Source organism: Mesocricetus auratus, unplaced genomic scaffold, assembly GCF_017639785.1.
Source record: "Mesocricetus auratus isolate SY011 unplaced genomic scaffold, BCM_Maur_2.0 Super-Scaffold_100013, whole genome shotgun sequence".
Lineage (NCBI taxonomy): Eukaryota > Metazoa > Chordata > Mammalia > Rodentia > Cricetidae > Mesocricetus > Mesocricetus auratus.
Window position 1 is genome coordinate 50,810,926 of NW_024429196.1, and position 72,089 is coordinate 50,883,014.

General features: G+C 44.0%; 1 protein-coding gene and 1 pseudogene across 1 annotated transcript; both read right to left on the minus strand.

Moving 5' to 3' along the window:
* Positions 1-2,504: 2,504 nt before the first annotated feature.
* LOC101844349 lies at positions 2,505-38,432 on the minus strand (annotated as a pseudogene).
* A 13,692-nt stretch (positions 38,433-52,124) lies between these two features.
* Sox4 (SRY-box transcription factor 4) lies at positions 52,125-56,971 on the minus strand. Its single transcript, XM_005066431.4, has one exon. The coding sequence runs from the start codon at positions 56,081-56,083 to the stop codon at positions 54,764-54,766; it is 1,320 nt and encodes a 439-aa protein (XP_005066488.1). The 5' UTR covers positions 56,084-56,971; the 3' UTR covers positions 52,125-54,763.
* Positions 56,972-72,089: the final 15,118 nt, after the last annotated feature.

Sequence of the window (72,089 nt, forward strand, 5' to 3'; positions counted from 1 at the left end):
ATATCTGCAGTGCAGTCCTCCAAAGTGAGGTCCTCCTCTGCTTTTGAACCCTCAGAATGTTAGCATCCATCTCCTGTGTGCTGTCTGCCTCCTTTGTGATTATTTCCTCAGCTATGGCAAAAGGCAAGCTCATGGCACATGAGGCCCTCCTTCCTCTCCGTCTTCCTTCCCCATTGTCCTGAATGCCTGTGCTCATGACATGCTCACCTGACAGCAGCCCTGCTTTGTCAGACAGGCATGCTATTCTTGCTGAAGATAGCTCTCTCTCTCTCTCTCTCTCTCTCTCTCTCTCTCTCTCTCTCTCTCTCATCCATTCCTCCTAAAGCCACCATTGTGGGAAGGTTTGGAGACAATTTAAAAGCCTGTTTTTCTCCCCTAACCTGGTTAGGGTTAAGTGTCTCTTAAGAAGTTTTTAAAATAATGACTAAAATACCAATATCTGGTATTTCTATATTTATTCAGTATTTTACCACTCCGTGGAAGTTATGTGCTTATTCTCAGAGGCTTTTGTTGTTGTTATAAATTCTTTGGGATTTTATGTACGTAAGATCAGAACATCCAGAAACAACTCTGCCTGCTCCTTTGTCCTCTGAAAGTGTTGACTATTTATTTATTTCTTCATAGTAACTCTGGCTGGGACATCCCACACTGTGTGTGATGAAAGTGCTGACAGTGGATACTGGTATCATTTCTGTATCCTAGAGGGAAGGTACTTAGAGCTTGCCTTAGGGCTTGTCATTCGTGACCTTTATGGTTCTCCCAAACCTTATCCACAAAGGATCATGAATAATATTAGGTATTTTTCACTCTTCAACAGTAACAAAAATGAATGAAGAATGAATGAATGAATGATAGATAGATAGAGAGATAGACAGACAGACAGACAAACAAATAAATAAATAAATAAATAAATAAATAAATAAATAAATAAAATCTTCTGTTGCTGGGCCTGGTAGCTCACTGCTGTGGCTCACTGATTCTCTGTTACAAAGTCTGGAAAGATAGAAAGGATCTTCCTTAAGGATGATGGGAATGGAAGACAAAAGTTATTCAAACTTCTTAAAGAGGAACTAGATGTAGCTCAGTAGAGAATGGTTTGATCTCCAGAAACAAACACACATGAATTATAACAGTGGTTAAGACATAGCTCAATTGATAGAGTACTTACCTACCCACTTCCATTCAATCTCCGGCATGCCATAAACCAGGTATGTTGTCAAACATCTGTCATCCTAGCATTTTGGAGGTGGAGGCAGGAGGACCTGGAGTTCAATGTCATCACTGGTACATAGTTTTATGCTTCAAAGGTAACCTGAACTCTCAAGAGACCATGAGACCTTCTATCCAATAAAAAAAAAAAGCGGACGAGGAGGAGGAGGAATAAATAACATCAGAAACTAGATTTCTCAATCAGCACTACTACATTCATGCTGTTAAAACACAGGTGGCAGAGGCAGGCAGATGTCTGTGAGTTCGAGGCCAGCCTGATCCACAGAGTGAGTTCCAGGACATGTTCCAAAGCTACACAGAGAAACCCTGTCTCAAAAAACAAAACAAAACAAACAAACAAAGCACAGGTGACAAAAGACTATGAACTGTCCAAAAAGAAGGACTCAAATGAACAACAGTACTGGAAAATGCGGTGTTTCATCCAGGCAATTATGGAGGTTAGGGACTCTCTGTTCTACATGTATCTTTTCCATCTTATGAACAATGGCACTCACCTCTTAGAGAGAACCAAATCCTGAAAGTTGTCCTCTGACCTCCATGTTTATCCCAACCCACCTACAGAAACATTAAAAAAAAAAAAAGCTGTAGAAATTGCTAGACTGTACCAGAAATACTAACAGGAGAATCATATTATGCCTGTTCAGGGTCCACTGAATTTTGGGGGGGGTGTTTTGTCTTTCTGGGTTATTGTGGAATATTACTTTAACTATGTAAATATGTGTTGCACTCATTTTTACCTTGCCTGCCTAAGACACCTGATTGGTTTAGTAAAAAACTGAACAGCCAATAGCTAAGTAATAGAGGGATAGGCGGGGCTAGCAGACAAAAAGAATAAATAGGAAGATTCTAGGCTCAGGACAGAAAAGAGAGGAGAGAACATAAAAGAGGGACTCTCCTGGGACTAGCCAGCCAGGCAGCCACTAGTCAGCTAGACATGGAGTATGGACATAGAGAAAGAAAGGTAAAAATGTAGATGAAGAGAACAGGTTAAATTAAATCATAAGAGCTGGTGGGACATGCCTAAGATCAGGCTGAGCATTCATAATGAATAAGAAGTCTGTGTCATGATTTGGAAGCCAGTTGGTGACCCAAAAGAAAGCCTGCTGCATCTAATTTTTGTTTTTATAAGCAGTCTTTCACTCTGTAACTCAGGCTGGCTTGGAACTCACATTGTGCCCAGGCTGGCCCCAAATTCATGAGGATCCATCCATCTTTTTGATTGTTTGCTTGTTTTTGTTTTTAGCATGAAACTGCTGAATACGGTTGTTAGCTATTTAGAAAACCAGTTTGTGAGAATACATACCATTTGTCAGAGAGAACTGAGATCGCAGGTAGCCCTGGAGCTGAGGAACAGCTTTGCTCTCTGGCAAAATCTGCGGAGCCCATGGTTTTCTGATCAGCCTTGCGCTGCTCTGTCATCTCATATTTATCTGCTGCCTGGGCTTGCACAGCTGCTGCTTCTTGAAGTATGCATCATCAGGCAGGTGTCTGGGGATTTTAACCTTGCTGATATCAACTTTTGTAGAGGTGGTGATGACAAATTTCTGGTGTGTTCTTTGCAGAGGAACTCGGTTGAGGACAAGAGGTCCTGTCACAAGTAGCAAAGCTGCTGCCCAGCTGCTTCAGATAAACCACCCTCTTGCCCCTGTGGTGCCCTGTGAGGATGATCAGGACGGTCCCAGGAATGATGGGATGCAGCCTTCTCAGGTGCTGACTATAGGGCTTTTTGCCATGGCTCAGCAGCTTCCTAGGCAAATCTTTGATAGGATAATACCTGGGCATTTCTGAAGCTTACCCATCCAGGTACCACCATTCTCGTCACCACCAGCTGGTTTTGTGGCAGTAGCAAGGGCCTTCTACTTTTTCTTCTTCTATTCAACCTTGGTTTTTGCAGCTGAGTATTTTCTTTTGTATAGGGCCTTTCTGGAGTATACCGTAGATCAGGAGTACCTGCCAATTCCTCTAACCAGGACAGGGTTCCGGCTGCAATGGGGCTTCCCCTTCTTGGGCTTTTTAACCTTAGGGTCACCCTTCTTAGCTGCACCAGCAGCAACCAGCATCATTGGCTGCAGGTTTCTTCTCGTTTGTGGCAGGCTTCTCGGCTTTCTCACCTGCATCTTGCAAGATGGGAAAGAGAACTAAGGTCTGTTTACTTGTGTGTGTGTGTGTATGTGTGTGTGTGTGTGTGTGTGTGTGTGTGTGTGTTGTTGTTGTTCTTATTGTTTGTTTGTTGAGACAGGGTTTCTCTGTGTAGCCCTACTTGTCCTGAAACTCAATCTGTAAACTAGGCTGACCTCAAACTCACAGAGGTTCACCTGCCTCTGCCTCCACAGTGCTGGGATTAAAGGTGTGTGATACCGCCACTGCCAGACATGTGATGACCCACCTTGCCTCAGCACTGAGTTCTGGGTTACAGACATACACCGCCACCTCCCCGCTAGATTCAAGTTTTTTTTATTCTTGAGACAGTGTCTCATATAGTTCAGACCAGACTCAACTCAATGTGTAGCCAAGGATGACCGCAAACTTCAGATCCTTGGGCCTCCTCTAACTCTTAACACAGCAGGTGTGTGGGGCTGTTCAGTTTTGTTTTATCCCTTTTTATTTTGAGACAAGGTGAGCCTTGAATTTAGAGGAACTAATGGCACTAGATCTGGCTACCCTCCTTGATTTCTAACTCAGCTAGATAACTCCTATACACACCCCAAAGTAGCTTGGGGCACAAAATGCCAGTCTCATGGACTTCCACAATATAATTTGTTGTTTCAAGTACATTGTGAGACTGTATCATAAGAATTTTCACGTAAGGATAAGTTTATCTTTTGATTTGTTTGTCATGATCCTAGAATATACTACCAGCTCAGACAATCAATCAGAAAGTGAAATAAGTAGTTGATAAACTTACTTTCTGAGGCTCTCTGGATTGGGGGATATATCCTCCTTTACAGTTATGGACAGATCGGCATAATTGATGTCCTCTGTGAGTGACATCAGCACTTTTCCATATTAAGAATACTAGATCCAGCAATTTCTACCTTCATTTTGTGTAACACACACACACACACACACACACACACACGCACTCACGCATGCATGCACACACTTACTTGTATAGCCTCTGAATGCCACTCCTGATGCCTTAAGATTCCTGACTTACTGAGCATTTGAATCAAGAGTCATCGCTATTCCGTTACCTTCTAAGGCTTAGAAGACCTCAGAACAGCCCTGTGTGTTTTAAACAAAAACTGAAGCATTTCCTTCTTGAGAGTGTTCTCTTTTCTCCTCAGCACCTCTACATACCCTGGTTTCACCTCCTGCTTCCCACCATCTCATAGTCCCTGCGTCTGTGCTGCCAGAACCCACACTTCATGGAGAGTTAGGCTTCTCTCTAGTCTAAGGCTATCCTCCAGAACTTCTGAATTCATTAGATGGTGGGGCCTTTTTCAGTAAAAAAGGCATACACTTTTGATGATAAACCCTGCTCTTGGGTGCTTACCTGGTCATGAAAGAGTTGCAGGAGAGGAGAAAAAAAAAAAAAACAGATCCTGTTACATAGTAGATGACGTAACTGTAGAGCTCTGATTCCCGGCTTTTCCGTTCCATAATATTCATCCCATCCATCTACTAGATACAATCTTTAGCCCAAAGTCAATGAATGCAAGGGGAGGAAAGGTAGATTTCAATTTTTGCAATATGTGTTTTCCAATTTTTTCCCCATGTCTTTTTCTTTTCTATTAAAATACTTGAGGTGATACAGCTTAAGCAAGGCTAGAACTGACAAATGTGTTGTTAGTTTGTTTTGCTTTGTTTTTTGAGACAGGGCTCTGTGTAGCCCTGGCTGTCCTGAATTTACTTTGTAGACCAGGCTGGTCTTGAAATTACAGAGATCCACCTGCCTCTGCCTCCCAAGTGCTGCAATTAAATAAAGGTGTGGGCCATCACTGTCTGTGAATGTGTTGTTTTATACAGAGAGGTATTACTGGATGATGGGGGAAGTCCTGTGTATATGTTGTCCTATTGGTTGATAAAGCTCTGTTGGCTAATAGGGAAGGAAGATAGATGGGACTAGGAGTCAAAGAGGATTCTGGGAAATGTAGTCAAGAGTAGGGGGTTGACATGTGATTCACAGGAAGAGATGCATGAGGCTGTGTCCTTGGTAAGATACGACCTTATAAAAATATATATTAGTAATTATGGGTTAATAATTAAGTCAGAGCTAGCCATTAAGAAACCATAGCAAACAGCCAACAGCTTCAAAATTAACATAGTGTCTCAGTGTTATTTGGGGGCTGAAACAACAGCGGGACCCAGGCAGCTGGCGGGAAAGAATGTTCAGTACAACTGGGTATTTTCCTCCAGGCTAAACAAAACCAAACCAAACCCAGGAAAACCTTAGCGTTCATCTCTGTCAGAGAAGTCTTTTGGAGGTGTTTTATTGCAGCTTTGACTTTATCAAGAAAACATTATTGAAAGCATGAGAAGGGCCCAAGTGGTGACTTTCCACCTTTAACAAGTACTCAGAAGATCTCTCTGAGTTGGAAGCCAGCCTGATCCAAATAGTGAACAAGTTCCAGGTTAGACAGAGTTAAATACATACACTGGCTGTTGTGGGGTATTTGTACACTGTGCGGAGACATATAGCTGTGATTGGTTTAATAAAAAGCTGAACGGCCAATAGCTAGGCAGGAGATATAAGCTTGACTTCCGTGCAGAGAGAGAAAGGAGAAGGAAACAATCGGGGTGAGGAGGAGATGCCAACAAAACATGGGGGCAGCCGGACAGGATGAAAGGAAGGTAAAAAGTCACATGGTGAAATGTAGAGTAATAACAGCAGGTTAGTTCAAGTCATAAGAGCTAGTGAGACAAGCCTAAGCTAAGGCAGGGCTTTCATAATTAATAATAAGTCTCCCAGTTGTTATTTGTGAGCCAATAGCCCAAAAGAAATTCGGATCACAGGGGACGCTCAAGGGTAGAATGCTTGTGTAGCGTGCATGTGACCCCAGTACCGGTAAATAAACACACCAGATGTGATGCACACCTGTATTCTTATCACTCAGGAGATAGAAGAGAAAAAAATAGGAGTACAGGGCCAGCTTTGGCTACACAACAAGTCAGAGGCCAGCCTGGGCTATGTGAGACCCTATAGCCAAAAAAAAAAAAACCCAAAAAAACCCAGAACATCAAAAAGCACAGGAGATAAATAAGGTGGCCTTCCCCGTTTATATGCACTGCTTCCTCAGTTTGATTTTTAAATTCCTTTAAAAGACCCAGTCTTGTTTTTCCTCCAGTGAGGCTCCTGCCTAGATCCAGGGGAGGCGCCTGTGCCTACACAGTCTTCTGTCATCTGTTCACTCTTGAGTTTGGAGTAGACAAATCTAGGCTCTGTCAGGGCTCCCACCTGCTCAGCTGCACACTCAGGTTCGTGCTCCATTTCCCTCTGGGTTTCTGTTAAGAGAGTTAGCATAAGAGAGACCTTCCTTTCACCCTTCCCCCACTGCGTCTCTCTCATTACTTATTTAGTTTGCTTTTATTTGCTGGCAATCTTAGCTGTCATAAAAAGAGTTAGAGACGAGTCTCTTTGTCCGCAGCAGGCAGGAGCTTCACAGCAGACCTTCCTGGCCTGGATCACAGACAGCCCCCATAAAGAGTCACCAGGACCCTCCTCGGGATGGGCCCCCTTCTTGGAGACCCACATGAGAGCCATCATTCTACATAAAGTAGACCAAACAAGCAGCTACCTCTCATCTCCTTACCTAGTAGGCCAAACAAGCAGCTACCTCTCATCTCCTTACCCAGCCAACAATTTTTCCCTGTCATAAATCACTTCTTTCTTGCAGTTGGAGTTACAGAGGTTAAATTCACAGCTAAATACAGTCCTCTGCTTGTTAGGGCACCTTCCGGAAGATTCTTTCATTTATTAGCCAAAATATTACTTTGAATGCAATAAAAGTGGGGATGTGTTCTGACAAAACTGTTAAGATAGAGGATGTGAACCATGGAAAAATACAAATTATTAAACCAAAAGTATTCCTAGATTTTTCTCCCCCGGGGTTTGAGTGAAGCAATTTGTTGTTTTATGTTTAATTTTTGAGACAAGGTGTTATATACCCTGGTTGGTTGGCCTCCATTTGCTCTGTAGTGGAAGACCTTGAACTGATCGTCTCCTTGACATCACCTCCCAATGCTGGGATTAGAGGCCTGTCAGTAATGGGGTGTTCAGTTATCTTCAGGCCCAGTTTCTTCCCATTGCAAATGCTCGGTCCTCTTCCCTGTTGTTCCACATCTGCCTGGCCATCCTGTTCAGGACATGGGTTCCTTTTCCCAGTTCTCCAGCCCGGGAGAGGTCCACCCAAACACCCTGGACATTTCCATGATGCCTCCTACACACATCTGACCTTGACACATCTTAAACTCATCTTACGTTTAAACTCATTCTTTTTCTCAGTTTCAGAAACTTTTTCATCTGTTTCAGAAAGGAAGCAATACCACCAGCTGGGGTGGGGGTGGAGGCTCACCTGTGCGCTTAAGCATCCCAGTCGTAACCAGCATAAAGACCTGGTGCTTTTGTCCTTAGCATCTCCACTCCTCTCTGTGGTAGACTGTGCTTGCCACACCCTCCAATTCAGATGCCGAAGCCCCAATTTCCTGTTCTAATAGGCTCTGTTTGGAGGTTAGGGCTTCCAAGGAAGTAATCAAGGGTTAAGATCTAATAAGGGGTGGAGCTTTGATTCTTAGGGTTAGTGTCCTTTAAGAACAGTTGGGAGTGGGATGGGAAGGGGGTGCAGCTGGAGAGATGGATCGATCGATCGTTCAGTGGTTAGAGCATTTGCTGCTGTTTCAGAGGACCCAGGTTCTAGTCCTAGCACCCACAGGGTGGCTCACAACCATCTCTAAATCCAGTTCTAAGGGATCCAATGCCCTCTTCTGGGTTCTGCAGGCACCAGGCACACAAGCGGTACACAGACGAATACTCAGGAAAAACACACATACATATGAGATAAAAGTAATTTTTAAAGAGCTGGGAAGAACTGACATGGAGAAGGGAGTGGGGTGGAGAAGAACACATTCAAAACAGGTAAACAAAGCAGGGCGTGGTGGCACATGCCTTTAATCCTAAAACTGAGGTGGCAGAAGTTTGTGGATCTCTCTGTGAATTCAAGGCCAGCCTGGTCTGCATAGTTACTGGGCAGCTAGAACGTGTAGAGAGACTGTCTCAAAAAGAAGAAAGGAAAAGAACCGACACCCCCTCCCGTGTGTGTGTGTGTGTGTGTGTGTGTGTGTGTGTGTGTGTGTGCCCATGCACATAAAAACATGTGACATAGTGTGCACTCACCATGGTGTATGTGAAGAGCTCAGAGGATAACTTTTGGGAGTCTGCTCTCCTCCTTCTTTGAGTTATGGGATTGAAAGCAGCCATGAGGCCTGAGGAGTGAGTGTACCTGCTGAGTTGTCTCACTGGTGCCTGTTGAGTTTTTTATCTTATTTAAAATTACCTCTGTCACTCCAGTGCATGGAGATTTTTCTTTAAGATTCGCTTAGAGTTAATGTAAGGGTCCACCTTCAACCAGCTTATTACTCTCATAAAGGTCAGAGCGCTGAGAAAGGGCAAGGAAAGCCTTGGCGTCTGTTCATTATGTAATTACTTTCCCTTTCCTTAGCCCTGAGCTCCCGTGCCACTCAACTCCTTATAACCTTTTCTTCTACACTTTGTCTACTCAGGGCAAACCCGGCCATAAGAACATCCCCCATGATGCCATGCTTTAGAGGTAACTGCTCATCTTCTACTTTTACCAAGATTTCTTGAACTTTCTATCCATGACTTCTTTTCAACCAAGAAATTTTTATGGGACCCCAGGTATATATGTATATGAACCAGATACACAATTTGAACATTTACTGATAGTAAACTATAAAGAAACTCATTAATTTGAGGGACAGAAGGGGATGAGTCAGCAATTAGGAGCACTTCCTGTTCTTGCAGAGGACCTCAGTTTTGTTCCTAGCTCTCACATCAGGAGACTCACAAAGGCCTGTTACTTCAGTTCTGCAGAGGTGTGTGATGCCTCCAACCTCTTCAGGCACCTATACCCACATGCACATATCCCCAGACAGACACACAGACACACAGTTAAAAATAAGTGAAATCTCTAAAAGTAGCAATCGTTTTTTTTTTTTTTTTTTCGGGACAGGGTTTCTCTGTGGCTTTGGAGGCTGTCCTGGAACTAGCTCTAGGCTGGCCTCAAACTCACAGAGATCTGCCTACCTCTGCCTGGGATTAAAGGCGTACACCACCACCGCCCGGCAGCAATCAATTTTTGGGTATGATTATTTTATCAGTTATTAAAGATGAAAGCAAATATACATTCAATAAAGATGGAAGTGGTTTGTCGATTTAATGAAACACCGTGCGAAGACATACTAAGTTGATACATGCTGAAAAATGATGTCAGGAAAATAGAAGTCTTTTATTTCCTGGGCTGGGGACATAGCTAAATTTGTAGACTATCTAACATGCATGAAGCCCTGGGTTTGATGCTTAGCACCACTGAAACCAAGTGTGGTGGCCCACAATCTGTAATCCCAGCCGAGTCATCTTCAGCTACATGGTAAACTTAAGGCCAGCTTGGGATACAGGAAACAGAAAACAACACAGCAATTGGCAATCTACAATAGTCCAAGTCAAGGGGTTTTGGGCAGCATTCTTTGGTGTTGCCTAGTGTGACTGCAGGCACAGTAGGAAGTGCACACGTGTGTTCAGAACCAGGCCTATAGAAATAGAGTCCAGAGTACAACTCGAGTGGCTGCCAGCTAGATGCATCTCAGATCGTTATGTGTTTGGTTTTGAATTAACTTTTGGTTATTGTGGAATCAGAAACCTTTTATTGATGCCAAATATTTGGAGATTGCTACATTCAGTTACAAGAATCCATGTGAGGTCACAACCCAAGAAGTTTTGCTCTAGTGCTAGGGAGATGGCCCAGCTGGCTAAGGTACCCCTCTGCCCTCAAGCCTGACATGTGGTGATAGATTATTTATGATTTATTAAAGCTTGCCTGAGGATTCAGAAAGCAAAGTCAGTCATAAACTATAGAGGTCAGTAGGTGGTGTCAACCACCTTTAATCCCAGGATTCGGGAGATAAAGGCAGATGGATCTATCTGAGTTCAAGGCCACCCACAGATACATTAGAGTGAATCGGCCTAAAAGAGAATTAGAGCTCACACCTTTAATCCCAGGACTCAGGAGAGGTATATAAGACAGGAAGACAGGAGCAAGGTCTCAGTAACTGGCATTCATTGTCCATCTGAGGAGAGGGAGACACAGTCTCAGGACTCTCCAGCCACGATGAGGAGAGGCAGCAAGATCAGTCCTTTCAGCCTGGGGTGGTGCTAAGAGCTAGTGGCCTGCTACTTTGCTTTTATGGTCTTCAGCTTGAAGTTTGAACCCCGATATCAGTTACTGGGTCTTTTATTTATCAAGAAATACTGAAAAGCAGAACTGATCTCCATAATCCATATAAAAAGCCAAAAGCAGCTGATGTGGTGGCAAACAACTTTAGTACCAGCACTCTGGAGGCAGGGACAGGTAGACCTCTATGAGTTTGATATCTGCTAGGTTTATGCAGCAAGTTCCAGGACAACTAAGGCTATATGCTTTCTAAAAAAAAAAAAGTCAGAAGTAGTGGCCTGTAATTTCAACACTCCTATGAAGAGATGGGAGGTAGAGGCAGAGCTTGGCACATGCTCTGGGGCCCTATCAATAACTTGGAGTGCACTGCTCACGGTAAGCAACAAAAGAGATGCTATCTCAACGGGGTTCAAAGGCCGGAACTGATGCCCCAAAGCTGTCCTCTGATTTCCCACCCATACCTTTCCTGGTACGTCCACGCCTCACACACAGAAAATAAACAAATGTAACTTTTTATTCTACCTTTATATGTGCATAGGTGTTTTTTCTGCATGTGCACCACGTGTGTGTAATATCTTTGGAAGCCAGAGCTGGACCCCATAGAGCCGGGGTTATAGTTTTCAGCAGCTGTGTGTGTAATTGGGAATAGAACCCAAGGGTTCTGGAAGAGCACCCACTGCTGATCTATCTTCCCAGACCCATACATTTTTCTTTCATTAGATGAGGTCCCACTATGTTGCTCTGGCCTAGAATTCACCAGATAGCCCAGGCTGGGCTGGAACTCACAGAGATTTGCCTGTCTCTGTCTCCTGAGTGCTGGGATTAGAAGTGTGTGGCACAATTCCAAGCCTTTAATTTTTTTTTCAAGCAGCTTTGCACTGTTCCAGTATTGTTTTCATCTCTCTGAAGTTTGACAAGGTTTCTGTAAAAGTTCTAAGCATTGTAGATACATTTGAATTGTGTTTTAGCTGGACTGAACATGGTTTTAGGACCTGTGGACACAGGTCCTCCGGTCTCTTGCAGAGCATGCCTTGGTCTTTTTACCCTTGGCCTTTCCTCAAAGGTATCAAAGAATCAGTGACTTGAAAGCTGTTTTTGTGTCTATTAGTGTGATGTGGCCAAGGGCCTTTTTCACAATATCAAGCCATGTCCTCTTTATGAGTCGCTACAGGAGAACAATTTCACAGGTTTTTGGATCAAAAAGTGTTTCATTTATAGTTTGTCTTTAATCTTATGGATAAATGTAGTAATTGAGCAGGTTCCCACTTGGCTTTGTTCTCTGAAACATGAAGTCGAATCTGCTGCACTGTGCTCACACCCCTTCGCGGAGAGGCAGTTAAATAGTGGGCGAGCAGGAGCCTTGGCCTTGCTGTTTCTTTCCAAGGGTGCTTTCAAGAATTGTTTAGTCTGTTGATCTACGGAAAAGACCTTGCAGGAATCAATGCAGAACTGATTTTCAGTCCACCTTCCCCACAGAGGAAAACAAGCCTGTATAAACTCAGGTAAAGATGCTTTCAGATGGGTCAACCCAGTGAGATGGACAGGAACCGAGTCTAGAATGCTGCTGCTCTGAGGATTGAACTCAGGACTTCACATATACTAAGTGTATGTTTCACCTCTTTAGATTTTTAAAAATCTGAACCCGATCCTTCCCACATGCTCTGCAAGCTATCCTACCAAGGAGCTACTCTCCTGAATGTTAGATATACTTTACTTTCCAGGATTTGGAGACAGGGTCTTACTGTGCAGCCCAGACTGGCTTCAAATTAAATGATGCACCTGCCCTGGTTTCCTGAATGACAGATGCAAGCTTACTACGCCAGGCGTCTAGAAATGTTTTAACCTAAGGTTTATTTATACATCAAGCACTGAACCCCTTGGGTAGAAGCTAAAAATGTCACTTACCCCAATGGCTATCATACCTTACTGTCACTGTCCATATCCAGAGAAAGCAAATATCCATGCAAGTGACTCTCCACCGTCTACAGGTTCTGGTGTCATACTTCCAAAAAAAGCAGAACTCCAGATCCTAGAAGCTAAAGATTTGAACTCTGAACCCAGGAATCCCAGGTTCCAGTTCTGCCACCACCAGGATTGAACCTGTATTCCTTACATCTGTGACACTGAGGGAGGACACTTCCTGGCTTCTGCAGTCAGGGAGGTAGAGGTGGAGACGCGTTTCAGAAGTATGTGTTGTTGACTGTTAGAAAAAAGCACATGCTTATCCCTGCTGCACAGTAATTTTTTTATAGCCAAGGTTGATGCTCTCTCAGTGGACAGGCCACAGGGAGGATGAAGGTAGGTGTACACACAGTTTTACAAGTGGGGAGAGGAAGGAAAAGGGAAAATCAAGAAGGAGGAGGAAGAGGGGGAGAAGGAAAAGAGGAGACTGCTTTCTGTTTAGGTCATAGTTTATTTCTTCCTGTGCTGCTACATTTTTAAAAAGTACAACTTACTAAGACTTTTTTGCTGCCTTTGATATTTTGAGGTACACATGATGATGTAGGTGCTAATTCAAACCTCAGCTGTCAGGAAGCTTGGCTGGATAGCATCCTTACCTCACAGGTTGGACTCCTAGTACCCGAGGCAGGCCCTGCACCTACTCACTCCCTCGGAAGGCTCTGTCTTTCACTTCTGTCTTGTCCACTCTGAAATGCACACGGCCTGAGTCACATGGAGGACAGAGTAAAACAGTATTGATAGATCAATATAAACTCACTTGAAACACAAGTTCATTTACAAAGGTTAATACTTTAAACAGATATAAATCAATTCCAGGAACCGAGTACGATCTCCCTGAGAACCTGTGGTATTCACTCTAGTGTAGCCTGGCCAGATAGATGCTCGATGTCTATGAAAGTCTTGGCTGAAATACAGTTAGAAAAAGCACCCTTCTTGTCTGGGGAGTACTTGCCTAACATACAGGAAACCGAGAAGGACCCATAGCACCTTGGGAACCTGATGTGGTGGTGTACACCTGCAATGCCTGGATTTGGGAACCTGGTGCAGTGGTGTACACCTGCAATGTGAGGATTTGGGAGGTAGACATGGGTAGATCTGAGTTCAAGACTATCCTCAGCTACTACATCCTCAGCATGTTTAAGGCTGACCCTGGGATGCACGAGACTTTATTCAAAAGCAAAACATGAGATCAGCAACAAGACTTGTTCTTATAAATTTTTAAAAAAAGACTTTATTCTTGGGAGTCGATTTTACTTAAGTACTATAAATGGATGAGCAGAACAGAAGATGTGTTGCAACAGTAGAAGAGAACTTGTCAGGGCCAGTGAATTAGCTCATTAGGTAAAGGCGCTCACTGTGCCAACCTGGAACCCGTGTAAAGGTGGAAGGAGAGAACGACTTGACAAAACTGTCCCGTGACCACTAGAACTGTTGGCACCCTGACTGCCCTTGTCCCACATATCATGTGTACTTACATACATACACTTAATACACACACACACACACACACGCACACACACGCACACACACACTCACACGCACGCACACACATACATACAGACAAGGATAACAATAGTAATAAATAACCAAACAAAATCTCTTGGAAAAGGAAGCATTTGGTGTCATCTCATTTATGGGTCACATCATTTGATTGTCTTAACATTCCTGACATCATTTCATACTTAGATTACATCTGAAAGGCCAGTGTGACCTGTGACATCGATTTCTTGGAGAAGCTAAGTGTGTCAGTCATCTTCGGGTCCTCACAACGAACACCTGAGATAATCAGCTGCTAACGGGGAGCTCTTGCCTCGCTCTTTAGGGATTTCAGTCCGTGATCACTTTGGTCCCATCGCTGTTCCGACTGTGACAGGCAGTACATTAAGGGAAAGATGCACAAACGAGGTCAGAGGATAAAAAAAGATGGCGGCTGGAGGGGTAGGGATCCCACCACCCCTTCAAAGGCATGACCCAATGACCTAGAAACTCCCATTAGGCCCTCCTAAAAGGTTCTAACAATTCCCTAGAGCACCACAGCAGAGATGGAGATTCTAACACATGGGCCTTTAGGGGACATTTATGATCCAAGTTCTCTTAAGTGTGGCAGTTCAGGCCTATAATTCTTGCACTCAGGAAGGAAGGTAGGAAAACGATGAGGTCAAGTTCCGTCTTGCCTAATGAGTGTGCCAGGCTAGCCTGAGCTACATGAGGGCTTGTTTTAGAAATAAAAAAAAAACCTGAAAAACAAAACAAACCCTCTAGAATTCAAGCCCAAACAAACCTGCTTGAGTTCCTGTTTGCTTTAATTTCTACGCTAAAGCATACTACCCTCTCCTTGTGAAATGGCTACCCGAATGCAGAGTTCTTTACTATAATTAATGATAATTTTGAAAATTCAGATGTAAGCTGAAAGGCTCATTCATGTTCCACTCCTGGTGATGCTAGCCTGTGTGGTACCCCACCAAAGGAGGGGAGCTGCTTATTAGCATGTACAGCCCCTCTGTTGATTCCTTTCCAAACTTACTCCAGTATGGCCAACTTGTGGCTCACAGGTTGTAGGGTTAAATAATCCCTGTATCTCTAGAACTCAGGACAGAGGTGATGATGATGATGATGATGATGATTGTGTTTTTGTTACCAGGCTGCAATTTTCCTGCCTCTTCCTTTTAAGCGCTAGGATAGACTTGTACCACAGCGCCAGGCTTATAATAGAGACTAGTTAGTAATGACTAGTTCTGGAATAACAATACTATCATAATTTAGATAAATATACTGAATAAGACAAGGCTAACAATAAAAAATACTAATGCATGCACACATACATATTCATATCTGACACAATATGGAACATAAGATATATTAAAAATGGCCTACCAAGATGGCTCAAGTAGTAAAGATGCTTCCTGCCAAGCCCAGTCTGTGGATCTAAGTTCAGTTTCTGGAACCCATATGATGGAGCAAGAAACTAATTTCTGGCCGGGCGTTGGTGGCGCACGCCTTTAATCCCAGCACTCAGGAGGCAGAGGCAGGCAAAGCTATGTGAGTTCAAGGCCAGCCTAGTCTACAGAGCGAGTTCCAGGACAGGCTCCAAAACAATACAGAGAAACCCTGTCTCAAAAAACCAAACAAACAAACAAAAAAAAAAAGAAAGAAAGAAAGAAAGAAACTAATTTCTGAAGGTTATTCTTGACTCCACACACATGTTGTGGCATGAATATACCCTCATCATATATGTCTCACACACAGAGTAAATACATAACCAATAAACATAACTTTAAAAATTGTAAATGCTAAGAAACCAGTGAATTTTGATTCTTTTCCCTCTGCTCTACCTGCATTCTTTTTTGTTTGTTTGTTTTTTCGAGACAAGATTTCTCTGCATTGTTTTGGTGCTGTCCTGGAACTCACTCTGTAGACCAGGCTGGCTTCGAACTCACAGAGATCCACCTGCTTCTGCCTCCCCAGTGCTGGGATCAAAGGCGTGCGCCACCAACACCCAGCTCTACCTCCATTCTTTCACATTTTTGAGACGCTATTACAGTTAATAGTGCCATGACAAAGCATCATGACCAAAGCAACTTGGGGAGGAAAGGGTTTATTTGCCTTACACTTTCATATCACTTCTCATCATCGAAGGAAGTCAGGACAGCATCACACAGGGCAGGAACCTGGAGGCAGGAGCTGATGCAGAGGCCATGGAGGGATGCTGCCTACTGGCTTACTCCTCATGGCTTGTCAACCTGCTTTCTTATAGAAGCCAGGACCACCAGCACAGGAATGGCACCACCCATAATAGGCTGGGCCCTCTCCCATCAATCACTAATTAAGATAATGTCTTACAGTCCAATCTTACAGAGGCATTTTCTCAATTGAAGGTCTGTCCTTTCAGGTATCTCTAGCTTGTATCAAGTTGACATAAAACTAGGCAGCACAGGAACTCATATACCATAGATAGGTCTTGCACTCACGCTCTAGCCGTGACCTTGAACTCCTGATTCTCCTGCCTCCACTTTACAAGTGCTGGGATTACAGACATGTGCCACCATGCCTAGCTCAAGTTTTGTTTTTCACAACATGTGCTGTTGAAAGCTCCTACTTAAAATATATAATATGTATAGTATACAATATAACATATAATAAGAGGATAAGCAGAAAAATGTTCTAAGTAACACTGTTATTTCAACTGTGAATGTCTTTACCACCTTTAAGTAAGAAATATGACACTGAATTGAAAACCCTAGAGATTATGGATTTAATTACAGGGATCACATTTCTCCCTCCTCATCTCCTCTTCAATCTTCCTCCTCCTCCCTCCCTCTTGTCGGGTCCAAAGGACAAATGGCTAACTGTGGTGCCTATTAGCATACCAAAGTATGTGCTGGCCTCCAGGCTCAGCATAGCAAGAGCTGGTTACAGATTCCATGCTGGCATCCTGGCTGCTCTCAACTCTTCTCGCCTCACCCCACCCTAAACTTCTCCAGCTCTTGGGCTTCCCTTCCCCCAGCTTCTCATTCCTGCCTCTTAAGTCATGAGCTCTCTTAGTCTCTGGCTCTCTCTTGGTGGGTGCATTGGGTCCGGGGCACACAGAGCCCAGAGGCTTTGCGAGCCCTCTGGAACTGGAGTTACAGGCAGTTGTGAACTACCTAACACCGGTCCTGGAAATCAGGTCCTCTGCAAGAGCAGTAGGTGACTTTAACTGCCTCCCCAAATGTCCAGCCCTAGAGCCAGGGCACTTTACAGTGAGTTTTTACTAAATCAGACAGGGGGAAAGTGAGCCCTGCCTCTCACAAACTATTCCATACCTGGAAAATGTGAGTTCTCACCACCCTTTGCAAAGTCATACGGGCTTAATAAAAAAAAACTGACAAAGGATCATTTCAGAAAAAAAACTGTCATTTAATCTCTTTCATCAACAGAGTTCTGAAAACCCTAATGAAATACTGTAAAAGTTAATTTATCATGGTATTTTAGAAGGTCATAAATTATGAAGAAATACAGCATACCCCAAGGAGACACAGAATCATCTAGCATTAGGGGGAAAAATGTACCAAGGGATTTAATGAATTACAATGATAAAAGGTACCTCTCCCAATCATCTGTTGTTTAATGATTTGGGGGGAAACAAATTATTAAAATTTGAGATCCATCCATGCTAAAATAAACAATTTAACAACTTAGGAATGGATTTCCACTTAACAAGACATAAGACACTTTAAGGAAAAAAAACTGTAGCTACTATCACACATAATGGTGAAATTGCTATTTTTTTCTCTTGATTATCAGGAAAAAAGATGAAATGTGGATCTTGCAGTTTCTTATCAGCATTGTAGTGGATGTCAGACCTGGGACAATGACGAAAGAGCAGGCATAAGTCAGAGGGCATGGACTTTCATCCTGGGCCTAGCATCGCTAAGTCAGGAAGAAGGGCAGTTTTGAAGGAAGCATCTTTGGTTGGGAAATTCTATTGCTCAGTTACTTGTGAGAAGGTGAGGGCTTGGACTGAAGAATACTGGAAAAACAAATAACGAGGTGTTGGTGGCTCACGCCTTTAATCCCAGCAGAGGCAGACGGATCTGTGTGAGTTCGAGGCCAGCCTGGTCTGCAGAGTGAGTTCCAGGACCACCTCCAAAGCAATACAGAGAAACCCTGTCTTGAAAAAAACAAATACAACAACAACAGCAAAAACAAATACAAGTACTGTCTTTCTATCATTATGATAAAACACTAACCAAAAACAGCATGGGGAGGAAAGGATTTATTCCTGCTTACAGCCCATCATGAAGGGAAATGGTAGCAGAATCTGAGGCAGAAACCTGATGTCAGAAATTAAAGCAGAGACCGTGGAGGAATGCTGCTTTCTGACATGCTTTCCTTGGCTTGCTCAACCTGCTTTCTTAAACAACCTAACTGCCCGGAGATGGCACCACCCACAGTAGGCTAGACCCTCCCACATGAATCATTAATCAAGAAAATGCCCCCACAGACTTGCCTACAGGCCAACTTTTCAAGGTAATTCCTCAAATGAGCCTAGTTTATTTCAAGCTGACAAACTAGTCTGCACAGATAGCTCAAGAGCTCTTTCAGGGCATGGTAGCACACACCTTTTAAGTCCAGGGCCCAGGAGGCCTCTGTGAGTTCCAGACCAACCTGGTCTACATAGCAAGTTCCATGCCAGCCAAGTGTTACTGTTAGCATTTGGGCATCATACTGTCCCACCCCCTGTCACCTGACAAGATGGGCTTGTCAATTCTCAACCAAATACTTAGTCAGCCCAGGGTCACTACATAATCTGTGTAGATGAGCTGTGTGGCTGCATTAGGCTCTGCATGCATGGCAAAAGCCCCCTTTAAGAGACAAGCTCTGCCCATTCCCTCTCTTTGCTGCCTCTCCTCTAAGGAGACAGACAGGCCTTTGCACCGCCCCCCTCCTTTCTTCTTTCTCTTCCCCCCCCCACCCCACACCCGCCCCCGCCTGTCTTTTTGCCTCTCTGTGTGTCTCTGTCTCTCTGTATGTGTCTCTCTCTCTGTCTCTCTGTCTCTCTGTCTCTCTCTCTCTCTCTCTCTCTCTGCCTCTCTCTTCTCTTCTGTGGCTCCTGTCCCCATTCCCTTCCCCCAATAAAAAACCCCTCCGTATGAGAGCTGTCTGCAAGGCCTGTCTGTCTCTCACCCTCAGTGGGGTTTCTTGGACCCAACCTGCCAAAGTTACAGCAAATTCCTTCCAGGGCTACACAATGGGACCCCGTCAAAAGCAAACCCTGCTTTCTTGTCAGCATCATTAGTATTTAGATAGATTCTATGTTGCTGAGCTGAGGTTGGCCTGAGAAAGTTCTTTTGTAAGAGAAACTGCTTGTGGGCCTGAGAAGCAGAGAGGTGAAGGATGCTTCTCTGCTTCGGGACAGGACTCATTTCCAAAGACACAAGGCATCTCAGACCAGGTGCTGGCATTCTCTTTGAAGATACTTGAATTTCATGATGATTGAGGTCTACTGTTACCAAACCTACGAAGACTTCCAAGCATGCATTCTGGTTCACTGAGTTGCAAATCAGGAACAAACACACCACTAGGGTCTGGAGACATTGGAGGCTGGAGAGATAGCTCATGTATATTATTTGCATATTACTCTTCCAGAGGCTAAATTCCATTCCCAGCACCCAAGTCAGGTGGGTTCACAACCATCTGTGACTCTAACTCCAGGGTAGCTGAAACCTCTGGCCTCCATGGGTACTCACACTCACAGAAACATACATATATTATCAAAAGTTTTCAAAGCATTAAACATAATGATGGAGGATCTGCGATAGAAAAGGGTAGAGCTGGGTGTAGAGACACTCATGTCCAATGCCAGCAGGAGAATCAGGAACTCAAGGTCAACGGAGTCTACATGTTAAGGTCAAGGCCAACCTGGGCTACATAAGACCATGTCAAAAAACACAAAAGGAAAAGACGGAACTTAGTTGGCAGGGTACTTGCTTAGCATGCAAAACTATATGCATAAATGCAGGGCCACATGAAATCTGACTGGAGGCTCAACCTGGGATCCCAGTACTTAGGGGGTAAAGGCAAAAGGATCAGAAGTTTTAGGTTATTCTCAAGTACATAACAACTTGAAGCCAGCTGTGGTGGCTCACACTTTTAACCCCAATGCCTTTAGGTAGAGGCAGGTGGATCTCTGAGTTCGAAGCCAGCTGGTCTACAGAGTGAGTTCCAGGACAGCCAGGGTTACACAGAGAAATCCTGGGGCGGCAGGGAGGAACAAACAAACAAAAAAACCAAGCTAATAGGCCAACCTTGGCTACATAAGACCCTGTCTAAAAGAGAGAGGGGGAGTAGAAATCTCAATACCAATGATAACTCCACTGAGAAGCTATAAACATTTGTTTCATTATACTCTCAAGGGTCAGAGCTACAGAATTCAAGCAATTATATGCCACTATTAAGGGTTTAGGAAACTATAAGATTACAGTAATAAATGTGTCTAGGAAACAGTCTTTGGGACTGGAGAGATAGCTGTTAAATTCAGAGCCCTGGCTGCTCTTCCAAAGGGCCTGTGTTGGATGTGTTGGGTTCCCAGCACTGACGTGGTGGCTCTTCCCCATCTGTAACTCAAGTTCCATGGTATCCAACACCTTCTTCCATAAGCCCGAGGCAAACAAGTGATGCGCAGACACACAAGCAGAGAAAATACCCGTAAACATAAAGAAGGTGGTGAGTAGGAATGACTGCAAAGCAGATGTGGAAACCTTTGTTGATCAGGATCTGGGTGTACAGCTCAGTGGTAGAGAATTGAGCTTAGTATGTGCAAGGTCCCCAGTTCAGCCCCCAGCACACCACACACACACACACACACACACACACACACACACACACACACACACACACACTCACTCACACACACAGACACACTCACACACTCACACACACTCTCACACACTCACACACACACACACACACACACACTCACACAAGCTGTGCCATGATCCCATTGGTGAGGTGGATTGCCCAGAGTCTTTCCTTGGTTGCTAGGCAACACTGACACAGGAAAGGAAAGTTCTGACAAAAGTTTTAGAAGATTTACCAGAAACACTAGAATTCATTTGTAGAGAGAGTTCTTATTTTTCTCTTCTGCTTATAAAAAAACTGCATCCAAGTGGGAAACTGTCCAGAAAGGAAGGAAAATAAAAGGAAAACAGTTTCACTGGGAACTCTTAATTTCTCACTGAATAAATATTTCATACCAGAATACCTGAGCAGTTAAACTAATGCCAAGACATAAATTAGCTGAGTTATAAAGTAAAACCTCGGGCTGGGAACGTGGCTTGCCATGAAAACATGAGACCCTAAGGTTCAAATCCCGGCATCTATACAAAAGCCCTGACATGAGCTCCAGGTTCAGTGAAGACTGTGTGTCTCAAAAACCAAGATCAAGAGAGAGTGAAGAAAACACCCAAGATCTTTATCTGGCTTCTGCATGTGCATATATCTGTGCACACTATATACATATATGTATGTATGTATATCTATATCTGTATAAACCACACACACACACACAAAATCCTACATTAATGTTTGAACTTGGTTGTACTATATCCATGTATTTATTTGAATGAGAATGGCTTCCATAGGCTCATGTGTTTGAATGCTTCCTTCATGGTTAATGGAACTGTTTGGGAAGGATTTAGGAAGTGTGGCCTTGATGGAGGAGGTGTGGCCTTGTTGGAGGAAGTATGGCCTTGTTGGAGGAAGTGTGGCTTTGTTGGAGGAAGTCTATCTCTGTGGGTGAGCTTTGAGGTATCAAAAGCTCTTAACAGCCTAGTGTTTCTCTCTTGGCCTGCAACTTGCAGATTAGATGTAAAGCTATTTCTCCAGTGCCTTGCCTGCCTACCTGCCACCATGCTCTCTACCATGATGATAATGCACTAACCTTCTGAGGCTATAAGCAAGCACCAATTAAATGCATTCTTCATGTTGTTTTATCACAGCAACAGAACACTAAATAAGACAAAAGTTCTGTTGCAGGAAGGGTGAGAGCAAGAGTAGCTTAATGAACATGAATAATTCATATTATGGTCAGAATGGCCAATTATCATTTTGCTACTTTTACTATTCAGATCAGATATATATTTCTTTGTTTGAAGCACAAGGCCTTATGTGTGCTAGACAAGTGTTCTCAAATCAAATAAGCTTTTCTTTTTCTTTTCATTATGGAGGTTTCCTTTTTGAGATAGGGTCTCCTGTAACTGAAGCTATTTTAAAACTCTTGATCTTCCTGCATCTGCTTCCCAAATGGGAAGATTACAGGTCTGTATCACCATGCCTGGCTTCAATGTGCTTGTGTGTGTGTGTGTGTGTGTGTGTGTGTGTGTGTGTGTGTGTGTATGTGTGTGTTTAAGAAAATAAGCTATAATAGAAAAACCAACTTTGGCCTAACTTAAACAGTTTTCCAACATACAAACATTCTTGAGTTATAGATGAATGTTCATCTGTATCACTTTAAAAATGTATTTCCAAAGCATAAATGGCATCCTACTTCCATGGATGTGTCCCTGTTATTTGTCACAGCCTCTTACTGCCATAGTGAGGATAAACTTCTCTGCTCATGTGTCACCTCTCCACCAAGGTTGCACTGGGTGTTTTGTTTTGGTTACAATAAGCAGTATTGAGACTTCAAAGATCCCATTGCCTTTATCATATACTTTTAACTTTGAAATTACTTCTTTATTTATGTATTTATTTACCTACCCTGTATGTGCACACTTGTGTCAGGGTCACAGCGTACTTGTGGAGGTCAGAGGACAACCTGCGGGGATCAGTTCTGTCCTTCCACCGTGTGTGTCTTTAGGATTAAACTGGGGTCCTCTGGCTTAGTGGTAAACATCTTTATCCATCCAGTCCAGTCCTATCGTATACGTGTGTGTGTGTGTGTGTGTGTGTGTGTGTGTGTGTGTGTGTGTGTGTGTGTGTGTATTTAATAAAACAGAATGCTTAGTCTCATAGCCAGGACTTCTTGTTACAATGTTGCCGGTGAATTCCAGAAATCCCTGAAAGAGGAGGGGATTTCCTCCTACTGAAGGAAGCTAGTAGGCCTGATCTCATTTATCCTTATTAGTCACATGTAAACCAGTAACCTCTTCACTCTTGCTGTACTGCAGTCATTGTGTTTGTTTGGTTCAAACTTACCACGCTGGGAAGATGAAACAGGGTTTTACTCAAAGTATCCCAGGCTGGCCTGGAGTCACCATGTAGTTCAGGCTGGCCTCAAATTCCCAGCAATTCAACTTCTTCTATCTCTGTAGCTTACAGAGACAACACCACCACAATCAGCTGCATTTTGAAGTAGACATTCTGTGAGGCAAGGGTTCACCAACATCTCCAAGAGTAACTTTCTTATAAAAGCCATAAATGCATTACCACTGGTATTTTTATAGATGAGCAAGCTGCCAAAACTTTCATGTAGGTAAATATTTCAGGAATGCCTCTCCTCACTCAGACCCTCTCCACGGAGCAGCACGAAGACGATGATTTCACTCCTGACTCAGAGTTCATGGTGGATTGCAAGTCCAAACATCAGCTTCATTTGCAATAAACTGCACATTGCAATCAGGCTGCAATATGTCACTCATGCTCTGTGCCTTACCAATGAGCATGGCACCCTTACCTCTGACCACCCTGACTCCCTTCATCACCTTCAGTCACCTGGATCCTCCCAGACCACCTGGCTAGATGGGCAGAACCGGGAACTGGGAACACACTGGACTGCCCGTGAAGGTGAGGTCATTGGACACCTTAAGGAAATAAAACAAAGCCTAAGAGGAATGTGCCTGGAGGAAGACAGGTTTGAGCGAGCCTCAGGCAAGGATTGTGCTCCCTGGTATTTTCAAGCTTCATCCCCACCCCCAGTTTTTCTTGGGTGCCCCTGAGGTGACACTGTGGTTTCTACTCCTTCTCTGAGACCAGTAATCAGGGTGTCACACGATCCTCTTCAGGTCGACTTTCCTCTCTGGTGGAGCAGACAGACAATAGCGTCTCTCCAGGAACTGGGACAGACAACCCTTTCAAAACAGTGAGATGAGTCATGAATATTTCATATCCTGAACAAAGTTAAGTCCACTTCCAACAGCCTACCAACCGTGGCGAGAAAGAACACAGAGATCTGTCTTGAATGGGGCTTGTTAACCGCTTCACTCTTCAGAGGGTAAATTCCATTTCAGCAGAATTTGCACTGGCATCCCTCTGGGCCCCATCCCCCAACCCTGTTACGTCTCTGTCTTTATAGCCCTATTTGCTCCAAAATTTCAGAAGATACCTGAAATGTCAGACAGGAAAAAGAAGAGGATATTTTCTGTTCATTGCCCATGAATTCTATTCTCTGTTTTGTTGTTCTGAGTTCCTGCCTTCTGCCATGCTAGGCAAGAACTCTACTGGTGAGCTATATCCCCAACCCAATTCCAGAACTTTCCATAGATCCAAGAAAGATCACCTCTGCTACTTGGATAGAAGCGATATATTTGAAAGAGTAATTATACCTCTGTGCTTTTCCAAAGGCTGTTTCCTACCTAAACTGCAATATTATAAAGAAAAAAGGGGGGTGCGGGGGCAAAGCTGACACCTCAAACACCAATATAACGGGTATGACTAAATCTGTCCCTGATTTTCCCACCAACAAACCCTGATCTGTATAACAGGATGTGTTGTGTAACTCTCATTGTTTTCACTAAAGAAAGAAGAGGAGCATGTTGATTCTTTTTTTTTTTTTTTTTTTTGGTTTTTCGAGACAGGGTTTCTCTGTAGCTTTGGAGGCTGTCCTGGAACTCGCTTGGTAGTCCAGGCTGGCCTCGAACTCACAGAGATCCGCCTGCCTCTGCCTCCCGAGTGCTGGGATTAAAGGTGTGCGCCACCAACGCCCGGCTGAGCATGTTGATTCTTAAGAAGGGAATTTTGTAAATACTAAATTCAAAAATCAAGCCTTTTCAGATCCATTTTCATAGAGACTTTGAACCATCTACAGGACAAACAGCACTGGATAATGCCTCGGGGGATCTTTATGGGCCTTGTTTTGCTGTTTGCTGATGTACCTCTTTGTTTTGTTGTTTTTTAGCAACTTGTTAAGAAAGTGATTTAGGGCTAGAGGCAGCTCAGTTAGTAGAGTCCTTGCCCTGCATGCAGGAAGTCCTGAGTTCAAGCAGGCACACTATGTAAACCAAGTCTAGGGGATCAAGCCTTCGAACCCAGCAGGAAACAGGAAAGTTCAGAGTCATCCTTGGCTAGTGAGTGGGAGGTCAGCCTCAGCTACAAGAGACCCTGTCTTAAACAAAGAACTCACATAGCCCCACGTAGAACTTTAGTCTGAATTCAAGAAAGGTTGACCTTGAGAAGGCAGAAATGGGGAGGAGATACGAAGGAATTAAAATAAAAATCTGGAAAAGTAGGTGTGGCACTCAAGTTCCTTCTCCAGCCTGTGCTCTTTTTCTGGGATAGTGATGGCCACAGTCAGCTCCGCTGCTGGTCAGAGGACTGTTTCCAATCCACAAGGAGGTTACTTCAGAAATCAGTTTGTTTTAAACTTCTATAGCAGCGTGGTAGAATATGAATCAAATAATTCAAAATTAAAGCTTATCTGTTAATGTTGTTGGATTTTCTTTTTTTTTATTTCCTTTTGCTTTTATTCATTTATATTTTTGCTGGGCTGGCAAATGAACCAGGGGTGTTGTGCATGTTAGACAAGCTCTTCACCCTTTAGAGTTTATTTGACTAATTTTTTTAATTCTTTTTTTTTAAATTTAGATAAGAAACAAGGTTGCTTTGTTGTTGGATTTTCTACTTTTTTTATTTTTATTTTCTACTTTTACCAGTATTTATTTTTTAAAACCATATGTGACCAGAGTACTCAAGATTTTTTTTTTTTTACCAAACTTCAATATACATACTATTGCCCGGTTTCTACCATATTTCTTCAACTTTATCATGCATTCAACATCTTTTAACAAAATTATTTTTTAGAAAATAATTTTTAAAAGATACACCACCACTTTATGACTGGTATCACTCTTATAAATAGAAAACAATATAAAATTAAGGGACTGGAAACATGGCTCAACACTTAGAAGCACTGCTGCTATTTCAGAGGGTCTGAGATCAGGGCCCACCATCAAGGTCAGGTGGCCTGTAACTGCAGCTCGTGGGGATGCATTGATTTCCTCTTCTGAGCTTCTGGGTTACCCCTACTCATGTGTGCAAACCTGAACTCAAGTACCTTGCTAAGTTTTTTATCTTAAATATACATATAAAGACAAATGCATGGAAACAAAAGAGGGCTACCTAATTTTCAAAATAGAATACAGGACTAGAGAAGTAACTCAGTGGAAAGAACCCATAATCAGTGTGTTCCAGGCCCTGTGTTACAGTGGATTTTCATTATCAGTGTAGCTAGATTTGGAACCACTAGAAAACTTGCCTCAGGCCTGTATGTTTCCAGAGAGGAGTGACTGGCGATCTTAGGCTCCAGTTGTCTGTTTTCCCACCATGGTAGACTATACCCCCTGAAAACATGAGCCAGACAAAGCTTTCCCTGCTTCCATTTCTTTTGTCACATATTTTGTTGCTAGACAAATAACTCACCTACTAGAGTCCCACCCCTGCTCACAACAACAAATACTGTATCAGTCTTCAAAAATAAAAGCTCCAGGACTTTAATCTCAGCACTAGACCCACAGAGGCATGAAGATCTCTGTGAGTTTCAGGCCAGCCTGGTCTACAAAGCATGTTCTACCCACAGAAATCCTGTCTCAAAAACAAACAAACAAACAAATAATAATTTAAAAAAAAAACAGAAGATACTTTGCAGGCCTTCTCTGGAAAGATTGAATCCCCAGGCTGACTTAGGAATTTATTAAAGGAATTTTGTTTTTTCCCAATAGTCTTCAGAAGTGAACTCTTGAATCCTCTGAATTGGCTATGCTCCCTTGTAATACACAGGAAAGTAGTTTATTAAATGGTTTTCCTTCCCTAGATCACTGCTTTCTAGTCTGAGAAAAATAATTATCAGTCTTTTTAAAGTGGCTTCAGCATAATTTTACAACCATTCTCAGCAAATTCTTCAAAGAAATTACTGAAGAAAACAAAACACTACTGAGCATTGTTAGCTGGGTGGATTTCAGGCTCCAAACTTGCTGGCAGGATGAGAAACACAACAGCTGCTCTCCTAGCTTCTTCTCTCTGTTGCTACAACACCCTGACAAAACCAACTTGGAGGAACGCTGTATGTAGTTTACAGGTCACAGTTCATGCCCATAGACATGCCCATGGAACAAACTGAGCTAGGCATTTCTTCAGCTGAAATTGTCTTCACTGGGGTGTCAGGTTGACAAAAACTAACAGCCGCGGGGACCATTTACTGCAGTTTGGATATTGGCTAATATAGGTACTTCACTAAATGTCATACACAAGTATCTATGAAACATACATATGTAATATACATATGGTAGAAATATGCATAAGACATGTGAATATATGTATTTACAGGGGTCTAGGAAAAGTTGGGGGACAGTGGAGAGTTAATCAAACTATATTGTATATACATATGAAATTCTCAAAGAAGGGATAAAATATAAAAATATAAATGTATGTATCTGACTTGCATGGTGAATATTTTATGACTAATTTTACATACATATATCTAAATTATATATAGATGATAACATAAAGGTTTATTAAATGAGATTATATATTCTGTATATAGTAAATGAGGATCTACAATGTTTATATATACAACAAATCTCACTTATTCTCTCTCAGTGAAAACCAATGTTCAAAAAGATTTAGTGACCTCATTCCATCAACAGTCTGCAAATATTTGCTGACTCTGCTCCAAATGTCAGGCTCATTCCAGACACTGGGATGAATGACAGAGATAAACAGGTCACCTGTGTCCCAGAGATGGCTGAGAAGAGAGAGGAAACCAGCATAGTAATTTCTGATAGTGGCATGTTGGGAGGTCACAGGGTGACAGATCAAGGCCTGGCTTAGAAGAAATATTTGAACTGAGGTCTTTTGCCTGCATGTATGTGTGCCATGTGTCATGTTTTGTGCCCAAAGCCTTTGCCCAGGATTAGAGTCCCTGAAACTGGAGTCAGAGACAGTTGTGAACTACCATATGGGTGCTGGGAACCAAACTCAGGGTCTCTGCTAGGGCAGCCTGTGCTCTTAATCACAGAGTCAGCTTTCCAGTGGACAAAGACAAGCCCACCTTGTTGCAAAAACTATAGATAGAATCTTCTGGCACTGAGGAATGCTCCAGCTGTTGTCAAACAAGGCCCTTGGAGCCCTGTGGAGCTGAAATTGATGCTCAGTGATGGAAAACATTTGGAGAATTTTAATTAAGAGGTAACATAATCTGATTTTGTTAAAAAAAATTCTTCTAAGGCTGGGGGCATAACTCAGTGTAGAATCTGAGCTTGGCATACATAAGGCCCCGGGTTCAAGTCTCAGCATTCAAATGAAGATGAAAACCTGTCTAGATGCTGTGTGACATATAAAGTATAAAAGAGGGTCAACAGGAAAAGTGGATATACAAAATGTCCCCAACTCCTTCAGACAATTAAACTCACTAATTTGCTGTAGTTTGATATCACAGGGATTTGAAATAAAATTTAACTCAGTAGAAATCATACATGAATTTTGACCTTGGGCATTTTCCTGAGCTAATGATATATACTCCAGTCTTCTTCCCCAGGGCTTGGATGTGGCAGTAGTGACAAGCCGACAAAAACTAACCAGCATAAGGACCATTTACTGCAGTTTGAATACTGGCTAATATAAGTCCTTCACTGAATGTCATATACATATCTGTGACAATTGATCCATGAAACATACATGTGTAAGATACACGCGTGTAGAAATATGCATAAAGCATATGAGAATATATCTATCTACAGGGGCTCCAGAGATGAAGAGGGGAAACAGCCAGCTCTACCACAAGCTGAACATTGGAGGTCCAGAGCTTATGGATATCCAGACCATTTTCAACTTAGCATAGCTCCAGCTTACTTTGGCTTGATCCTGGCATCGCCCAATGGGGGAGTTGAGGCCTAATGTATTGGCTCAGCCAAAAGGGATGGTGGTCTGGACAAGAACTGCAGTGCTGCAGACAGAGCAGCAAAGACTGGATATGAGGGCAGAGTTCTCTGAACTTGCTCATTCATGCAGGAAGGCTCAGGGTGAAGGGGAAGAACAGGAAAAACTCCTCACCTCTGCAATGAGCAAGCTTCCTCTCTGCTTTCATAGTCAGAAAAACAGACCTAAATTTAATTCCAAGGCTAGATGCCCGGCTCCGGAGCCACTGTGTTGTTTTAAGATTTAGTTATGTCTACATGGTGTTCATGCATTAGTTTAAGGGCACCACCATGTGCCTCCAAATTACCTGTGGAAGCCAAAAGCGGGTATCAGCTGCCCTGGAGCTGGGGTTACTGATGGTTGTGAGCTGCCTGATGTGGGTGCTGGGAGCCAAACCCAGACCTTTTTACAAGAGAAGCAAGCACCCCTAACTGCCGAGCCACCTCTCTGGCCTCCTCCCTTATCTCAGGCTCTTGATCGCTGCTGTCTTTTGGTAGTTGGAGAGTAAAATAAACCTAAGGCTCATGGTTCAGAGTTCCCCATCTTCCCCAACCACCTAATTCCAAGCTTGATATCACATAATTCCCTGGACTTTGGGCTGCTGAGGATGTAGGCTCTCAGAGCCATCATGGGGGAGGAAATTTCATACTGGTGTTAGAAAATGGTTGCCAAGGGGCCAGTCACTGAGAAACCTCCATCCTTCCCTCTCCCATTCTTATTTTCTACTTCACTGGTGACAATGGCTGTGAAGTGCTGTGGATGGAGCCCAGGGCATGGGCCACAACACTCTGCACTGAGCTATAGCTACAGTCCCTCATTTATCTGAAGATTTCATTTCACAGGCCCCATCCTTCTTGTTCTTGCCCTTGGATGTCAGCCTTAGCATCTAACCCTGCCTCTGTGCAAGGCTGTATTCCATAGACAGTCATGTCAGCATCTCAGGGGCACCAGGGGTGTACACGATACACTAGGCAATTCCTTACATCCTCCAGGAAGGAGAAGGGAGGGGCAGAGCGTGGTTTAGGGAATTCAGAATAAAAGACCAGTTTCTGAGCTCATGACAGAGATGTGGTGGGAAGAAAACTGAAGGGAGCCATAACTTTGGCTAATGGGAAAAAGCCTTAGAAGGGTAGCTGGGCGAAATGGTATTACAGCAAATGCTGAGGTTAAAGAAAGGTGAAGTGGTAGGGACATAAGTATAGATCAACCTTTCAAGCCATCTCAACCACTGTCACTACAAATGGTGAATCTAAAGCTTAATGGGAAACAAGACCAGGAACCATAATCTCAACATAGGGCACGTAGGACAGCCTTTTTATTAGTATTACTCACTAACTAACTGCACTAACCAGAAGTATAGCTGTGGCTTGGGAAAGCCTTTTTTAAAGAGCTGTGCTGCCATAGAGGAATGTTATTTGACTCCATCATTCCCTGCCTTTTACTTATTTTTACTTAAATGAACTCATTCCTTTTAAAGGACTCTAAGTGAAAGAATAACAGGCTTAATTTTTCTTTGCCTCACCAATGCAACAGCCTACACAACCAGATCAATGAAAGTTTGATTATTGAAGTGTAAGATAAAAAACATGGACACGTCTAAGAAGTTAACACATAGAACATTGCCCGTTAATTTCCTCATGACAGTGTACATTGTTAAAGAATAGTGTCCAAGTCCTGTGTCTCTTTGTATCTATCCTAATACCCCTAAGTCTTGAGCATAGTAAGGATTCAATTAATATCTGTTGATAGATTTTAATTACATGTAGAAGTAGTTAACCTCCCGTTCTCACTTGAAACGACACACCATCTTTTGGCAATAACCAAAATTACTGTGTAATTACATTAAATTGCATTCAAATATATGGATTATCTCACGCTTTCCCCAATGAAATCCAGATAGGCTATTTTGCCTATTAAACTACCCCTTTATCAAAGGTCCACGAACCTCCTGGAGGTACCACTGTGCTCATTAACTAAATGTCAGGTAAGCATTGAAGCTGCTTTGGATTTCACTTAATAAACTAGAGCAATTTAAAGTAATTAGTCATATCTTGTGAAAAGGAGCCAAAGTGTAGCCTGTTTAACCTGCTGGAGAGCCAGCCGTGGGTGAAGGAGCTCATAAAGGAGAGAGATTGAGGGTATGAGCTTAGTGCATTTGCCAAGGCTTTCAAGTCAAACAATTATTTACCTTAAAGAAGGACAGGGCAGGGGCTGGGGATACAGCTCAGTTGGTAGAACACTGCTTAGCCATGCAGGAAGCCCTGGGTTCCATCCCTAGCCTCACATAAACCAGGCATGGTGGTATGCACTTGTACTCCTAATACTAACAGGTAGAAGCAGGAAGATCACTAGAAGGTCATTCTCAAGTTCAAGGCCAACCTGTGATAAATGAGATCCTGTCTGGAAAAAAAAAAAGTGGCACACATCTTTAATCCCAGCACTTGGGAGGCTGAGACAGGGGGGTCTCTAGGAGTTTGAGGTCTGCCTGGTCTACATAGTGAGTTTCTGGCCTGCCAGGGCTACATAGAAAGAGCCTGTCTCAAACACAAAAGAAAAATGTTTGGAGAACATTTGGGAGCTGGGTGTAGCTCAGTAGGAGGGCACTAGAACTTCCATCCTTAACAATGTAAAAAAAATAAAAAAAGGTTTGCATTTAAATTGTCCAATTTACTATCCGATTTATTTTGTCTGAAAACTTTAGTAACACCTGAATTCTAATCTCCTTTTTAATCCCACTTCCTTCCCACATTAATGTAATTTACTTGCCAGAATTATTGGTGATGCTTTACGCTGTTTGCTATTCCTAAGAAGTGTTATAAAGTATATGCATTTGCACATAATAAATCTCAATATATGCACTATCAATTGGATGCATTTAACTCTGCTCACTTATACATTATTTAATGTACCTAGAATGCTTTCAAGAAGGGGATGAAATAGGCCATTTTTATTAATGCACTAGCCAATCTAATAGTCTAGTTATTATAATAATAAAAATGTAGATAATTCTCCTATACGAGGATACTGATAAAGTAATTTATATAATATTAATTAGTATAAAATGGAGTTCAATCTACAACTTACAAAGTTTCCTGAGCTAAAGGATTAAACACAATCAGATTGTAGAGGCCCAGGGATCAGAAGTTCTAGGCCATCCTTAGCTACATAGTGAATTCAAAGCCAATCTAGGCTAATTAAGGTCTTGGTGTGTGTGTGTGTGTGTGTGTGTGTGTGTGTGTATTTAAAGAATACACATTATATATATGTATATATATGTACATATATATAGTTTTAAATTGATCTAATTTTTAGATATATTCATCCATAATTTGTATTGTGGAAAGGCAAATAATGTGCCCCTCAAGTGAAAAAGAAATAATGTCCTTTAGGCCAATAAGCTAGCTCAAGAAAAAAAAGATAATGTTTACTAATATTTGCTATATTCAGAGGTCTTATTAACCTTTGTATCATAAGACATAGGTGAATACAGGCCTTGTTGGGGAAGTCCTGTGTATATGCCAATAAAGCACTGTCTGGCCAATAGGAATCTAGATAGGTGGGGCTAGGAGTCCAGGAGGATTCTGGGAAGGAGAAACACAGGAGAGTCAAGATGTAATGCCTTGGAGGTAGGAAGCCCGGAACTATTTTCCGGTAAGAGGAATACTTAGATGAACAATTATGGGGTAATTACTTAAGTCAGAGGTAGCCAGTAAGAAACAAGCAGGCCAACAGCTTCATAATTAATATAGCCTCCTGTGTGTTTATTTGGGACTGATGCGGCTCTAGAACCAGGCGGGCAGGAAAGCTTCTCTCAAAGAAAAAGCTTCTTTTAACAAGGCCTTATTCAACAGATGAGGAAAATGAGTTTCTGCAGAGTAAATAATCATTGAAGAACAAATCAATAGAACATTGACAGATGTTTAAAAACAGATCTGGAACCACCAACATCTGGGCTACTTCTTCTTGTGTTGGTTAATCTTGTTACTGAGATAAAACAATATGACCAAGGCAACTTATAGAAGGGTTTATTTGGGCTTACTGCTACGAAGGGATTAGAGTCTATCATGGCAGGTCAGCACCATAGCAGGCAGGCCAGAGCAAGAAGCTGAGACTTGCATCTTCAAATACAAGCACTAGGCAGAGACAGGAAACTGGAAGCAGGGTGAGGCTATACAATCTCAAAACCTGCTCCCAGTGACAAACTTCCTCCAGCAAGGTTGTATACCTAAACCTTTCAAACAATACCACTATCTGGGAACCAAGTGCTCAAATGCCCAAGCTTTGAGGCACCCTTCTCATCCAAACCATTCCATGCTTCAGCAAAGGGAAATTCCTAGGCCATGTGTTGCAGCAAACATCTTTAATCCTAGCTTTTAGAATGCAGAGGCAGGTGGATCCCTGTGAATTTTGAGGCCAGCCTGGTCTACATAATGAGTTCCAGAGAGAGATCCTGTCTCAAAACCAACCAACTAAACAATAATAGCAGTGGGGATTTGATGGGGGAAGTCCTTCTGTGTATATGTTGTCTTATTGGTTGATTAAATAAAGCACTGTTGGCCAATAGGGAAGCAAGATAGGTGGGACTATGAGTCGAGGAGGATTCTGGGAAACAGAGGCATCATCAGTCACAATGTAGGACACCAGAGGAGTAGGAGGTCTGGACCCTTTCTCTGGTAAGAGAAGACTACGTGGAAATACTCAGATTAGCAGTTATGTGTTAATAATTAAGTCAGAGCTAGACAATAATAAACCAAGCAAATAGCTAACAGCTTCATAATTAGTACAGTGTTTTGTGTGTTATTTTGGGGATGAGACAGCTGCAGGACCCAGGCAGCTGGTGGGAAGAGTATATGTTACAGGGATTCTTTAGCCAAAAAAGAGTAAGATGGGCAACAAGAGCAAACATTGTTTCTGGTATAATCAAGGTATCTGTATTTACTACAACCGAAATATGATGTTGAATAGCTGTTCATAAATGTCTTTACTTTTCCTTCCTTTTTTACCTATAAATTTTCCAACTTGATTTTCTGTCTTATGAGGCATTTCCTTAAGTGAACACATATAGATAAGAGGTTAGAATTAACCTCTGTTATACAGTCAATACTTTATTAATTTTTGTTTCTAGCATTTCCTTTCTAAGAAAACATGCTGAAGCATACTGAAACCACTGTTGTAAGGTGTCCCTCTCCCTCTCCTTTTTTTTTTTTTTTTTTTTTTTTTTTTTGGCTTTTTGTTTTGGGATTTTTGTCCAGACAGGGTTTCTCTGTGAAGCCCTTCATTCCATAGAAGACCTTGGTCCAACTTTGATAGCAGGGTTTCCTCCAGGAAAGAGTGTGAAGGCAAGAGCTCAGAAGTAGCCCTATGTCTGCCCAGCTTGGCTCCCAGTCCTTGTAAGAATATGTCCTAGAAGCCGGGCATTGGTGGCGCACGCCTTTAATCCCAGCACTCGGGAGGTAGAGACAGGTGGATCTCTGTGAGTTCGAGGCCAGCCCGGTCTACAGAGCTACAGAGCATGGGGAACAACCGCACCAGTGAAATTGCTGTTGTGTGCTCTTGTTTTCAAGTCGACCTCATCAATCTGAGGGAATTCTCAACCTCAGGAAATCAGTTCATAGATTCTTATGGCATTCTCTAAGTCTGCTTTGAAACCTGAGATCTGCAGATTCTTCAAACATGCTCTCTCTCTCTCTCTCTCTCTCTCTCTCTCTCTCTCTCTCTCTCTCTCTCTGTGTGTGTGTGTGTGTGTGTGTGCGTGCGCGCGTGAGAATGTGTTCAGGGATGGAGTGGAAACTGAACCCAGGACCTCATTCTTGCTGATAAGCCCGTTCCCCCAGCTCAACCTTTGCCTTTTCTCTGTGACATTATCCTTGACAACCTCTCCTTCCTTCATCGATAGGGAAGTCTTACAAATCTGAAAGATAGTCACAGAGTGGATACACTGGCTAGTGTAGATATGGTGGTGTTTGGAATGGTATTGTGTTTGAACAGCCCATGCTACTTCTGGTTTTAAAAGAAATCACCCGGGCGTTGGTGGCACATGCCTTTAATCCTAGCACTTGGGAGGCAGAGGCAGTCGGATCTCTGTGAGTTCAAGGCCAGCCTAGTCTACAGAGTGAGTTCCAGGACAGCCTCCAAAACAATACAGAGAAACCCTGTCTCAAAGAAAAAAAATAAAAAGATTACCTTAAACCATGAGCCATACTTTAAACATTGCATTCTTGCCTGATGGAAAGAGGGAGAGCTATAAAGTCAGACTGCCTAGATTCAGTTTTACTTACAGCTATTACCTGGAACAAATTACTTCATTTCTCTATACTTTATTTTCCTATTCATAAAATAGGTAACAGTAATCATGGGGATGGCATTAAATGAAACGACACATAAATTGTGCCTGGCTGTGCACATTGGCAATCCCTGTACCCCGGCGATGGAGGCTGAGGAGTACAAAGCCAGCTCTGGCTGTCTAAGATCCTGTTTCAGAACAACAGTGGCAACAACACACAACACACACACAGTTGACACTTTCCGTGGGGAAGTAATCTCAGCGTGAAACAATCCACAGCCTCCAGAAGGAAAGTTTTCTGTCTCTGGCAGCCAAGATTTTGGTTACAAGCAACAGATTACCTGACTAAAGGTGGCTTAAACCATCCAAATCTGTCCAGCCCTCCCACATGATGAGAAATCCAGGGGGACAGTGATTGCTCGCTCAGGATGCAGGAAGCCCTGGGCTATATGGGACTCTGTTTTTAAAAAACAAACAAACAAAAAACAAAAACAACAAAAAAACCTAAAACAGATCTGTTTTTGTTTTCAGTGCTGGGCGTGGACACCAAGCCTTGCACCTGTGAGGTAAGATTTGTACCTGCCCATAGGTGCTATTCTGAACCTGTGTCTCCCAGCTTAGGTAATCAGGCTTCAGTCAGCCTCTTGGTGGCTTTCTCTGCCTCTCTCTGACCCCAGCTGCTCCAGACCTCACGCCCTCCACCCACAAAGCAGGAAGGAAACAGGAATTGGCTGCTCATCAATGGCCTCTCCCCCATTGTCAAGCAGGAAAATTGCCCAATCGCACCCCTCCCCCACTACTACACACCCCAGACTTGCCCTAGGTCATCTCTTGGCCACTTAGACACACTCCTGGAAGACCAGGAGTCTGGAAACAGCACTTACCACTTTCTGTCACAGCGGTAGGAAGGAGGCAGGCTGACCTCTGCATCTTATTTTACCTTGATTACTCCAGTCCACTATCAACCACCTATATTTCCAAAAGCTTATTTCAGAAACCTATGCCTAAATACCACTCCCTACCACCATCTCCACACATGTGCATTATCAGGAGTAAAGACCGACCAGAGACCCCCTTCCTCCCAAATGCCCCAGAACAGCCCATTGCCAACCAATCAGAAATCGACAAATAATATCTCTTTAAAAAACAAACAAAAAAACCTGGGAAGGCTTGAGCCAGCTGGGCTCTCATGACTGGACTGGTGACTCATTCTTTTGTCCCTTGTGTTTCAGAATTTCTTTCTGAGAAATCCCCTTGATCTCATCCCCCTGTTTTCTTCCTTTTCCATTAGGCAGATCAAATGTCTTTCAAAATATCAGCTTCCAACAGGGAGAAAACTGTAGGATGGGGGAGGGGGGATGGTGGCTAAGTTGTGTGTGTTCGTGTGTGTGTGTTCGTGTGTGTGTGTGTGTGTGTGTGTGTGTGTTATAGGTGGGAAACACAATTTGCATCTTTTTTTTTTAAGTTTTATTTACTTATTGTGTATACGGAGGACACCAGATCTCATTCAAGGTGGTTGTGAGCCACCATGTGGTTGCCGGGAATTGAACTCAGGACCTCTGGAAGAACAGTCAGTGCTCTTAACCGCTGAGCCATCGCTCCAGCCCCTCATAATTTGCATCTTAACTCATTATTTACAAACACGAAGTAAAACCTACATCATCATCTTCTTACTAATTCCAGGACTTGAGCCCCCCTATTCCCTCCTCTCCATGAGCCAACCCCCCCCCCCAAAAAGGAGGCTAAAGACATTCAACTGTTGAGAGGTAAAGCAGATAGAATTATCAGAGGTGAAGAGCCCTGTCTACAGCAGGGTACAGGGAAAACAAGGACGAAATTCTTTTTTGCTCCTTGACTTTTAAGGGTTTTCTCCTTGTGGACTGACCTAACCAGCAGCCCAGACCAGTCCTCTTGTTAAGTAGATAAGAAAAGCCCAAACACAAGGCAAGCCTTTCTCATAGCCTGTGAACCAGTGAAGTGGAGTTGAGCTGGAATGCTGGCCAATGATTATTCACTACTGAAGAAACAGAATTGGAATCATCCTGCCCCAGCCAAAATCACTACCAAATAAAACTCCTATGAGACTGATGATGAGTCCTACAAACATCAGGTAAGGATGCTGGGGGCTTTAGAGCCACAAAAATGATCCACAAAGGAGAGGATAGATAGATCTAAGCATGGACAACAAAGAAGATGGTGGGACTTTAGGAAGATGTGGGGGTGGTAAGACTCACGTGAATTGTGTCTCCTAAAGTTCTCACACCTTATTTGTGTGTGTGTATGTGTGTCTGTGTGTGTCTATGTTTGTGTTGGAAAGTGGCACACACATACCACATGTGGAGTTCCAAGACAACTTTGTCTTTCTTGTCCATGTGGGTCATGAGGGTCCAATGCATGTCCTGGGACTTGGCAGCCAGCCACTTTACACACTGAGCCATCTCACCCACTCTGATTATTAACTCATTAGATTATTTATTTTGAGAGGTTGCTTCATATATTTAAGATGGCCTTGAATTCACTGTGTATCCGAGGATGATCTTGAACTTCTGGTCCTCTTGACTTCACCACCAGAATACTTGGACTACAGGGGTGCAAATACATGCATAGATTTTATGTGGTGCTGGGATTGAACCTAGGGCTTTGTGTATGCTTTGCAAGTACTCTGTCAAGTCTCAGTGACATCTAGGCTCAGCGCTGAGTGGTGAAGCCCTTGGTCTTCAAAGGCCCTTCACAAGAAATCAGAGGACTCGGATGGAGCTGCTTGATGCACTGTCCTCAGGAAAAGCAATGTTGACAATGGCTGGGATGTTATCTGAAGAGAGGTTTAAGCTCACAGGAGCTTACTGAGAGTCTGTTACCACCAGGCTCTGCTCAAGGTTCCCAGGATGTTCCTGGTTCTTGTTCTTGGAGGTCACATTCTGCTGTTGCCTGTTGGCTTCCATGACCTCGGATAATTTGCACATGATCTGGCTACAGTCAAGTAAAGTAGGGAATCCATATAATGCCCAGAATCTGGCTGCATGAACTATGAGTGTAAGCTTCTGTTATTAAGTTGCTTCCATCTTGGTGTAGATAATCCTGAAACAGTGCACAAGTGTCTGAAAATGCACATGAGCATTCTGGGCAGCTTCAGATAACATTTTCAGGAAAGGTCGGCATATGGTTTGTGGATTGCATAATAAATAGATGGTTCTCAGACCTTAACTTGAGAAATATTGTTAAAGCATTCCATTAGGGGATAATCCTATTAAATTAGAGAATTTGACAGAAGGGGGATTTGTAAAGGAATGTAATGTTCCGAGGGACGTTAAATGTCTCTAAAAACACTGAATAGATCTGTAATAATAACTCCTTGAATTTGTGAGCCGTCTGTAAAAACACTGAGTGCTTACATGTGCGGTTTTAAAGCCTGCACAATTATCAGGGAATTTTGCTGCCTACTGGAACTGAAGCTTCTCCACCCTCACCCCCACCCTCCACTCCTGGAACAGAGTAATTCCATCAATGCTGTCTTTTGGTGGCTAAACCTAGGCATCTGCCATTTCCCTGGAACCTCCTTTTCCCATAATGGAACAGGGTATAACCCCACAATGACCCTCCTCTGAAGCAAAGGCTTTCTTCAAACACATTGATAATGGGTTTCTGAACTGCGCTTTGCCTGCATTAGAAACATGTTTGCTTAAATACAGCCATGCAGAAGTCTGAATCCCATCTCAGCGTGGTAAGTCCAAATTTCCAGGTGTGGAGACTGGACATGCACACTCTTTACTAGCAGCTCAGATGATTCGTATGTACATTAACAACTAAGGACAATTGCTCTAATGTTTTAGGAAGGCAACTAAAAAGTGTCTGCCCAGTAGGCTGCAGGGTTCATGGCAGATGCATAAAATACAGGTATATTAAAAGAACAGTGTGTGCATGAGAACACTTTTGTGTGTATGTCTGTGTTTGTTTTAGTTTTTAGACAGAGGGTCTTGTTATGTATCCCTGGCTAGCCCAAAACCCCTACCTAGCCCTCAGACTTGAAGCAACCTTCCTGCTTCCGGCTCCTGAGTGCCAGGTTTACAGGTGCAAATCAAGCTACCCAGACGAGTGGAGAATGAAACTCAAAGTCAAAAGACATGCTAAACATGCCCTCTACCACTAAACTGTAGCCCCAAATCCATGGACTTTTTTGAGGTGGGGCTCTCTCTATGAAACCCCAGACTGGCTTCTGGAATGTAATCTTTCTGCCTCAACCTCCCAAGTTTGGAATTATTGGCACACACCACTATACTCCTGCAGTTTTATTTTGTTTTGAGACAGGACCTCATGTATCCAGGTTAGCCTCATATGTAGCTCAGCCTGGGTGAGCAGTGCTGTGGGCCTATAACCCAGGACTTTATGCAAGCACTCTATCAACTGAGATACATCCCAGCCCCCATGCAGCATAGATATTTTGTAACGCTCGAGATTAATGTATTTTTTTTAGTTCATAGTAAAGGAAAATTCAAAATAAAGGCAGATGAACACAAACTGGGGTTCCTTTTGCCTTAAGTTCCATTACGACTGTGTGGCACTGCCAGGGAGCCTGATTTCTCCAGGTCTAGATTGGCATGCTACCTGGCTGCTTCTCGTCCTTCATCCTATCAAAGGCAAAGACTCAGAGAGCAGAACACCCCCCTTCTTATCTGGTGTTGCAGCGAAGAGGGTTGAAACTTGAAAGCCTTATGTCATTAACTTTGACCCACTATTCTTTCCTTTTAAAAGCTAAATTGAGTTTTGTGTCGGTAACTAAACAGATTTTTACCCCAGTGACAGGACTAACTTGCCCAGGACATCCAGGCTCACACAGGAAGCCTTACTCATAGGACTAACACTCAATTTAGTGACTCTCTGCAGCAATCGTGATGGCCAAATCGGCCCCTGTGAGGGGTGTATTCTGCCTTGGATGCAGCTTCTTGACGGGCTCTTCTGGGTGTGTAAAATTTTAAATCCTTTATAAACATCAATGATTGGCATAATTGGTGTAATTATAGGTATCTAAAAGGAGAAAATGTCTGTGTAACGGCTGCCAATGGTTGGTTTCAGGAAACATGCAGTCACTTGTGGAGAGCTGGGCTCAGGGTATAAACACTCGGGTAATATTACTCCCAGAAGGACAAGCTTGAATCTGAGATGGCATAAAGATAGAAGGAAACCTGCCCCCTCCCAAAACACAGAGTCATGTGTGAATCGAAGGGCAGGAGGTACTCAGAGGGTTTCTACATGCATTTAGAGGCTAGAGAACCCTACGAGCTGCTTCTGTCTGGGAGAGACAACAGTGAGGATCTTAAGGGTCTTTTGTCAGGCTTACTTTGTTTTAATTGTTTCAGTAATTATGAGGCCTTCACTAGTAACAGCAAGGATTGGAAAGCCACTGGTAAGCCTCTCTTTTACATGTCTACCTTCTTAAAAACAGGCATGGAAGGCATGTGCAATTTGGGGATTTCTCTACTCTCCAAATACTTGGGTCTATGCTTCTTTCATAAAATATTCTAGTTCCTTGAGAACTAGTCAGTTCTGACAGTAAGACTGGTCTACATACACCTGTGTACCTTGACTCTGTTATGCCCAAGTCGCAAAGATCCCCAGAGACCACCAGGAAGATAGACCCACCAAACTGCAAAAGCAAGGTTTTAATTATTCATCCAACCATGACAGGGACCCTGCCTAGCAAGCTGATGCAGCAGCCTCCAGAGGGAGTGAAGTTCCCTGTCTACTGCTAGATTTTAAAGACAAAATTTACAGGATTACATCAGTAGGTACGGGTTGGTTTCTGATTGGTTGACATTTGGGGACAATTAGGAGAATTTCTCAAAGTCATATTTTGGCATGAAAACCTGTGTATCAATTATTTTCATTGGTCAGTGCTGAGAGGGAACATCCTGTGTTTCCTATGGCATTGTCTTGTTACTTGCAGGTGGCCTGTTGTTCATAGAAACCAATAGTTTTCAGAACTGTATCCTGGAGACTACAGGGAGGCTTTAGTCTCCTCTGGAGTTTCTTTTGTGGCCAAACAGTTCCCAGGAACCAAGTATCTAGGAAGCTGGGGGAGGGGGTCTGGACTTTGTGTTCAGTTTTGGCCCTAGGCTCTGGGAGATCAGAGGTTCTGGAGTTTTCTTGTGTCAGAGGCCTACCTGTCTTTTCTATAGCTTTGGAGCTTATCCTGGCATTTGCTCTGTAGACCAGGCTGGCCTCGAACTCACAGAGATCTGCCTGCCTCTGCCTCGAGAGCACTGGGATTAAAGGCGTGTGTCACCAATGCACAGCTCCACTTCATTTTTGAGATAAGGTTTCTCACTGAGTCTGGAACTCACTAATTTAATTAGCCTAACTGGGCAGTGAGGTCCAGGGATCTTCTTGTCTCCACTTCTCCAGCATAGGAACTACAAGTGTATATCATCAAACTCAGTTTTTGTGTGGATACTGGCGGTCTGAACTTAGGTTCTGGTGCTGATATAGCAAGTGTATCACTGGTTGAGCCATCTCCTGAGCCTGAATTATTGGTAGCATTTCAGGATGTAACATTCCTGAATATTCTGTAATGGTGGGTAGATTTGGTAGTCTCCATCTAGAGAGATGTTTCTTTTTCATCTAAGTTTAAAATCCCATAATCAGTGGCCCCAGGATCATTTAAGGCAGTAGAATTATTTTGTTTGTTTTCATTTTAAAAGTAGGATCTTTTATGCAGAAGAGGTGAAAAAGAGAATGTTCTGGGGGTGTTTTAGGTTAAACCAAGTACATCTGTCTGAAGAATGGAGTAGTGTGTATTGGTTACTGGGATGATTATATAAGAGTGGAATCCTAGCTGGCTATGGTGTGGCATGCCTTTAATTATAGCATTCAGGAGGCAGAGGCAGGCAGAGCTCTGTGAGTTTGAAGCCAGCCTGGTCTACATAGTAAGCCTAGGACAGCCAGAGTTACATGGTGAGAATCTCTCCTGCTGGTGGTGGGCAGGAACTCTTATTTGCAGACATAGTATTCCTAAGTCTGTTACCATGTGGATCTCCCACCAGTAGAACATAGAAAATGGTGTGATCAGGCTGACATTACAGCATGGGAAGAGTATCAGTGAAGTGTACCTAGTATGAGACTATCATTTTTTGGTTCTTTTAGTTATTTAAAAAAATGGGACAGGAGAATAGCTTAGTGGTTAAGAGCACTTATTATTCTTGCAGAGGATCTGGGTCCAATTCCCAGCACTACATGGTGCCTAAAAATCATCTGAAATTCCAGTTCTGGGGGCTCTGATGCCCTCTTTTGGCTCCTTTGGACACTTCATGAAAGTAATGGACAGACAGACATGCAGAGAAAATGGCCATATACATAAAATAAAAATAAACACCTTTTTATTTATTTATTTAGTTAGTTAGTTAGTTTTGTTTTTTCCAGACAGGGTTTCTCTGTGACTTTGGAGGCTGTCCTGGAACTAGCTCTTGTAGACCAGGCCGATCTCGAACTCACAGAGCTCTGCCTGCCTCTGTCTCCCAAGTGCTGGTATTAAAAGCATGTGAAACCACCACCCAGCTAAAAAACAGTTTTTTAATTAAAAAAATAAAAACTCTTACCCTGATTCAATTTTTACTAACACACACATTCACACTCACTCATACACGAGAGAGTCAGAGAGAGAGAGAGAGAGAGAGAGAGAGAGAGAGAGAGAGAGAGAGAGAGAGAGAGAATCTGCTTTCAAATGTGACTGTCCTTCAAAGTCAATTTCAGCAACTTTGAGTGGGAAGGCATCTCTCACCCGGCTACAAAGCTTAACTTCTCCATTGTGTTTCCGGAAGGCAAGGAGGGGCAGACAGCACAGATATCTCTCTACTTAATTCACTTCTGGCTGTCACTGTGGATTGACTAAACAGACACCTACTGGCCACTGATATGTGCTCTTCCCAAGTCACTTGTCTAGAGGGTTCTGAAAGCTTCATTCTTTCTCAGAAGACTCTAATTTCTTCTCCCTGAATAACTCCTCCACAGCCTTCCTGTTCCTTAGATTTCCACAAAAGCACTCTTGACCCACTGAGACTTACATCCTTGTTGTGCTGAACAGCTAAAGGCAGTCTACAAGCCCCTTTTAACCCACTTCCCCTTCCCCAACTCTCCAGCAGAGAAACTCAACTTCCTGAGCGGATGACTGGCTATGAGCCCAGGCACCTCTTCTCCTAGATGCCCCATCTCTACAAACTGCTTGCTCGTTTGTGGATTCCCGTCAGACTCTCCTATCAGTTGGCATTAGCACAGGGCTGGGGGCTCATTTCCCTCCCCTCGTCTAGTCCTAGGCTTACTTGAGCTGGGGAAGGATTAACAAAGCCAGTACTGATTGTGGTTGGAAGTGTCCTAAATGATCTAGTACAATGTTCATCCCTAAGCATTGACAACTCTTGTTCGAATGTGGTATACTTATTCCTGCTGTTTATCTCAAGATCTTAGGGCTAAAAGTAGGGCTGGAGGAGAAAGGGTTCATCGCACAAAGACAGAACTACTGTGTCTGAAGATGGCACTATGGGCCGCACAAGAGGAAGCAAGGGTGCCTCAGAGACTCAGGTTTGCCTGTCCTTTGTGTGTGGAGACCAAAGAAAGAATGAAAACACGGTGGGGCCATTATACTCTAAAGGCAAAGTCAGTAATGAGGGATGGGAAAGTGAAGAGTGTATGCAATTGATTAGTGGGTAGACACTCATGGTTGTTCCGGAAGTGGGCAGGAAATCCAATCCAGAACAAGCTAGTCCTTTGCCAGGCAAGTGATGGATTGTCTCACTGGTCATGCACACCTGTCTGTCTTAACTGAGGCCCTGAGGGTAAACGTGGAAGAAGTCAAGACGTATATAAAAAACTAAGAAAATACCTAGGCAGCAGTGTCTGCATTCTTGATGCTAAGTCAATAGCTGTTCAATGTACTGACAACAACTTCCTGGACCTCGAAAGCTGTTTCCCCAGGAGCCCTGCGACATCTCTATTCCTATACTTGTTATTTCCTTACAAGAAAGCCCTGTGATTCCAGGCGATTGAAGCAAATCTCTGCCTTGAAATCACAGAACCTAGTAAAAGTGAAGCCATTGATGCAGAAATGAGAATCAGCCTGGTGAGTTGTAATGGAAGAAGAAAAAAGATCCAAGCGTGTGGATTTCTGTCCTCAGATCCATTCATTTTGATAGTATTGAAATCCCGATTCTTTGTCTCCAGGCTAGTAGCAAAGCTATTTCTATAGTCATTCTTCTTTTTGATTCGCATATGCCATCATACACTCAATAGAAATATCCCCAGCATGCTTTGTAGATACCTTGACTTGCATGCTGGAAGATTTGCCTCATTTTCTCTGGGTGATAAAATAATTGTCTCTGGGCCTAGAGAAGAGGCTCAGTTGGGAGAGTGTTTGCCTGGGTTTGATCTCCCGTACTAGCAGGGCATGGGGGCTAATGTCTGTTATCTCAGCACTGGGGAGGTAGAGGCAGCATTTGGCTGCATAGCAAATTCAAGTTCTAGATTAGCCTGGGTTATACAAGACCCTGTTAAAAGCCAGGTGGTGGTGGTACACACCTTTAATACCAGCACCCGAGAGGCAGAAGCAGGTGAATCTCTGTGAGTTTGAGACCAGCCTGGTCTACAAGAGCTAGTTCCAGGACATCCTCCAAAGCCATAGAGAAACCCTGTCTCGAAATAAAACAAAACAAAAAAGACCCTATTAAAACAACTAATCAAGTATTTCCAAGTTTGCTTTAATTTTTTTCTTTTTGGCGATAGGGTTTCACTGTCTGTTCCAGAACTCTCTTTGTAGACCAGGCTAGCCTCAAACTCACAGAGATCCACCCGCCTCTGCCTCCCGAGTGCTGGGATCAAAGGAGTGTGCCACTCTCCCACCCCCACCCCAGATTTTTTTGATTGGTTTAACTTTTAACCTTAGGTCGTTGAGACACAGCTCTCATTTCTCCTCAACATGCATCTCACACCTGGCAATCTTTGGAGTGTGAAGGTGATCCAAAACCTACATGTATAGTTCTGAGATCCAGCAACTCTCTACTTCTGGTAGCTGAAGAGAAAAGATTACTGTACCTTTAATCTCAGCATATGGGAGGTAGAGGCAGGAGAATCTCTGAGTTCGAGACCAGCCTGGTAAACAGAGTTCTAGGATGGCTAGGGCTATACAAAGAAAGAAAACCCTGTTTTGCAAAACAAAAGAAAACAACAACAACAACAAAAAAATCAGTTCAAAATGATTTCATTGTAACAGAAAGAGGAAATCTTTTTAGCTAGTGTTTCTTTAATTTACTTATCTATCTTATGTCTGTTTATGGGAAACCCATCAGTATCTTACTTATTTATTATTTTTTTCTGAGTTATAGCTATCCTGAAACTTACTGTGCAGACCAGGCTGGCCTTGAACTCACAGAGTTCTCTGCCTGCTTCTGCCTCCCAAATTCTGGGATAAAAGGTATGCACCACTATACCTGGCTTGAAGTCTCCTTATTGGTATATAAATTGGATAAAATTATGGGTATGGAGACATTTCCCCACACGCTGCTATTTTGATAATGCTCACTTCTAATTATTCTCTTTGCTCTTCCCTCACTTTTTTCTTCCTCAGCCTTGAAAATCATGAGTTGTTTTTTACTTACCTGTGTATTTTGGTGTGTGTGCCATGTGTGTGCATGTGTTGGCAGAGGCTCAAAGAGCACTGCCTTTGGCCTGGAGTTAACTGGAGTAGCTGTGGCGTTGTGAGGGACACAATGTGGTGTTGGGAACAGAACTCAGGTCTCTGAAAGGGCAGCAACTGCTTTTTAGGTCTTCTTTTTTAGTTTTTTAAAACAAGCTCTTGTACAGGCTAGCTAAGCCTCAAATTTACCCTGTAGCAGAGGCTGGCCTTGAACTCAAGCTTCCTGCCTCTGTGTCCTGAGTGCTAGGGTTTCAGACATGTGTCACCATCCGTACCCAGCCACCCTTAGTGTCATAAAAGATACTATTTGGGACTAATCTTTGGCTAAACTATTTGAGAAATGCGGATGACTTCCACAGCTTCAGCCCCATACCTCATTTCCTAAGTTTCCTGCATGTTCCTCCACAACATCAAGCCAAAACTACCAGTTACCCCAAAATGTACTGAGTAGGGGCTGGGTTGAGGACAGCCTTCTGGTCCTTCTGTCTGGGGGAGGAACAATATGCTGTGTGTTCTGAGACTACAGCCCCACAACTTCCCAGGAACTTTAGATAAATTATTCAAAGTCTGTGTTCTCCAGGGAATGGCAAACAGGAGAGATAAAAGGCCCACATAGGGAGTGTGGGAACTGGGAGGGAGAAAGCGGAGACACATAACCTGAAGATGAAGAGTGGCAGAAAACTATTTTCACAGGTTTTAGGTGCCAGAGCTGAGGGAGTTAGGACAGTCACTGGTAAGAAGGTGACAATTAACTACATGGATGGCAGGAGCTCATTGGCCGGTAAGCAGGGACTGGCTGCTTAGCTCTTTTAAAAGCAAGTGCTTGCACCACACATGGGCATCATCCCCACACACTGACCATTCACTACAGAAGGAGCCTGCTAAAGCCAACAGACAAGGCTTTCATTTCCCTCCCTCCAAACTGCACCCTGCACCAGGAAATAGCACATTCATTGTACTGGAAACAACTAAAGAGGCCAAGTGGGCTAAGTAAATGATTTTTCATTTGTTTCTTCTGTCCTGATCTTTAAAATATAAAACCCAAAACCCTCAAATAGGGTGTCATTTGAGTGCCTTAGGGGCAATGCAAAGTAACTTGGTGTTATTGGTGTATACGAGTTGCAACTTTGGCCTTTACCAAAACATCTGCAGGTTGAAGGCAGGCCCCTGCCGAGAAGCTCATGCCACCACTTGGCTTGTGCCTGGCATGCTTGGCAGGACTCCATAAACAAATTGTCTTGAATTGAAACTGTCAGAAGAAAAGAAAAGGAGCTAAATTTATTATCACTCATGCTTAAGACATCTACACATAGAGGTAGATCATCATAACTAAGGCATAAACCAGACTGCAGAGGGTCCAACAGCCCCCTGGGAAATACCGTTTGGTGATGTGAGGGTTTCTTCTTCTTCTTTTTAACATTGAGCAGGAAAACAACCCATGCAGGAAACCATAAAACCCTTCAAGTTAACTGTAGCAACGGTCAATCTCATTAGGATAGAATAGGTGGCCTACAGCCTCTGCATGAAGGCACTCTGAATAACTTGCAGCTTTTACACTGGCCCCGGTCTCTTGGATGCCAGAGAAGAAGGTTCACTGATATTTAGATCATTTGTATTCTCTTCTGCCTTGCTGACTTCTGAAATTAAGTTCATGCATTCATATTTTAAAGCACATTTGTGGAACTAGAATGTACACACACACACACACAAACACACACACATACACACTCCTTTTTGTTTTGAGACAGATTCTCACATAGCCTGGCTGGCCTTGAACTTCTGATCCTCCTGCTCCTACTACTTCCCTAATGCTGACACGCACCACCTGGTCTGACTTATGTGATAGTGGGAAGCCAATCCAGGGCCTTTACGAGCAGTTAACAACTGAGCTATGGTCCTAGCCTTGTCCTCAAGTCATTCCAATATTGAGGGTTTGTGTAGCAGGCAGCATGTTTATTGTTATTTAGTGCTGTCTGCTTTCTGTATAGCTGGCACTGTGGTCAGCTTGCACAGGCTCTACCTTTTTATAATAAGCCACAAGGTAAAGAGCTGGTATTTAATGAGCACAGAATGCAGCCAGGCATTGCTGCGTGTGCTCCACATATGGGATCATATTCAATTCTCACAACAGCTTTATCTATCAGGTAGCCTTCTACTTAATGATTTAGAACCAAGGCTTAAACGGGCTAAGAAACTTGACCACAGTCCTCAGCTAGCTGACCTCAGAGCCAGTACTCAAACCCAGATTTTCACTAAGTCCAACGCCACTTGCCACAGACAGTACAAAATGCAAATATATTTTGGAAGCTTGAAGTCCTCATAGAAACAATGTAAATAAAAAGCCAACAAATAATAATATGTTTTTATTTGCAAAAAAGAACTCACTGGAAAGTAAATATGGAGAGACAAGCTTTCAAGGGTTAGTCCTGCTCCCCCACAAAGTTTTTACTTTTGAGGAGGCTTCTACCTAGATAGGCCTGGCTGTCCTGGAACTAATTATGTAGACCAGATTGACTTCGAACTCATAGAGATTCACTTGCCTCTGCCTCTCCAGGGCTGGGATTAAAGGCCTGCACCAGCATACCCAGTTTATGGTGAAGGCTTGATGCCCTGCTAATGGGGTTGTGAAGACACTACGGCCATTTTGTGCAGGGTCTTGACAAGCTGTGTGTGAACTGAGCACCTCACCCTGGACAAAGGGTAATAGTGAGGATTAGCGCAGTCTGAAATGCTACACAGATGTCAAAAGACATTGCACCACCTACACAAGCTACTCACCCCAGCTTTCAAGTGGTGGGCAGGGTGAAAAACTAGTTGTATTTTCAGATCTTCTTCTAGTATGAATCGGAGGGGCTAGAGTGTTAGTGATCTGGTAAGGGCCAGACGTGTATTTATAGCACTGGGGACAGGGCTATAAAGCACAACCCTCCAGGAAAGCTGGAGAGATGGCTCAGCAGTTAAGACTACTTCCTGTTCTTCCAGAGAACCGGAACTTAGTTCCCAGTATGGAGTTGAGTGGCATACTGTCTGTGACCCCAGCTCCTGAGAACCTCTCTGTTGTGAGGCCCCTTGCATGCACATGAGCACATTCCACACAAATGCATCAGTAAGATGAATCTTAAGAAAAAAAAACTCAAAACACCCAGAAAAAGAAAATAAGCATAGGAAACTCCACCCTGCGAAATCTAACTTGGTGATACAGATTTAGGTTCTTAGTTTTTCCAGTTTTTTTTTCTTTTTATTTTAGGATAGCACCACCATGTCTTGCTTTCCAAACACTTCTGTGTCATCCCTTAGTGGTCTAAGATCCATGATGATCTTGCCACACCTTTAATCCTAACTCTTTTGAGGTAAAGACAGGTGGACCCCTGAGTTCAAGAGAGAGTTCCTGGACAGCTAGGGCTACATAAACAAACCCTGCCCGGAAAAACCAACCAACCAACCAACCAACCAACCAACCAACGGTTATGATGAAGCCTTCTGACCCTACACCCTATATGCTAGATAAACTGAGTCACTGACCTTCCAACCTTGCTCTTTCAGCTGTGTCAGCAGAAACCCAAGGCCTCTGCAGGGACTCAGTCCACCCGCTAAGCTGGAAGGCTGACATACATCTATCTATCTATCTATCTATCTATCTATCTATCTATCTATCTATCTATTTTCTTGGCACTTCAGGGGATTTGGCTAGGAGCTGACATGGTGACAAGTGTCACTGATCCACATTGCTGATTGAGTGCAGGGCCTGAAGCAGTGTCTTAAAAACAGAAGAAAGCTCACCAGGGCTCACTCTTTTCTTGCAAGCAATATCATCTCGAAGGCACAGTAAATTGGTTTTCTAGGTCTAGTTTGCCTTGCACAGTCTGGTATGTAGGTATCCTTTCTGAATGCAAGGTTAGAAAAGTTTTCCATTTGCTGCACCCCCTGCTAGGAGGCACAAGGTCCTCTCACTTTAAAAAGTGCAGTGTACCACAATCCCTTGTTTGCTTCAGGGTTTTGGGAAAGCAGCCCCAGGCCTTACCCATGCTTGTCAAGTGCTCCACCCCACTTACACCCTGGGCCTTAGGATTCTTAAAGAAAATATTTAGGGAGAGGAGCTGGGGAATGGTCCAGTGGTTAAGCACATGGGCTGCTCTTGAAGAGGAACTGGGTTCAATTCCCAGCACCCACATGGCAACTTATCAACTGTCTATAACTCCAATTCCAAGGGATCCAACACCCTCACATAGTGTTTTAGGCAAACACCATAAAATGAAAATAAATTATTTTTAAAAAAAATGTTTGAAAGCATCTGCTCTTCAATGTAAAATCAAGGGGAAAACAAGCAAGGTTGTTACAGAAAAGCCTATAAAAAGACAAACATTCAAAAAATATATTCATTTATATTAGGGTTTGGATGTTCTGGGTCTAAAGGGATGGGGAAAAAAAAAAGAACAAAACCCTAATCAGTCCTATTATCTTCACCACAATGATCAAACATTAAACTTAAGCATATTAAAAACCATCTTTTAAAAGATCTTTTAAAAAAAGATAAAAACTTAAGAGTACCATGGTGTTGCAGGGTCCCTGTGTGAGGTAAAATGGCATTTTAGGATCTATAACTAATAGTCGAGTGCTTGCCTAGCACCCACAAGGGCCTGGGTTTAATCCCCAGCATCACACACACCCACACTCACACAAAAAGGTCTTACCACTCCAGAACATCCAGTGAATTAAAGCTGAATATATAGACGCTTATGTGAGAAGCTCCCCCTAAGAGAGGAGTGATACTGAAACAATATTAGCATTTTAGGAGGGTGGTTGCTTTTTACAATCTTTAGTCTTTGAAAGCTGCATGCCTGTGTGCAGTGCATTTTGATCACAGCCACCTCCCAGCAAATGTTTTTTTTTTTTACTGTGCAAAAATGCTTGCAGTGCTGGTCTCCAGAAGTCTTTCCGCTGTGATCCCAGGATGCAGGGCCCTTGCCTGCAATCCACAGAATGAGGGGATTACTTCCAAATGCTGCTTGTTAACCCTTTCTGTCCAGGGCTGGAAAAAACTAGGAAATGCAAAAACACATTTTTAAGGAGGAGCGTTTGGAAGGGGAAGGGGACTTCTGTTTGCCCATGGAAACTGTTGATCTCTAAAATAAACAAATACTGACGGGGCCTTCAGGCTTTGTCTGTGCATGCAGCTCTCACTATTCATGTGTCTCTATATACATAGTCTCCTACTTGAGGTCCTCTTCCAAGTGAGAGGAGGTAGGCTGTATTTCACTTAAGGCGACACCCATGCTGGGCGTGGCCCAAGATGGAGGGTTTAGGGCCACATTAACTCTTATTGTTCTGGAAACAGGTCTCAAGTAGTTTAGTCTGGCCTTGAACTCACGATTCTTCAGCCTGGCCAGTCCCTTGAGTGCTTGGATTATGGGCTTGTATCACCACACCCTACCAACCTCTGCATTTGTGGGGAGAAACCCTACCCCCAAAAGCTAACAAAACAAGCCTAAGTATTTTTTCTTTTCCATCTTGTAACTGGCAAAGGCTTTCTCCTCAAGACCTAATAATTTAACAGACCGATTTGTTCCTGTGTGGAAAACAAATCTTGATGTGTAAAGGAGATGGCAGCTTCAGCAACAACAAAGCAAAAATAAATTTAAAAAGCCCAGCCAGCTAGGGTGAGCTCAGAAGCCCGCCCCTCCCCCTCCTTGAAATTTCCAGACAAAGGGTGCTTGCTGATGTGTTGTAGAGGCCGAGAATTCCTCGAAGGAAGCCGTGCAGAGGGTTGACACACACGTGGCTGACGCCATCACCCGGGGTCAGGCCTGCCAAATCTGGCCAAGAGGAACTTAGTATTTGTCAATAGCGGGCTCTTCCCAGAGAAGTCACTAGCTCCAAAACCACTGCAGACCAGCAGGCCACAGCCACAGGCAGGGCTCTGGGCACAATCTCAGGCATAAGAATGACAAAAGTCAAGATGTAGGGTTCAGTTCCAGCTGATTTTATTTCCTTCTCAAAAAAAGTTATTTACAGAAGGTAAATAGCAACAACCTGACAGGCAGTGATGGACAGAATTAGCTGGCATGATTTTTTTTTAATTTTCCTTTTCTTTTCTCTTCCCCCAAACATTGCTTTTTTTTTTCTTTTGTGGCCTTGAATTTAAAGACAAATATTCTACACGGCATATTGCACAGGATGGATGGCAAAAAAAAACAAAAAAAAAACCAAAAAAAGTTTAAAAACAAAAACCCTTAACGGAACTGCCTCTTAAAAGGCAGGCGTCCTCGTGCCTGTCATGTTATATTAAACATACATACACACAATCTTTTTGCTTATTATAATACAGACTTAAATGTACAAAGATGTTTTCCACTTTTTTTCAATCTTTAAACACAACAGCTATAAACCTGAACACATATGCTATCACCATGCCATAAGACTAAAACAATTATATTTAGCGACAAGTAGAAAGGATTAAATAGTCAAATACAAGAATGAAAACGCAGTACATAGTGTCGCGAACTCAAATCGGCATTTAGATAGATCCAGTGGTTTAAACGGCACGTTTTTGCTTATAAAAAAAGTGCAAAAAAGATGTGGTTTACGAGTTAAAGCTACAGAATCCCTTTTTTGCTGTGAATGCCCCAGTTTTAAAGCCTCTGGACAGAACAGCAATTCGTTTTAAAAAATCTGTTTTTCTTAAAGCATTATGGGCTGGGCTGAACTCTCCTCCCCATTTCATAAGCCTGGGGGATGGAAAGGTGGAAACTGGTGGCAGGTTAGGGATACTGTCACTTTAAGAAGCCTGCAGATTGAAGTGTAAACATGGAGAAACCAGGGGCTGATTTTTCAAACTGTGTGAGATATTAACCAGCCACCCTATTATAAAAATCAGGAAATCCAAACAGCGATTTACACCGATTAACACCCCCTTTATATATTTTTTACAAAAATACACTGAGAAAATAATCAAACGTTTTCATCTCTCTTGTCTTTTTTGTTTTTTAAAAGTGTCAAAAGTCTACATTTAAATATAAAAAATTAAAAGTTAAAACTCTAGCCCTTCAGTGAAGGAGACATAAAATGGCGTGGGTAACAACACTAGAAAAAGAAAATAAAATGAAGATAAAAATAAAGAAATGAGGTCAAAAGACAAGAAAGCAAAAGAAAGGGGAAAAAAGGGACAAAATAAGAAAACTGTTTGGCCAGTATAAATACGTCCACATATAAAATGGCATCTGATTACATTTACAAGGGAAAAAAAAAAAGATGGAGCGTCCGTGAGGGGGTAAAAATAAACGGGTCTTCTCAATTACACCTATAAGGAATAAACACACACGGAGAAAAAATTTGGTCCTGAATTGTGTTTTTTCAAAAGTCCAGCACAGATTTGAGTTGCGTTTGAATCCTTTGAAAGAGTTAAGAATGAAAAGGAGCTGGTGATCGGTTCGTTGTAGGAATCAAACATAGCGCCATCTATCTGCTTTTTATATTATCCTACACTATTTTAAAAACTGCTCAACAGTCTTATACAGAAATCTTCAAAAGATAGACAGGATAACATGCTATATTAACCCCACCAGTGAAATAACTCAACACCATCACGATTCCCATTAAGAGAAGAAAAAAATCTTTCCCCCCCGAAACCACTCCGCGGCCCCTAGACCACATCCCACAGTCTCCTATCCTCCCGCCGGCTCTGGGTAGCCTCACCTCTGATTTTTTTTTTTAATTCTTTATTTTTGCACAGACCCCAGACGGAGGCCCGGGGACCCCAACACCCTTTGCGCTCCGGGTCCTTCTGAGTCCCCAACCAGGCGGCTGTGGCTTCTACCAGGTCCCCATGTTCATTTCCGAGGCTGGCCTGCTGCTCTCCCTGCACATCTCTGGAGGCAGGGACAAGAAAGAAAAAAAAAAAATCCCAACCCGGGACTTCGCCAGCGTGGAGTCTCGCCATGCCAATGCTCCCCCCAAGCCCAACACAAACGCCATGGACAAACGCATCACCCCGGAGCCTTCTGTCTTCATTGCAAAAAAAGAAAATGAAAAAAGAAAAAAAAATACAAAGAAGGGGTGGGAAAGAGAGGGGGCGCGCTGGGTTTCCCCCCTCCTCTCTTGACCAAGAGGCAAAATAAAAATCAAACAAGAAATCACCAAGGTGGTGAAGCGAGAGGGGGCAAGATTCCTTCGGTCTCTAGAAGCTTAGCTCGGCTTCTTTTCTTGCTGGGGGTGCAACCAAGTCCGGAAGCTCGTTGGAAAGGGAGGGGGGAGTCTCTTCAAGCAAAAATGGGGAGGAAACTCTTAGTAGCTTTTTTAGCCACCAACAACATCAATAACAATAAAAGGTCGCCCCCGTCTACTCTCCGCCTCCTCGGAGTCCCCAGCCCTGGGAGTGGGGGATGGGAGCGCGGGTCCATTACGCCCCCGCGCTCCTTCTCCAACGACGGGACGTGGTCGAGGCCAGCCCTGCTCAATTTTTCTTCCTTTTCTTTTCCCCTTTCTCCTTCCACTCTCCATCTGTTCTTTTTCCTCTTTTTTCTTTCTTTTTTAATTTTTTTTTTGTTTTGCTTTTGTTTTCCTCTCCTGCCTTTTGGCCCTCCGCCCCGGCCTGCGCTCCCCTCAGTAGGTGAAGACCAGGTTGGAGATGCTGGACTCCAGCCAATCTCCCGAGATCATCTCGCTCACCTCGGGTGTGCAATAGTCTGGGAACTCGAAGTGGGAGCCTGAGCCGGGTTCGAAGTTAAAATCCAGGTCCCGATCGAGCGCCGACGAGGAGCTGAAACTGCCCAGGGACATGCTCTCAAAGTTTGAACTGGGGTTCAGGTCGAGCAGGTCGTCTTCGAACTCGTCGTCGGACGACGAGGAGCCAGAGGAGGACGACGACGAGGAGAGCGACGAGGATGCGTGCGAGGGCGCGCTGGACGGGGCGGGCGAGGCTGCGCGCAGGCTGGCGTAGCCGCGGTGGTCAGCAGGCGAGCGACCGGCGGCGGGCGATGATGCTGCACTGCTGCGGCCGCTCAGGCTCCGGCCATCAGGCGAGCATCCCGGGCCTCCATCCTCGTACAGCCCAAGCGGGTCGCTGGGGTCGGCGCCTGCTCCCAGGCCTCCGACGGGGGACGCCGAAGCGCCTAGGCTCCCGAACAAGTAGACGCGCTTCACTTTCTTGTCGGCCGGGTGCTTGGCAGGGGTGGCCAGCGTGCTGGTCGAAGAGGAGGAGGTGGCCGGGGTGGCCGCGCTGGGAGTCCGCACCTTGTAGACTGCGGCGGGCTCGCCCAGGGGCAGCAGGGCGGCCTGCTCCGGAGAGAACGATGCAGCCGCCTTGCCGCCGCCCGCCGGGACGAGTTTGGCGTGGGGCTTGCCGACCGTGCTGCCCGCCACCTTGGGGCCGCAGCTCTTCTTGGGCGCGGGCTTAGAGCTACCGCCCGCGCCACCCCCCGCGTGGCCGCTTCCCGCGTGGCCGCTGCCGCCTGCGACCTTGTCGCCCTTCTCCCCGGGTTTGGCTGCGGCCGCGGATCCCGCGCTTGCGTTGCCCGACTTCACCTTCTTCCGCGGTCGGTACTTGTAGTCAGGGTAGTCAGCCATGTGCTTGAGGCGCAGCCGCTCCGCCTCCTGGATGAACGGGATCTTGTCGCTGTCCTTGAGCAGCTTCCAGCGTTTGCCCAGCCGCTTGGAGATCTCGGCGTTGTGCATGTCGGGCGACTGCTCCATAATCTTGCGCCTCTCGATCTGCGACCACACCATAAAGGCGTTCATGGGTCGCTTGATGTGGCCACTGGGCGTCTTGCACCAGCTGGGGTCGTCCGCTTTGCCGCCCGTGGACGCGGTGGAGCCGGGCGTCGGGGAGGACGCGATGCCCAGCTCCAGGCCCGCGCCTGAGTCCGAGCTCTCCCCGGCCAGCAGCGCCTCCGTGTTCTCCGCGTTGTTAGTCTGCTGTACCATGGCCCCGGCTCGCCGGGCGCCCACGCGCGCTCACACGCTCGCGGCGCGGTCGCCGGGCCCTGCGGGCTCCCCGGGGCGGAGACCAGGGTCCCCCGAGCGGCGCACGGGCCAGGGGCAGCCGCCTCCCGCCGCCGACCTAGAGTCCCCGCGGCCCTCCGTCCTCCCTCACCGATGCAGTGCTCCCTGCGGGCGCTGAGGCTGGAGCCGGCCGCGGCTAGGAGTTTCTCCAAACGTTGATGGCCCGAGTGTCTTCCAAATGCAAGTTTCTCGCCGCCTTCGGGGCAAGTCTTTCCCCCCCTTCCCTGAAGCAGTCGATTGCAGTTCACAAGAGCTCGCGGTAGCTCAGGAAAGCGACATCGTCTCTAGCGCCTAAGTCCCTTTCCTGCAGTGCAAAGCCAAAGCGACTCTGGCTCCGGGACTCTCTGTGGGCGGAATCGGCGCTGAGGAGTTGGTGCAATTATTTTGTTGCAAGGTAGGAAGCCAAGAAGCTTGCATGCAACAGACCGGCATGAATAAATGTATGTTTCTCCCTCCCTCTTGCAAGAAGGGGAGCTGGTTACCGGCAGAGTTCTCCCACTGCAGACTCTCTAAGAAAGAGCGTGCAAGAACTGGAAACCGGGAGGGAGACGGTCCTCTTCCCCTCACTCTGTTTCTCTGGCTGCAGCTTAGAGCAGACCCCAATTCCGCCTCGCGCTTCTTTATCCTTTCGCAGACAGCCAATCAGCCGCTGTAACTAACGCTTCCTCGTGCCAAGCCCCTCCCCTGTCCTTCCCATTGGCTTGGAACCCGATGCAATAATAATCTCCGCGTGCAATGAGAAGCTCCAAATCTGACCTCATTCCAATTTACAGAGCAAACTTTTTAAAAGGGCTAGAAGTACAGCTGAGATTTCTGCTGCCTCTCCCCCCCCCCCTTTTGCTGGGCGCGCGCGCGCGTGTGCCTGTGTGCCTGTGTGTGTGTGTGTGCGCGCACGCGCGCGCGTGTGTGTGTGAAGAGGATGTTAATGCACGAAGTTATTAAGGGGAGAGACGGAAATGTATTCTAGCCATTATGTTAGATAACAAGGGGCTTGGAGGGGGGGGTAAGGGTGAAATACTGTAAATGGAAGCTTTCTGCTTAAAAGCCGGGTGATTATTTTTATTAGTTCTTTTCAGCGCAGGAATAAAGAAACAGCCTTTGGTGCAAAATCTCTTTTCTCAGCTCCTTCTTAAAGCTAGAGATGTAAGTGGGGGGGGGGGCCACAACAATAAATCAATGGATATTGAAAACCATTAAGAAAGTGGTACCTAGACACCTGTCATCACAATTATTTTTAACAACTCTAGGTACAGTACAGACGTTAGTGTATTGTGTAAATCCCTTCAGGATGCTATCTGTGCTGTTTGTGAAAGGCAGAGGATTTTTTTTCTTTCAGTAATTGCTTACTCTTTTAGCCAAACAGAGGTTAACTAGTTATTTAATGATTTCAGCTCCCCTATAAATCCTGGGTAGCCCAAACAAGGAGATTTTCCTTGAAACGCTAAGGCAGTGGTCCATAATTACCTCAATAAGAGACTTTGTGTGGTTTTGTGTAGGGTGATCAAGTTGAATATAGGATAGGAATTGACTTTACTTTTTAAATATTTGTTTTCTACAATTTCCAAAGGATAGATGGATTCATTATCTGCTTTCCTCCTCCCTTCAGAGCCCTCCCTCTTGGTTCTTTCTTACTCATTGTCGTGTGTGTGTGTGTGTGTGTGTGTGTGTGTGTGTGTGTGTTACTTGAAGCAAACGGGCCTTGAAGTCCAAGAAAAAGAGAAAGGGGTAACAAAGTTGAGTGGGGCTGAACCCATCTCGAGCCCCTCTGCTGATCTCTCTTTCTTGGTCTCAGTTGTCCTCTCTGTGCTTTGGGAACCCCCCGAGCTTCTTTATAGATGGCTGTTGTTAAGGCTCTGTGAGTGTGTGATTATAAACCACTGATGTGTGTCCTGAGCCCTCTGTGAATTTTAACACCCTTTCCTTGGTAATGCAAATGCCACTTCTAAAAGCAGCATGTTGTTCAAGAGACTAAGATGGAAGGTGGTCACTGATGGTGAAAAAGTAGTCAAAAAGCCCATTTGGCGGTCCAGGTCTTTATCTCAGCACTTGGGAGATGGCATCCAGAAGATCAGGAGTTCAAGGTCATCCTTCTCCACTATCTAAGAATTCCAGGGGCTAGAGAGATGGCTTGGAGGTTAATAGTGTCTGCTCTTCCAGAGGACCCAGGTTCAATTCCCAGCACCCACATGTCTGTAACTCCAGTTCCAGGGGATCTGACATTTTAACACAGACATACATGCAGGCAGAACATCAATGCACATAAGATAAAAATAAACATCATTAAAAATGATTTAAAAAGTTAAAAAAGAGCACTTCAGGACAGCCTGGGCTCTATATGCAACCCTGTCTCTAAAAACATGCGCATGCCCACACACATGGCAGAGAGAAGGTGCCTCGGTACATAAACTATAGAATAAGTTGGTCATACAAATCACCTTCCTCCCAAGATCTGAAAATTGGGATTCTAGTAAAAACTGACCTTTCTGAATATGATGATAACCTGAATTTCATCAGGCCGGTGACAGAAAGGAGTCCAACTTAGTCCACTTTGGATTCCTAACAGCATAGTGCTGGCTGGTATATTACCACCCATCTCATCAGATTTTCAAAGTATCCAGGCTGGGAAGAGGCCTAGGGTGTCAGAGTTAGACATTTACTGGAAAGAATACCCTATGGAGACAGCTGTTCAGAACTCCAAAAGACCAACCACAAGCAAGAATGTTTTTGTGGGTAAAGCAAATAATTGTCTGACCATTTGCTACCCAGCATAGACCATTTTACTCCCAGAGGATGAAATCCTAAAATTGTATGCACCCCCCAAAAAAAAACTTCCACAAAGAAAGGTATTTTTCATAACAAGGGCAAGGCATGCATGTTTTTACTTTTTTCTGGCCCACACAGATGCACATCCTTAGAATTCTGTCACCCTGACATCTGAGTTATCCCAAGAGGTCTATTGTCTATGAAATCAATATTTTTATTATCATTAACACAGAAAAATGTATTTCCTGTAGAATCTGTACTAAATAATGTTTGATAATTTGGCAAAGATGAGTGTTGATGTAATTGATGGTATTTCCAATGTCATAAATCAGCCGTCATAATTACACCCCTGCCTAACACAGATTTTCCGTCATAACTACACTCCTGCCTAACACAGATTTTATTTAAAAAAAAAGTAAAAAAGTAGTTCCTGGCTTGATTCTTTTGTTAGATGTATTCCAAAAGCAAAACAAAACAAAAAACCCACAAAAAAGCCAACAGACTTTAAGTTGTATCATTATGGTATATGCCATCAGACGAGAAAAAAACCTTTAAGGAAAAAAACATTTTCCTTTTTTTTCTTTTCTTTTTGTTTTTTGAGATAGGGTTTCTCTGTATTGGTTTGGAAGTTGTCCTGGAACTTGCTCTGTAGACCAGGCTGGCCTCGAACTCACATAGATCCGCCTGCTCTGCCTCCTGAGTGCTGGGGTTAAAGGTATGAGCCACCAATGCCCGGCAACCACACATTTAAAGTTAGTTAACTAATTAATCAATTAATTTTGTATTTGAGTGTACTGTCTGCCACTGTGCATATATGGAGGTCAGAGGACCTTGCTGGAGTCAATGCTCTCTTTCCACTTGTCTGAGTCCTGGAATTGATCTCGGGTTGTCAGGTTTGTCAGCAGGAGTCTGTATCAGCTGAGACACTTCGCCAACTGGAAAAAGCCTTCCTCACCGCCCCCCATAAGATGTCCCCAGTTTCTAAGTTTCTCTTAGAACTGGTGAAATATGGATTGGTAGCTTCCATTGATTTTTATTACACAATTACATACTATAAATCTGTAGAATATATGTTTGAGTGCTTGAACTTACTGAATTGGGATTGTTTTAGTTGGTAGAGCACTTAGCATATAACAAAACATGACAAATAGCTTTTAATTAAAGTCATCTCTTCGTGAGTAAAGTACACATACATCGGAATGTATTGGACTTAATACCAAATAATGGGAGAAAGATTTCTGTGTCTCATTACGTGACTTCATAAGCTTTGTAATCAGTTCTCTATTACCTAGTCCCTCCATTCCACCAAATACCAGCTGTTTGGTGGCCCCTAGTAAATCAGGACTCAGTGTTCCCTCTGCTCTTCTTGTAGCTGTATGAGTAGAAAGCCCAGATCGTTTTGCAAACAAGGTCTGTCTTAGAGTAATCAACTAATGGTCTTTATTGGGAGTCATATTAGACCTTTCTCATTTTGAATTAAGGCAGGTATTTAGTTTTTCCATTAAATGTAATGCATTTGACACAAAAGTGTAGTATCTGCTAACACGTTTCTCTTCCTCCTGCACACCTGCATAACATAAAACCCAACACCCACAAAATGGTATGGGGTATGGATGGAAAGATTTACCTCCACTGCTTAATGTGTTCCTATAGCTCCAAGAGAGGAAACCCCTGCATGGAAATTAGCTTCACAAATCTGGCTTGGCTCTATTTCCCAAGATTTCTGCTTGGCTTTGGCTGTAGAAATTATGATTGTACGAGCTGGTCTGGCCTGAGCACTCAGTTCAAATGAGCAGAGGTGGGGAGGCATTGCTTTTAATTTTGTTGACTGGAAAGTGCTCTGGGAAAGTGAATGCAGTCATCCCTGTTTTCAGTCTTGCCCCCCTCACCCATGCACTCAATGCCGGGGGCTGAGGAAGTTGTATTGAAACTGGATTAGGAGACTATTGAAACATACTGATTCTTGAAGTTTTGTTTGTGAGCCTGAGCCTTCTACTGCCGAGCCATCTAACCAGTCCAATATATTTAATTCTTGTTAGAAAAAATATTAAGATAAATGAAATCTGTCATTTATTTTCACTGTCAGAATACACCGAGATAAGAAACATTCATTTCTAGTAATTTCACCACTTTCTCATCCCTCATAACCAATAGGCTCAAGTCAGCTCTTCACACCCATGCCAGTCAGTGTCAACACATTTTCCCTTTACTCTTGAGAACACGCAGAAACGAGTGTTTGCACGGGCCGTATAGATAGGAAACATTAACTGGAGCTTCTGCTGTTTTCCCCAGACAGGCCTGGCACACCCACCTAGCTGCTGAGTGCAGACGGCGCTGCTGAGTGCAGACGGCGCCTCCCAATCCGGGAGAAGCAGCCGCCAGGTGGCAGCGCTGAGCCTGCCTGAGCCTTCAGCAACGTGGGAAAACGTGGGGGAGATCCAACTGTCTCTTCCTGGTCTCCGAACCAGTTAACCCCCAACCAGTTAACCTTCTCTAGGAAGCCGTTCAAAGGACCAGTGCGAAACAGGGTGTGTTGGTGAATTCTGGACATTTTCCCCCGTATGTCAAAGTTTAGGGTAACCAACCTCTGCCCTCGGTTTGCTTGTCGGAAACCCCCAATGGCGGGGCGTAAGCCGAGATTCCCGGCTTCGGATCTGGTAACCTCACTCGGGAGGTCACGGGTGCCCGCGCCCTGGCCATCCCCCTCGGGCGGGAAGGAGGAAGAATGTGTTTTCTACGCCAGCTGCGCGCTCCGCTTCGGTGGCGGCAGCGACACAAGGCGCATGACCAAAGGAGTCCCAAAGGCCATCCCCGCTCCTGAAAAGAAATGGGTTCCGTGGCCCGGCACGCCTCGCCGGACGCAGCCACAGAGGTCCTGCCCGAACTCGCCTGGGACTCCCGGTGCACGTCCTTTCCGCGACTCTTATAGAAAGGAGCTAAATTGCGATCGACTCCGTTCCTGCTTTTCGGAGGAAAGTCTTCCCTACTGTAAACGTGGCTCGGGCGATGCTCGAGCGGCGTTTCAGCCCTGTCTTCCCAGGAGGTTCATCGCCAGGCAGGCTCTGGCGACGCCCCCAGCCCGCTCCAGCTCCCGGGCCTCCTTTGAAGTTGCAGCTCGAGCATCCGCGGCGGGAGGGGGGAAACCCTGCCCATCCCCTCCCCCCGCCGCGCTCCTCCCCCGCCGCCAGCTTGGACCTGGCTGCTGGGGCCCAGTTCCGCCAATGACCGGAACCTACGGCCATTTGGTCCCTTGGAGCACTCGGGTGCCTAGCATCCCCTCACCCTCCGTGAGTCTCTCTTGGACCAAACCGTGCGCACTCAGCGTCCGGGACTCATGTTTCAGCTCCCACGGGGACCGGTCCCCGCAGGAGGGGCCCTGCGATCTTTCCCAGAGGCAGAACGAAGGAACCGGACAGTTTGCTTCCCATCCCCAGGCCCTAGCCCGACCGGGAAGGTTGAGTTGCCTGTCAGTGAGTTTCACAGAGGACCTCGGAGGCACCCCAGAATGCCAGGAGCCCTTGCCGAGGGGCGTGTCCTATGCTCAGGGCGACTGGGATGGTGGATAACCAAAAGGCTGAGCCCCAGGCGTTCCTCCGGAGCTGAGCCTGTTTTCTCCCTGCAGTCCCCCGAAAACAGGACCCGGAGTCCGACTAGGGCATCTTCTTCCAACCGTGGCGCTTGAAACTGCCTCCGCCCCGTGGATTCCTCAACCTTGAGCCCACAACCAAGTAAAAGCAATTACAGTTTGGAATCCCAGGAGACAAGCAAATGATTTCGCTTATGGAAAGAACCGCCGAAGTAGAGTTCCCTAAAGGTTAGGGAACAAGGGGCGGGGGCGGCCTTGGAGGCTGAGAGACGGGCACGCGGGAACCGAGGGCAGGCGGCTGGAGAGTGGGAAGTCACGCAGTGTCAGGGAAGAGGGGAGGAGCTAGAGCGAAGGCGAGCGCAGACCATCAGGGAGGCAGCCAAGTGATGGGACTCAAAGGAGGGGAGAAGCGCGCACCCCACGGGCAGCTGGCGGGGTGTCGGGTTCCTCCTGGCACTGCAGTTCTCATTTTCCAGCCTTTCACCCCTGGCTTCCCCGCGCTTGCAGACTGCACCAAGACCCACACTGCGCTGGGGGCGCTCGAGGGCATGGCATGGGCGGGGTGCGGCAGGAACCAAAGAGCCCTGTGCCCCACACCGCGCAGGGCGTGCTGCACACCTGGCACCCGGGACTCACCATCTGTTCAGAGCTGCCTCCTCGGCCCAGCGGTGTGGCCTGTGGACAGATAAGAGTACCTCGTGGCAGCACGTCTCCACATCAACTGCCGCTTCAACTGCCAATCAGCGTTGTGAGCGCCCTACTGTGTGTCTCCGCTGGGCTTCAGAATTTCCTTCCAGTTGCAGGTCTCAGGAACTGCATCATCTGTTCTACTCCTCTGCAAGCTGCAAGAGAATCCTGTGTGTGCTTGTAAGATAAATTCATGCTGAATCGTAAGGCAGAGGCAAATTAGCCTTCTAAAGAGGCAAATTTGGGGACCAAGATGAGGGTGATGTTTGTTCAAGTAATCTAGAATAAAATAGAAGTTCATGATTTTTTTTCTCACTAGTTCCTGAAGCATAAAACTCCTCAGGCTGTTTGTCCCATACTCACAGCATACAGATAAAATGAAAAATAATTTCAGGTCGGGTGTGGTGGTTTACACCCCTAATCTCAGCACTTGGTTGAGGCAAGAGGATTGCCACAAGTTGAAGGCCAGCCTGAGCTGACAGAGCCAGACGTCGTCAAGTGAATTACATAAGTAAGTTTATCTATTTTGTCAGGACAAATAACTGAAGGCTCATCCTTGCAACGCTCAAATTAACTACATTTCACAAACATCGTCTGAAATATCGCCTGGTTGTTCAACTGTTGAGTCACTTGTTTTTTGAGACGAATTCTAATGTAACCCAGGCTGGCCTTGAACTATGTGTAGTTACAATAACTTGGAACTCCTGATTCTCTGGCCTCCAGCTCCTAAGTACTGAAATTACTGGTTTGCACCATCATGCATTGTGAGATGTAACTTTAAATGAGAGAGAAATTGTGTGTGACATTACCTCCTATACACGTGTTTTTAAAAATCTACATAATGCCCAGTGTACCATATATTAGAGTCTATGTAGTGCATAATAAAACCATACATTTCAAACATGCATAGTGCTAGGCATGATGACTCATGCTTGTAATTCTGTTGCTCAATAAATAAAAGACCCAGAGACTGATATGGGGATTCAGGCTTCAAACTGAATATCAGAAAAACAAAGCAGCTGGCCACTAGCTCTCACTCTACCTCAGAGTGAAATGGCTGATCCAAGAGCTCTCCCAAACCTCAGACTGCAGCCTCTCCTCAGTGTGGCTGGAGACTCCTGAGACTTCAGTGTCTTCCTATTCTCAATGTGGCTGGAGAATGAATGCCCGATACTGACTACTGAAGACCCTGCTCCCATCCTATATAGGTGTGTGATCCCAGGTGCTGAGATCATCTTTGTGTGAGCTGTTTCTCTTTAGGACTAGTTCAATCTTGTGTAGATCTGGGTGGCCTTGGACTCACAGAGTTCCAGGATTAAAGGTGTGAACCACCACCTCCTAGTTTCTGGCTGCTGGGATTAAAAGTGTGAGTCGCCACTGCCTGATCTCAATAGCTCGAGGCTGCCTTTGCTTTCTGAATCCTCAGAGAAGCTTTAATAAATCATAAATAACATATCACCACATAATTCCAGTACCTGGGAGGCTGAATCAGGGTAATCACTGAGTTGGAGGACAACCTGGGCTATAAAGTGAGCTCAAGGTCAGCCTAGGTTATCTAGCTAGATCCTATGTCAAAACAAAAAGCCCGACCAACTATCAAACCAACAAAACAGGGCCATCAAAATAGCTCAGTGGGTAAAATCACATGCTACAACAGGGTTGATGACTTGAGTTTAATCCCCAGGACCTACATAAGAGAACTAGATGCAGCGGCAGGCAGCTGTAATCCACACTCCTAGGTGGGACAGGATGCTGAGAATGGAGACTCCCATACAGTTGTGAGCTGTGGGGCAGTCTACCCTGTAGTACTAAGCACAGCAGGAAAAATAACAGAGACGCTTCTTGAGAGCTCACTCCCTAAAGTTGTCTTCTGACCTCCATGCCCACACCTATGGCACACATGCCAACACACATAGAATAAACATATTTTAAAAAGATTAATAAATGTACATAATAAGGCTATATTTTACTGGAACACCCAACTGTTCACAAATTCCAGAATTGCCCTGGGGGAGTTTGATCATCCAGATTTGAAGTTTACACTATAGGTGCCAGGCAAGTGCCAATCACTGAGAATCCTGTTGATACTTGGAGTTCCCACATTGGCAGTGGATATGCTGGAGTCTTGATACTCCAGGCTCCTGGCGATGGTACCTAAGTGCATTTTGGACCTTTCCGTCATTGACTCTAAATTGGTCACAAACTTCCTTTGGCCATTGGGACATGAGTTACTACTGTAAGGAATTTGCTCATGATTATGGAGACTGAAAAGTCCTTAGACAAGCACTTTGTAGACATCACACATAGGAGGACCAATGGCATAGTTCTAATCAAAAAGCAAGGTAGAAACAGTGTCCAACCCAGAAGACAGTTGGACAAGGAAAGTCACCTCTTATAGATATGGGAGAACACTAATTATTTAATTCTATTAAACCTTTTCACCTACATTAGGGAGGGCATTCTGTCTTACTTAACGTATAGATTAAATATTAAGTCAGCCCCAAATATGCTTATAGATACTTCCAGAATGTTTCAACAAATATTTGGGTACCTAATGGTCCAGTCAAATTGATGAATAAAATTAACCATTTTAGAGACATAGTGACATAGTTGTACTCAAGGTTGGCTTTTGTGCCCTGGCTGAATAAGTAGTTAGGCAGAGACATTGGTGGAAAGATGGGAAGATCTTCAGCCCTTCCGTCTTATGTTTTGCCCCTCAAACTCTTAAAACCCCCAAAAGCAGCAAAACTTAAATAATTAAATTTATTCCTTGGAGTAAAACATATAATATGTAATTAAAATGGGCATTACCCAAGAAAGTATTCTGTTGAGCTATTAAGCATTATGGCTGCTGGTGGAGAGTGTGTGTGTGTAGGTGTGAAGTTGAATTGGTATCTAACTAACTAGCTTGTCCAAAGATCACCAGGCTCTTCCTGCCAAGTGCTAGAATTATGAGTTACAGGTGACCATCATGTCTGCCTGGCTTTTACTTTAGTGCTGGGGATTCGATCTGGTCCTGACACCTCCACACACAGCAAGTGCTTTATCTACATAGTCAAATTCTTGATAGCTTTTCCTATATGTTCAAGTAGTTTTGAACATGCACACAAGGAATTGGGGGGAGGGGAGGAGAAATTGCTTTGAGTACATGGCTCAGTTAAGCAGTGTGGTGTGCTACATGAGAAGGTTAATATTTGCTGCCCTCTTTAAGCATATTGCTTTAATTTCTTAGGACTGGAAAGTCCCTGATGTTAATACACAAGATAGTATCACTAAGATTACCTAGAGCTTAAGGTATGTTATAACTTAACTCACAGTAGATACAGCTTTCTTTTTCATGTATTCGCCTCAGGGGGAAATAAGTGGGGAAGAAAACTTCCTCAGGAAACTCCATACCATGTAATTGAAGGATAGTCCTCACTGGCCTTCCTCTAGACATAAATTTATCACAGTCCTAAGTCAGAAGTTTCTAGCTTCTAGAATTTGGAGTTTTAAAAATAAAACTGTGGTTGGGGATGGTGGCACAGGCCTTTAATCCTACACTCATGAAGCAGATGCAAGTGATTTCTTGTGAGTTTGAGGCTAGCCTGGATTACATAGTGAGTTCCATGACAGTCAGAAAGACATGAAGATACTCTGTCTAAAAAAACCCAATGAATAAAACAATAATAAGAGCCAATGTCATGTCTGTGTTCATTAGGCACTCCTTCTTCCATCTGCCTGGACAAGATGGACAATGCTGAGCTACAGGCCTGTCCTGAGAGAGCAAGGACTCAACACATTAAAGTTTATTCTTTTTCTTAACAGTTTTTGGTGTGTGTTTCTGTGTGTACACATTTAAGTGTTTGTGGGTCTATGTGCATATGTGTGTACAGGTCAGAAGGCAACTTCCATCTTGTTCTTGGGTACAAGTCAACCTTGTGTTTTTTTGTTTGTTTGCTTGCTTTTTATGAGGCAGGGTTTCTCTGTAGCCTTGGAGCCTGTCTTGGAACTCATACTGTAGACCAGGCTGGCTTTGAACAAGGGTTTCTCACTGCTTTGGAGTTTGCCAAGCAGGCTGGAGTGGCTGGCTACCAGGGCACACTAGTACTGGGGTTTCAAGCTTGCACTATCACAACTGGCTTTTTAATGTGGCTTCCGAGGATCATCTAAGGTCCTCATGCTTGTGTAGCAAGTGTTTTACCAACTAAGCTATTTTCCAGTCCCATCAAAGTCCCTTCTTACTGACTCTAAGTCTACCGCAGTCCCTCTGGATGACTCCTTCCTTAGTAGTATCTCAGGCTGAATGGCTCTGTAGCTAAGTATGTGGCATGCTTTACTGCCATGACTGGGTGACTGAGACTGGGGATAGACCAAGGGCTACTGCATGTTGATAAGCACTGGCTGTTCCACTGAACTCCAGCCCTTCCTTCCCCCATTTCCTCTTCCTCTTTTTCCTCCTCCCCCTCCTTTTGCTCCTCCTGCTGTCTCAGTACCGGGGATTGAACCTAAGTCCACAAGTATTCACTCTGTCATTGAGCTAGAACATCAACCCCTTCACTCTAATGCTTCCCACAGAACTGACATTTATCATTCATCTTCATTGCCCATTGGATATAATTTGGTTTATGTCCTGGCCTAAAAGGCTTGAAGATAAGGCTTGCCCTTCCATTTCAGGAAAAGAAAAGTGGGTATAAGTGAATACTGGACATTTGTTCCACATTACCTAAATAGCCAACAAACTGTACCTATGAGTAGAGTAATATTGTACTTTTAGCTGCAATATTAAAATCAATTTTATATCCTGCCAGTATTTTTTGAACTTGGACTACCTTAGGCTATCTGCTGTTGGTAAAGCACTAGTGATGAAAGCCCTCATAGCAGAGAGCTATTGTAAGTAGAAAGAAATGATATGACCAAAATAATTTTAAAAGTTATTAGTGGCCAGGTGGTGGTGGCACACACCTTTAATCTCAGTGCTTAAGAGGCAGATGCGGTCAGATCTCTGGGAGTTCAAGGCCAGCCTGATCCACAGAGTAGGTTCCAGGACAGCCAGGGCTATTAACACAGAAAAACCCTGTCTCAAAAAAACAAGACAAAACAAAATAAAATAAAGTTATTAGCATTCTGCAAAACAGGTCTTAACAGAAGGGTTTCTGCTAAAATCCATGGACTTCTCATTCAGGCCTGCAAGGGAATAAAAATGATGAGCTTCGCCGGGCGGTGGTGGCGCATGCCTTTAATCCCAGCACTCGGGAGGCAGAGGCAGGCGGATCTCTGTGAGTTCAAGGCCGGGCTGGACCGACAGCCTCCAAAACAATACAGAGAAACCCTGTCTCGTAAAACCAAAAAAAAAAAAAAAAAAAAAAAAAAAAAAAGATGAGCTTCAGGGCTGGAGACATGGCTCAGAGGTTAAGAGAACTGACTGCTATTCCAGAGGTCCTGAGTTCAATTCCCAGCAACCACATGGTGGCTCACAACCACGGATAATGAGATCTAGTGCCCTCTTCTGGCCTAGAGGCATACATGCAGACAGAACACTGTATACATAATAAATAAATACATCTTTAAAAAATGATGAGCTCCTGTACCTCACTTAACCCAGCATACCCCACTTCCAAGCTGGAGGCACAGAGATATGCCATTGTTCTTACTTTTTCCTCTAGAGCAGTGGTTCTCAGTCTTCCTAATGCTGTGACCCTTTAATATAGTCTCTCATGTTGTGCTGACCCAACCATATTTTTGTTGTTACTTCATAACTATAATTTTGCTACTGTGATGAACTGTAATGTAAATGTCTGTATTTTCCGATGATCTTAGGTGACCTGTAAAAGGGGTTTTTTTCGATGCCCCTAAGGGGCCATGACCCACAGGTTGAGAAATGCTGCTCTAAAGTCACCTTGGATTCCAGGGACAGGAATGATCCATAAGCATCTTTGTGAGAGGGACATGTCCTGAAAGATTCCCCCAAGGAACTGTTAGTCATTAAGGAGAGAACAGTTGTCTGAGGTGAGAGACCCTGGAGGAGATCATCTTGTAGGAAACAGGCTAGTTTTCCCTTGTGATATGACAGTAATTAACACATTGACTAACAGATTAACAATTTATCAGCTGAGACAATGATGGGCGAGGCCACACCTTGACATCTCACTCTAGAGAGGGCAATTGTCCATGGGGCTGAGTCTATACCCTGGAGCAAATAGACTGATTTCCTCAAGCAATAACTGGGATAGGACTTCCTCTGTCCTTCTTGAAGAACCAGAATGAGACAATGATCAACCAAACCTCACCTTATCCAAGACTAGAAACCAGAGGAAATGAAGTTTAGGAAGAAAAGAACTCTACTGAGATTGTTGGCTATTTTCTTTCTCAGGCGCATTTGCTGAGTCTGGGTACAAGCTTCCATAGAGGGCAGGCATCTTTACTAAAAGGGAAAAACAAAGGAACTATGGCCCTTTGGGTTGGTATTGTGAATGTACAGGATCACCAAACATTTTCTCCTACAGGATATTTGGGGAGTCTAGTACAGAAAGCTAGTAGATATGGCCACAAAGAAATCCTCAACATGGCACTAGAAGAAACCATCCTGAGTGAGGTAACCTAGTCACAAAAGACAAACATGGTATGTACTCACTCTTATATGTCACACAGACATTCATGTAGGCAAACCACCAATGCACATGAAATAAAAATAAATAAATAAAAATAGAAAAGACCAGGAAGGAAAGGATGGGGCTGGAGAGATGCCTCAGCAGTTAAGAGCACTACTGCTATTTTGGAAGACTTAGGTTCAGTTTCCAGCACCTATGTGGTGGTTGTCAACTCTTTAGGCTATCCAACACTTTCTACTGATTTTGGATGACACCAGGTATACGTGAGGTGTATGCACATCCATGCAGGCAAAACACTCACATACATGAATAAAAAGAAATAAGTCTTAAAAAGTACAGAAAGGGGGTAGAGATGTAGCTCAGTTGTAGGACACTTGTCTAGCATGAAAGACAGACACCCTGTGTTTGAATTCTCACACCACAAAAAATAAAGTGGAAGAGGCCAAGCCCAAGATGGAGTCTGGAGTAGAATGCTAGAATTCAGAAGAAAATTTTAACTTATTAGCATTTTGGAATGTCTGTTAATGTGGGTAATACTGCACATATACACTCAAGTCCTTTTCAAATGTTTAAGTCAAGTTTAAGTACATTTCAAAAGACTAGTATGTCAAAGAATATACCATAATCACAGGAAGATAAAGTTAAAAATCGGCAAAAAAGGCTATTTGAACATCACCTAGAATATCCCAATATGGTTGAAAACTAAGCAACATGCTTCTTAAAAAATATTTTTTATTTTATGTGCATTGATGTTTGGCCTGTATGTCTGTCTGTTGGTGTCAGATCCCCTGGAACTGGAGTTACAGACAGTTGTGAGCTGCCATGTGGGTGTGGAGAATTGAACCCAGGTCCATACTGGAAGAGCAGCTAGTGTTCTTCACTGCTGAGCCATCTCTTCAGCCCACTAAGCAGCATACTTTTAAAGAAATCCCCCTTCAAGGTGAACCCACACTAGTATGTCAACTGTAACTGAAGTAAATTAAAGCCAATGAAAGTGAAAGGCAGAACAATTACAAAGATAGGTGCAGAAATCAATGAAGTAGAGAGCAGGTGTGCTACAGAGAGAAAAGTTAGTTCTCAGAAGTGATTTATACTCCTAGCAAGACTAATTGAAAGAAAAAAAGAAGCCACACAAATGAGTACTAACCAAAGTGTATATCCCAAAGATAATACAGACTCCAAAAGGATGAGAAAATGAGGAGCTGGGGACATAGCACGGTTAGGAAAGCACTTGCTGAGCAAGTGTGAGGACCTCAGTTTCATCCTCACAACTCACATGTGAAAGCCCAGGTGGTGCATGCCTGTCATCCAGTGTTGGGGAGACAGATTGGTCCCTCAGGCTTGCTGGCCAGCCAGTGTAGTCTACTTGACAAGTTCCAGTCCAGTGAGAGACACTCTAAAAATAAAAGGTGCCTGAGGGACAATACCCAAATCTGACTTGTTTCTACTAACGAGCATGGACAAGTGCACCCTTGCACATACATGTACACACACACACACACATACACGAGTGTACATACATGTACACATACACTGACACATGCACATATGCATACACACATGCACATATGTACACATATACAAGTGCACAAATATGCATACTTACATTGGTACACACATATACATACTCACATGTGCATACACATGCACAGACAGATACATGTAAACACACGTGCACATGCATACACACATCCACAAATGAGAAAAGTAAAAGCAGCTCCTATCTATCAAACTAACAACTTGATGGAAATGGGAAATTTTCTTGCAAAACATGACTTAAAATTAGTACAAAAATATGTAGAGTGAAGTCTTCCCACCAGCCTGGTTCCAGAGCCACATTAGTCCCAAATGAACACACAGGAGGCTACATTAATTATGAAGCTGTTGGCCGTTTACTTGGTTTCTTACTATCTCTGACTTAGGTATTTAACCCATAATTGCTAATCTAAGTACTTTTCTTACTAGAGAAAAGGGTCCAAACCTCTTATTCCTATGGCGGCTACATCATGACTGCCTGTCTCTCTCTTTCCCAGAATCCTCCTCAACTCCTAGTGCCAACTATCTTGCTTCCTTATTGGCCAACAGTGCTTTATTGACATATACACAGGACTTCCCCATCAAAAATAGTAAATAATTCTGTTGTTTAAATTGATGGATCTTTAATATGAATGTTTTCCCATTGAACTCTGGGCAGGGAAGCAGGTTGGCTAAGTGCAGATATTCATCTCTCTGCTTATCCAAATCCAATGCCCCAGGCTTACTCCCAGTTCTGCAGCAGGCCACCTGCTGAGGTCTCCCTTCT

Coding starts and splice junctions, on each gene's coding strand:
- Sox4 (XM_005066431.4), bottom strand. CDS start 56,083: ATGGTACAGCAGACTAACAACGCGGAGAACACGGAGGCGCTGCTGGCC.